The sequence below is a fragment of the Tenrec ecaudatus genome, chromosome 10, assembly GCF_050624435.1.
Source record: "Tenrec ecaudatus isolate mTenEca1 chromosome 10, mTenEca1.hap1, whole genome shotgun sequence".
Classification (NCBI taxonomy): Eukaryota; Metazoa; Chordata; class Mammalia; order Afrosoricida; family Tenrecidae; genus Tenrec; species Tenrec ecaudatus.
Window position 1 is genome coordinate 60,494,201 of NC_134539.1, and position 72,089 is coordinate 60,566,289.

The 72,089-nt window shown below is 39.8% G+C and overlaps 3 protein-coding genes and 1 pseudogene across 3 annotated transcripts; 2 read left to right on the forward strand and 2 right to left on the reverse strand.

Annotated features, from left to right (window-relative positions):
- The first annotated feature begins 4,508 nt into the window (after positions 1–4,508).
- Positions 4,509–5,435, forward strand: LOC142458530 (olfactory receptor 1N2-like; annotated as a pseudogene).
- A 10,831-nt stretch (positions 5,436–16,266) lies between these two features.
- On the forward strand, positions 16,267–17,211 carry LOC142458531 (olfactory receptor 1Q1-like). The gene has a single exon (XM_075559532.1). The coding sequence runs from the start codon at positions 16,267–16,269 to the stop codon at positions 17,209–17,211; it is 945 nt and encodes a 314-aa protein (XP_075415647.1).
- Positions 17,212–30,792: 13,581 nt separating this feature from the next.
- Positions 30,793–31,797, reverse strand: LOC142458532 (olfactory receptor 1f45-like). The gene has a single exon (XM_075559533.1). It carries the CDS (start codon positions 31,795–31,797, stop codon positions 30,793–30,795), a length of 1,005 nt encoding a protein of 334 aa, XP_075415648.1.
- Positions 31,798–44,757: 12,960 nt separating this feature from the next.
- Positions 44,758–45,711, reverse strand: OR1B1 (olfactory receptor family 1 subfamily B member 1). The gene has a single exon (XM_075559049.1). It carries the CDS (start codon positions 45,709–45,711, stop codon positions 44,758–44,760), a length of 954 nt encoding a protein of 317 aa, XP_075415164.1.
- Positions 45,712–72,089: the final 26,378 nt, after the last annotated feature.

The following is a 72,089-nucleotide window of genomic DNA, read 5'->3' on the forward strand; positions in this document are numbered from 1 at the left end:
CCAATTCTACCTTGCAAGTTTGGCTACACCAGAGGATGTACACTGGTACAGATAGGAACTGGAAACACAGGGAATCCAGGGCGAATGATCCCTTCAGGACCAGTGGTGTGAGTGGCGATCCTGAGATGGTGGAAGGAGGGTGGGCTGGAAAGGGGGAACCAATTACAAGGATCTACATGTGACCTTCTCCCTGGGGGACGGACAACAGGAAAGTGGGTAAAGGGAGATGTTAGACAGGGAAAGATATGACAAAATAATTTATAAATTATCAAGGGTTCATGAAGGAGGGAGAGGGGAAGAGGGGAAAAATGAGGACCTTAAGCCAGGGGCTTAGGTGGAGAGCAAATGTTTTAAAAATGATGAGGACAATGAATGTACAAATGTGCTTTACACAATTGATGTATTGTGGATTGTGATAAGAGTTGTATAATCCCCTAATAAAGTTATTTTTTAAATTATGTGTGGAAAAAATAGAGAATATTGTTGGGTGTTAATTTACTAATTCTAATCAACTGCATGTTTATGGAAACACCAAATGTATGGTTTATTGTATCCAACAGATAATTACTGAGTATATACTAAGAAGAAACAGATGAATAAAAATAAATGATTGGCACAGGGTGAAAAATTTATTGGGGATAAGAAACTAATCTAAGATAGTATGTCAAATGTGGTAACAGAGGCCTCTCTATAGGACTGTGGGAAATAGGGTAGAGCAGTGAATTCCAACACAAATATATAAAATAGTCTCCAAATTTGACAGCTGGGTTCTTTCCAGGTAGAGTGGAGGAAGAGGCATCAGGAAGGCAGATAGCAGTAGTGAAGGCATGGAGGCCAAAAGTGATGACGTTGTTTGAGGACTGTGAGTGGTTTCATGGGCGAGAATGCAGAGTGAGATAGCATGTGGAATACTCTGGGGAGGTGACATTGGATAGAGAGATGGAGGCAGAATCATGAAGGACAAAGATGCCATAAAGACCAAAAAACTTAAACTCGCTGCCGTCAAGTCGAATCCTACTCAGAGCAATGCTTTTGGACTGAGTAGAACTTCCCCCTTGGGTTTCTGAGACCGTAACGCTGATGGGTATAGAAAGCCATGAGGAAAAAGAAGGGGTAAAATATCATGAGAAGAAATAACTTGGAAAAATGTTAACAGTGACAAAGAACTCACGCCTATAGCTTAAACTGAATTATCCCCGCTCACAAAGGGGAAGTTCAGAGAAGTTATTTTAATCATATTACTAGGCTTGAGCCAAAGAGCCCTGGTGATGTAGTGGTTAAGCGTCGGGCTGCACTCTGTAGGGTCAGTGGTTCGAAACCACCAGCAGCTCCAAGGGAGAAAGACTGGGCTTTCTCTGCCTGCAAATGTTACAGTCAATGAGACCCATAGGGGGCGGTGGCGAGTCAACATTGATTGATGGCACTGTTTTTTTATTTTGGCTTTGGAGGCTTCGTCCAGATGGCTAACCAAAATCTTTTTTGATGTAAAATAAATGGTTTTTAACTGACTCTATGCCACCTAAACACCCACCTTGACAAGAAATCAGCTCAGTGCAATGGCTTTACACGAATAGATAAGGAACAGATCAGATTTTTAGGGAAAGCATAGGAAATGCTCATTTAGTAGTTATGACACAAATCCCTAGCTTAGGTCCCCTGACCAGTGTGTTCAGTAGTCTGTCATAAAAATAAAGTTTTAAAAAAAAAGGAAATCTATTTTTCCCAAAAGAAAGTTGCCTTAGGTTTTATTAGTTTATTTGCCTAGAATATCAGAAGAATCATAAACATACTAATATTTGGAAAATTGTCATTTGAGCTTACTGTGATTGTTCACAATGGACTCTGTTTTCATTAGATAGTGAGATTCCTAGAGGGTCATTACTCTTGGTGAAGAAAAGTGCAGCTTGGAAGACATATACATTTATTTCCAGTTTTTATTGTAAAAGGTGTTACAACTAGAGAGAGGACAATATCTGACTGTACTTCGGCTATGTGCCCGGCTCCTGAATCTGAACTTGGCTGCAATGCATGGAGATAGCAGAAAGATAGCAGAAAGGAAGGAGCCTGGGCCTCACAAGGTCTCTTCACGGCCCAGGGCCATTAGCTTTGTAAGTACAGAAACTAGACTTTGTCTAGATGTTGGCTTGGATTGGATTGAAGTGGACTAACTTCGCTAATCACACGCACGAAAGATTATTCCATAAGGTTAGATATGAATGTCTTCATTTGCCATGAGAACTGTAACTGCCGGACTGAATGCTTATTTGAATGACCTGATGGTACACACGCTACTTGAAGAGAAATCTATCGGCATCTCCCAAACCAAACCCATTGTCCCTGAGTCGATTCCAACCCACAGTGGTACTATAGGACAGGGTAGAATTGCCCCCAGAGGTTTGCCGAGGCTGTAAATCTCTCCAGAGGTAGAGCGTCACATCTTTCTCTTGCTGATTGGCGGGTGCGTCCAACCGGCTGACATTTCTTTAATCACTGTACCACTGGTTTAGAGAACACCTTGCAGGGTGATTTAGAAGCTACGCTCTTGAGGACAGATTTCACTTCAAAGCTTAGCTGTGTGGCCTTCATTCCACAGGTTGCTTCTCTCCTGTACACCTCCGTTTTTACATCTTTATTATGAATTAATCAGGGACTACTATTTTCATTGAATCACAATAAGGATGTAGATTGTGTAAATTCAAGATCCAGAATGGCCTAGTGATCTCGTAACTGTGACAAGATCCTGGTGTGTCCTCAGAGATGCTGCTATGGAAAATAAAGACGCCAGCCTCCAATCAGACTCTCATCTTCGACGTTGCTGCTGTCAGGTGCCCTCAAGTCCGTTTCCCTCACAGCCACCACACAGGGTTTCCTTGCCTGTGATCTTTATGGACGCGGAGTAGCGGTTCGCTCTCCTGCAGAGCTCTGGAGTGGATCCAAATCATTAGCCGCCAGGTAGCAGCCAATGACTTAACCTTCTTTCAACAGTGTTCAAAACAAACTCAGGTTCTTTAGAGTGCAAATTAAAGAATTCAATACTTCTATTTAGGTTTGCAATTTGTTTATGTAGCAAGGCTCTTTTGGAGGGAAAAAAAAGTTATATGTGGGGTGGTGGTCAGGAGCTGGGATAAACAGTCTAAAGCCTTTTTTAAAGCCCAAGGGGCCAGAAGGAGAGGAAGCAGCCTCTCCTGGGTGGAGAAGCACCCGTGAGTAAGGAACATCGATATTGTCATATTAAAAGCATGAACAACAGCTACTATTTGAAGCGGATCGGAAGGTTTGATTCACTTCATACAGTCTTTTCTTTGGGGAAGCTGGAAACGTTAAAAGGGTACAAATGGAGTAGACTATTTTGAAGAAGTCTTTATAACTTCCTGTATCTTTCTTCACATGGGATCAATGTCATTTGGTTTTTGTCCTCCTACTTACTTGGGCCTCGTTGGCGTTTTGGGGTAACCATTGACTTGGTGACCATAAAATTGGCCATTCAAGACGTTCAGTTTGCCCGCGTGAAGAGGTACAGCCTCAGAAAGCCTGAAAAAGGTCGCTATGAATCAAAATCAGCTCCCTAGCAGTGGGATGTTGATTATTATGTATCAGACCTTCCTCTCAGAGATGAGACCTTGCTTAATTTGTCAGAATGAGCGTTGGTGGCACGGGTTCAATGCTTGGCTGCTACCTACCTGAAAGGTCAACAGTTCACGCCCACCAGTGACTCCGCATGAGAAAGATGTGGCGATCTGCTTCCTTGAAGATTACAAATGTGCAAGTCCCATGGGGCCATTTTATTTCTTCTGTAGGACTGCTTTGAGTGGGAATCAATTGCAACCGCAGGGTTAACTCCTCAGAACCATGGGTCTCCCAAAATCTCCATCTTTGCTTGTCAGCAGCCAATTGGATTAATGCAACCAATCCTATCCATGACTCATGGAAAATCATCTTTTAATTACAAAGATAATACGTGCTGGTAAATAATGTGAATACTGAGAAAACTGACACATTCAACCCATGCTCCTGTCCCAGAAGTAAATGCTGTTGACTTTTTCTATGCATTCTCTCATGTTCTTATTCATATACAATTCTTATATTTTAATGCACATAAAATTTAAGTATACACATATTCTAACATGTGATCCTTTTGCTTAGTGTATTATTTCTTAGTTGTATGAATATTATTGTTAAGTGAGGAAAACATTGCTTATACAGAATGAATGCATGCATCCCAGGCCCACATCTTTCTGTTGTCTCATATGTCCTGTTGGGACAGCTGAAATGGTTTGAAGGAGCCTCAGCTATCTGCCCAAAGTTCTGACACCAACCTATGACTGTACAAGTGGTCTGACCCAAACTCTCTTTTTAAAATTACACAATTACAAATTCAACTCCTACCCAAACAGAATAGGTTAAACCACTTTTTTTTTAATTGGGTTCTGAGTACTTTCAGCAAACCATGTTCTGCTTCCTTGTTATTTTTATTATGAACAACATTTATTTCACACAGAATTCCAAACATGAACAGAAGAAACCAGACCAACACCTATGAATTTCTCCTCATGGGCCTCTCCGAATATCTCGAACTGCAGCCTCTCCTGTTTGGGCTCTTCCTGAGCATGTACCAGGTCACCGTGGTGGGAACTTTGCTCATCGTCCTGGCCATTGGCTTTGATCTACACCTTCATACCCCCATGTACCTTTTCGTAGCTAACCTCTCCATTTCTGACATAGTTTTCATCTCTACACAATCCCCCAAATGTTAGCTAATATTGGTTCAGAAAGTAAATGGATTTCTTATGATGGGTGCCTGACACAACTCTATTTCTTTGGCTTATTTGCAGCCCTGGACAATTTTCTCCTTGCTGCCATGGCACTTGACCGCTATGTGGCCATCAGCCACCCTCTTCATTATGCTGTGACTATGAACTCCCGACATCGTGCTGTTCTAGTTGCTGGGTCCTGGGTGGTCACTACCTGCCATGCTCTAGTGCATACTCTCCTCATGGCTAGGCTTTCCTTCTGTGGCCCCAATATCACCCCCCCACTTTTTCTGTGATCTGGCTCCACTTCTTGAGCTGGCCTGTTCCAGTACTTATGTCAATGACATGGCGCTCATCCTTGTTGCGGGCACACTGCTTATTGGACCCCTTGTCTGCATCCTTACATCTTACTTTTACATTGTACTGGCAAGTCTAAGAACTGATTCCTCTAAGGGTAGGCAAAAGGCCTTCTCCAACTGCACTTCCCACCTCTCTGTGGTCTCACTGTTCTATGGAGACGCCATTCGAGTCTATATATGTCCTCCAGCACCCTACTCGGGAGAACAACAAAACATTCTCAACAATGTACACAACAGTCACTCCATGTTCAACCCCTTCCTTTACAGTTTGAGAAACAGAGATATGAAGGAGGCTTGGGGGAAACTAAGAATAAAAACAGCCTAACACTCTCTTCTCAGGATGATAGGGTCCTAACTCCAGGAGGTGAAAATGATTCACTTGAAAGTTCAACCACTATCATTATTCCATAGGAGAAAAAATATGAAGCTGTCTGCTTTCGTAGGATGTACAGCCTCAGAAACCCTATGGAATAGTTCTACTCTTTCCTATAAGGCAGTTATGAGGTGGAATTGATTTGACAGCAGGGGGTTTGGATTTAGGGATTTTGACATGGAAGTTCATTTAAATCCTGGATTCTAGCGCTAGTTTTACCATCAATGAATTTTGTTATCTTGAAAGCTCACCTCAGCCTTGGTTTTCCTATTTGTGACGTGGTGTTTGGGTTGCATAAGCCTAAGACTTTTCATTGATAACCTTATAATACTTAGCATTATCATAGTAAAAACTGAAGACTTGATATCAGAAGTTAAAATTCAAGATTCATAGTCTACCATTTTCAGACTATACAACTTGAGGCAACTTCCTTTGAGTTTTGGCTTCCATGCTTGTAAAACTAAAATAACAACCACATTGTAGGATGACTTTGAGTAATAAATAATGTGTGAACCCACTTGGACCCGAGTAAGCACTCAGTAAATGTTTATTAAATCCAAGTATTCTAGTCCCTTATTTATCCTAATCCATCCTAAGGCTTTCCTTCTCTCTTTGTTGAATGTGCCTGACAGTCTATAGAATGTAGGTCCTACCTGTGGAGAACAAAACATACCTTGAGCCCTGGTGGCATCAGGGGTACTTGTTGGGCTGATCACCACGAAGCTAGTGGTTCAAACCACAGGCTTGGAAACATGCGGTTGTACTCTGTCCTAGAGGGTCCTTATGAGGCAGAATCGACTCAGTGGCCTGACCTAATGAAAGTTAGTCTACTGACTTTTATGTTATACTGTAAGCTTCATGAAAGCAGTCGATGCTGTCTTGTTCAACCCAGAGTGTTGTTGAGCTGAATAAATGAATTTAGAAGTGAGTTTAGAAGTGACACGAAGAATGTGTCATATTGAGCGTGTAGGTTTTAAAATTAGGAGCAAATCTGAAATTGTTACTACCCTTTTGTGTTGATTTCATTAATTCTCATAGATATTTCCCTCATAGAAAAGCTTTGAGGTCATCCTCATCTTTGCAGAAAGGCAGTATGATACACTAAGAAAAATGAAAACAACAGTGCAGTTAGAAGATCAAGTTTCTGGTCCAACCAGTTACTTCATGAGAAATTCTAGAGAACTTCTAAACTTCTAAACCCTCAACCCCTTTGGGGGTCAAACTACCGTTTCACAGGGGCTGCCCAATTCAAAACAGTAGCAAAATGACAGTGATGGAGTAGCAACGAAAGTAATGTTCAGGTTGGGGGCCACCACCACATGAGGAGCTGCATGAAAGTGTCGTGGCATGAGGAAGGTTGAGAACCACTGTGGTTTAAAATCTAAACCCTAGCCTCCACTTAGTCAAATATGTTTAGAATTTAATAAAACCTAAATCATAGGATTGTAAGGATTCAATCTTATGATACATTTTTTAAAATCACACGATCCAGTTCCCATACAAAATAGGCTTCAAAGTCATGGTATCTGGAGGTAAAGTTGAATTATCATGTATGGGTCATCAAGGAGGAGTAATGTGCTCTTGACTTTAGTCTGCAAATTCCAAGCAGACTATCTTTCTGCTAGCTGGGTTACATTGGAGCAATCACTTAATTTCTCAATGTATCAGTTTCCTGGTCTGAAAAACTAGGATAAGAATATTTAATTCATACAGTTCCTATGATGATTAAATTAGTTAAATTCATTTGATTACTTGTGAGCAGAATGCTTGGCACATAGTAAACCCCAGAAAACATTATCTGACCAATTGCGTACCCTCAATCATGTCTACATCCAATGAGCTAAATCAGAGTTCTAAGGACTGACTGATGTGAGAACTGACACAGTCTCCTTTATTTTCCTAGGAAAGTCAACTATTTCTGATCCCATAATTAGAGGAAAACATGCATCCAAGCTGGGTGCTAAAAACAGTCATTCAAAAAAAAGTCTAAGAGTATATTTCTCCAATACATACCAACACCTACAAACCAATAAGGAATACCCAGCAATTACATACAAAAAAAATGGGCAAGGATGCAGTTAGAAAATTCGAGGTGGGGGGATAGAAAGTGAAGTGGTGTTAACAACCCAGGGACAAGGGAACAACAAGTGATCTAAATCAATGGTGAGGAGGGTGGAGGAGGCCTGGTAGAGCGTGATCAAGGGTAATGTAACAGAGAGGTATTACTGAAATCCAAATGAAGGCTGAGCATGATTGTGGGACAAGAAGAAAGTCAAAGGAAATAGAGGAAAGAACTAGAACAAAGAGCATTTATGGAGATCTAAATACAGGCATGTGCATATGTAAATATATGAGGATGGGGAAATAGATCTATGTGCACATATTTATAGATTTAGTATTAACGTGGCAAATGGACATTGGGCCTCCACTCAAGTACTCCCTCAATGCAAGAATACTTTCTTTTATTAAACTGGCATTCCATGATGCTCACCTTCCCGACATGATCGCTGAAGACAAAGTGGGTCCATAAGCAAATGTGGTGAAGAAAGCTGATGGTGCACAGCTATCAAAAGATAAAGCATCTAGGATCTTAAAGACTAGAAGGTAAACAATCAGCTGTCTAGCTCAGAAGCAACAAAGCCCACATGGAAGAAGCACACCAACCTGTGTGATTACGAGGTGCCGAAGGGATCAGTTATCAGGCATCAAAGAACAAAAAGTCATATCACTGTGTGCTCATCTCCCTGATAAAGACAAATGGGTGTATAAGCAAATGTGAAGAAAGCTCATGGAGCCCGGCTATCAAAGATGGAGTGTCTGGGGTCTTAAAGGCTTGAAGGTAAACAAGCATCCAACTAGCTCAGAAGCAACAAAACCCACATGGAAGAAGCACCCCACCCTGTGTGATCACAAGGTGTTAAAGGGATCAGTTATCAGGCATCAAAGAACAAAAAATCAAATCATTGTGAATGAGGGGGATTGAAGACTGGGGCCCAAGACCTATCTGTAGGCAATAGGACATCCCCTGACAGAAGGGTGGCGAGGAGGAGATAAGCCAGTCAGGGTGCAGTGTAGCAATGATGAAACATACAACTTTCCTCTAGTACCTAAATGCTTCCTCCCATACAATCATGATCCCAGTTTTGCCTTACAAATCTGGCTAGACCAGAGGATGAACACTGGTACAGATGGGAACTGGAAACACAGGGAATCCAAGACAGATGATCCCTTCAGGACAAGTGCTAAGAGTAGCGATATTAGGAGGGTAGAGGGAGGGTGGGTGGAAAAAGGGAACCAATTACAAGGATCTACATATAACCTCCTACCAGAGCAACGAACAGCAGAAAAGTGGGTTAAGGGAGACATTGGACAGTGTAAGATATGACAAAATAATAATTTGTAAATTTTCAAGGGTTCATGAGGGAGAGGAGTGGGGAGGGAGGGGGAGAAATTAGGAGCTGATACCAAAGTCTCAAGCAGAAAGCAAATGTTTTGAAAATGATGGCAACAAATGCACAAATGTGCTTGAGACAATATATGTATGGATTGTGATTAGAATAGTATGAGCCCCCAATAAAATGATTTTAAAAATTTAAGTCCCAAAAGTAGAAAAAAATGTGCCTTGTACTTAGGGAAATAACAAGTAAAACTATGAAGTACTGCTTCATTTTCACTCATTAGATTGAAAAACAGTAAAAGGTTTGCAAATGGCGCTGCTTAAGCTGGGAGGAAAAGGCACTTTCATATGCTCTTGGAGAGTCTATAAATTGGGACAAACATTTTGGAGACCATTTGGTGGCACCAATTGAAGTTTAAACTGCACATGTCCTTTCATATAGCATTTATGTTTCTAGAGAAGTATGATCTGTGTGTTAAGGTACGCCTGTAAAAGAATATTCACAACAGCATTATTTTTGTTAGAGTAAAATATATGTATGTAAACTACATTCATAGAGTAATGTGTATTGTGGTGCACCTGATACGCTGTGATAAACTTTAAAATTAATGAGGTCGGTCATGGTACCACAGGAGGTCCATGATACACGTATTGTTAGGAATAACAAAGCAAGCTCATATTATTAACAAAAGCTAAACAAGCTCCAGGGAAAGCTGTGAATTATGGCCCCATTCTTACAAAGACACAATGCATGCTCATATGGGTGTCCAAGTCAGAATATTACCAATGGCGATCCATGGGCGGAATGGGGAAGGTGGGAAATGAATCTTGCTTTTTGCATCAGACATATTCCACGGCTATTGTAAAAACAACAAATGTGAATTCCTTAAAAGTGAAAGTAAAATAGGAGGTTACATCTCCAAAAATTCCGGGCAGAGAGACAAGCTACATCTGCCTTAATCATATCTGGGTGCCTTTGGCTTCTTTCTCAGAGTCAAACCTCAGAACACAAGTTAGCCGTTGTCCAGCCTGGTTCCCCCAGGTCCTGGCCCTGCTGTGCAGGACTGGGACCAGCCAAGCTGCTGAGCCACTCACTAATGCTGACATTGGAAGCGCCTGTCTCATGGGCTGCACTCCCGGGGGAAGGCAACTTGTGTGGACAATAGCACACTTGGGACTCCATGCTAAGGAAAACCACGAAACACATGCAGAAACATGGGACAAAAAACACGAGACAAAAACCTCTGCTTTGAGAGTCTTCCCAAATAGAGCTTTCTGTCCCTGACAAACAAGCCCCACCAGGAGTCTGGCTGCTCTGCCCACTTTAACTTTTTCCTCATGTGTTTCATTCTCCTTCCCTGGGCCACCTTTTCTATCTTCTCTGAGTGGATTGCTCAGCGTTGCTTTAAAAATAATACAGGATAGAGTGTGCTGTCTGAGTGTGGATACAAAGACTAAGCTCAACCCATTCTTGTCTAACTGGGAGTCCACAGTAAGGTAAGTACCTTCTCTTAGAGGGCTGCATGTCTACATTACAGGTAGGCTATTCCTAGACAATCTTACACATGCTCTCAGCAGTTTCTGGAGAGAGGGCTGTCTTTCTCACGCTTGATCTGATGTAGTACATTGTCAGATGCTTCTTTCTCAACATCTTCTTTCCTATGCCACCCTGTTACGTTGCGTCTTCATGGACTCTGTCCCCTCCCTTTATTCAAATCCAGCCACAAACAAGTAGGGATCGCTGACATGTTGCTGTTAGGCACTGTTAGGACACTTTGGAATGAGAGAACGCTCCAGTGAGAGAAGTTTAGGAAACACATTTGTGAGTGTTTACAAATAAGTAGCATGCAACAGGGAACACAAGTTTCTATAGGAATTTGGGATAATTGCTTAATGTTTGATAGAACTTCTTAAAAACATTTTTTAGGATTCATAAATAAAATTCAATTCATGAATCATACATCTCAATGAAATATTCTCAACAAAGGAATGCAAATCTCACAACATAAGTTTTATGGGGTTAGGCCTACCCTGATTCTGCCATGAAATTCCTGTTACAACCTTCCATTTATTACCAGATCACCTCCATCCACTTACTAATCGATGTGGCCTTTATAAAAATAATTTTATTAGGAGCTTATACAACTCTTATAGAACTTTTTAAAGGACTTTTAAGACCACGGTCTCATCTGCTTTTTGTAGAATGTCTGTATGAAAGCAGGTATTATTCTTCCTTTGTGAAGACACAAGGACCCTACAAGGTAAAATGAGTTCTCCAGCATCAGAGAGAAAAGTTTCATGGCAGATGTGGAGCCATAATTCAGTTCCTCCCATTCACACACAGGTCAAGACTTAGTCCCACACACCACACTGAAATGTCTTCTTCACACACTTCATGAAACCAAAATCTTCTCTAACTTCATTCATATTCCAGGATTCCTATTCCCTCCCGCTCACTCGCCAACACCCAAATCCAGCATCACCTTCTTCCCTTCCCACTGTGAGTCAGGTAGCATGATGCCTACCAGTTACGAACAAGACAGGACTTCAAGCATCCTCTTCAACCACTCTCCCTCTAGCCTTAGGGATATCGTTGTCTCAGGAACTACATAGATATTTCCCCAAACCACACTTACTGCCTGCTAGCAATCTAGTACAGTTCAGAGTCATGCCTTACTTTCTAAACCATCAACTCATGGTCACCTGATCTCTAGACTTAGAGGAAAGAGTTGGAAGCTTTGGTTTGGGGGGCAGAGCTCAATTGCAATGGGAACTAACACATGGGAAGAGAATAAAACATGGGTGTCAAATGAGGTAAGTTGGGATAGAATGAACATTGCTTTTGAGTCAGACAAATCTATGCTCAACCTAGCTGCAATCCTACCCTCTGTGATCTTGAAATTCTAGTTCTGCCTCTGGAATAAATGTGGTTATTACTTGTACTTCTTGTTCATCGCCACACCATATTGAAATCAGTTCAGTATGGTTTAATGGTGTATCCTGAATTTCGTTTTGTAATTAAAAACTAGTGTTCCCTTCTGGAGTTTTACCATAGCAACCTCCCTAAATGTGAGGGTTGAAAGCATAGAGGCTCAAATATAGCAATAATCGTGAGGCGCGTGCAGGACTGGGCATGTTTCCTACCAACTTGAAGGCACTTGGCGGCAGCAGCAGCAACAGCAGACAGACAGACAAGAGGTGATGAATTCATCCACTTCCACTGAAGAGAAGTTCAATGAACAAACTAGACAGAACAGTGTGGTCAGATGTATGAGCAGTTAAGTTATGCAGATGGTAAGTATGAATTCAGCTAGACTATTTAATACTGTTCCACTGAGCAAAGAGCTTCACCTCCCCTAAGCCTTGTTTTCCTCCTATGAAAAAGGAGTGTAATAAGTGATTATTCCAGGGTCACATGGCTAGAAGTACCCTGGAAAAGTGATACAGGATTATATGAATTCGTGTATGTAAGTATATGTGTGTGTGTGTGTGTGTGTGTGAAAGCACCTTATACTTTTGTTTTTGCTAACTCCTCCCACAAGAAAATAGTGTTTTCCCAGAATTCTGTGGCTATTCATAGATTGTTCACTTGTGGAGTGTCAACTCCCTCCCCCCTCAAAAAAAAGGTTATTTCATCATGATTTACATCCAAACCAAGTCTTTTCGTTATCCTCTGATGAAATATCACAGGATATTTTACTAAGTGGAATTTTACTTCGTTCTGGGAACCAAATTCTAGAGACAGTGACAAAGTAGATCAAGCACATATTAGAGCGCTCCCATTGACAGAAACAATGCCCTCCCAGCAAAACATGGAGGTCTGAGATACTAAAGCTGGGGTTGTATATGTAACAGGACTTGGAAAAATTGGTACTAATACCTACCAGTATTTATGGAGCACTCAAGAAAACTCTAGGTCCTTATTTTAATCTTTATTTTATATAACAGCCAGATGAGTAATGTACAATTAATATACTCCCGGTTTGCAGATAAGACGCAGGCAGAATGCGTGGCTTTCTCATGGCCATGCAGTCGTGTCTGACCTTTTACCACTCATTGCCTGTGTTCAGTGACATCTAAATACCTTTCATGCTGAAAAATAATGGACTTCCGTGAGCTCTCAGAGGATCGCATTGATTCCTGCGGACAGATAAGAGTTCATCTGATTTTTGCTTCTCTCACTAAACATAAAATAAACACCTAACAAGAACTGCCTACCGCTGAAAGCATTCAAGACAAGGAAGGATGTACATTTTCCTCTGATTCTATAAAATGCTAGTGAACATTGATTACAAGATTGGGTCAAAGCAATGCTCTCATAGTGTGCTCGCGTACTACTAAATTAAAACTGAAGGACTTGTAAAATTGGTCTATAAAAGTATTCATAAAAATTTTAGATAGTTGTCAGGATATACTTGGTGTATAGTAGGTATTTATCTTTAACAGGAAAGTTTATATTATTTTTTAAATGCATACAGTGGCATTGAAATATCACAGACACTTGATAAACCATCAAGTTCTAAAAGGCAGGATCAAGCATATCTGTAATAGCTATAAACTTTTCATCATTTCCTTTCACTTCAAACATGGACTTCAATTCTTCCTCCCCTACACAAGTTTTATCCAACAGTGATATATTGTTATGCTTGAAAATCTTTTAAAGTCACCTATCATTTATCTTCACAGCAGGACTTGTATATAAAATACATGAAAGAAGTTCAAAAAGTCCATGGGAAAATTAGGATTTTCTCAGGAAAGCATATGAAGTTAAACTTACTTCTCATTTACTGTCAACCTAAGATTTTAGGTGTTTAAAAGATCTAAATTGAGTTTTTCTTATCATTATTAGTAGTAAGCAACTTATTAAATAATAAATTTAGATTGAATTATATGATGTTGCCAATATTTGCTTGTTTTAGCTTACAAAGATGGCAATTCATATGATTCAATGTAATGTTATAAACTTTAAAAATAATTATTAAATCTAGATAATAGTTTTATTGGGAAGTTATATATATATAATGTAATAGATGATTTTTATTCTTTCAAATAATTCAAGTAACCATTCATAAATATTAGTCATTGCTTGAATTATTAAATATCAGTATCAATTATATATTTTATTATAAATGTAGCACTTGTTCACACAAACAAGGGAAATAATATGGTAGAAGCCACAGTGTTTCATATTGTAAAAATTTTAATGATGAGAAAACTGGATTAGGTCTCCTCCAATTTTTTGAAAGCAAAGAATTGGAAACCAACTGATCCAAAAATGGATTTGTTACCTGGTTATTAAAATCATTCCTTAGCTCAGTATTTCTAACTGTTCTTTCAGTTGACATTTTTATATTCTAAGCCAATACATCTTGTAAGATTTGAGGTGAAGGAGCAATGCAGTATGTGTTTGCTTCATTTTTTAAGGTAGAAGACAGGATAATATGTATGAGGATATCTTGACAGCAGACACTCAGAAAAACATATTTTAGGGAAGAGAAATATAGAATGCGACAATCTGGAAACTGATTTTCATAAAACAATGTCTGTATACCCTTTCTTTGGGTGCCACCTGGGGTATGTGACCCTCAAAATAAAGATCACTGGGACAATGGCCTCTGACATACCATTCAGCAGGCAGATTCCTGGATTATGTAGTCATCAACAGATCTTACTACCATGAGCTAAGCTATTTCAGATGTAATTTAAAGAGTCGTGTTCTATACTGGTCAGTGGCATAAACTTTGAAGCCAGGTAAATATAACTCTAACTTAAAAAGTTTCCCCTATGAGCTCAAACTTTCTATACCTCAATTTTCTAATTTGTGAAACTGTAATAATAATAATCATAATAGTCTTGAGGTTATTACAAGAATTAAGTATGGTAATGCAACAAAGTCATTGGTATAAAGCAAATGCTCCCAAAATGTTAGCTGTAGTGATGATGTCACTAATAATAATGTAAATCCATAGCTGATTGTTTGGAAGGCATAAATGGTCCAAGTTAAACACTCGATCCCTTTGTCAGACCCGTGAGTAGTTTATATGGGGACACATCAATGAAGACAATTAAATGAGCTGCATAGAAAGTTTCCTGTCATAAAGATCCCAGTGAAAGCAGTCTTTCCTCAGACTGAGGTTCAAACAAGTTCTGAAAACATGAATTCTCCTCTTCCCATTTATTAAACTATTAGCTCTGTCCACCCATCCTGCTTGCAACAGATATTAAATCAAGCTTTTCTTAGGTTCTAGAAATGGTGGAAAACACTTGAGATACGCAGACCACAAAATGGGTTGCTTGCTCTGAAGCATGGAAAAAAAGTCACATTTGATAAATATGGTGTCATTCCCCGGTGGCACAGTGGTTAAGCAAACATCGGTCAGCAATTCAAAACCACCAGGGGAGAAAAATGGGGTTTTCTACTCCCGTAAACAGTTGTGGTTTCAGAAACTCATAGGGAGGGGTCTGCCCTGCCCTCTAGAGTCACTATGAGTCAGCATTGACTCAGTGGCAGTGAGTTTGGTTTGTTTGATATGCTTCGGTACAGCATTGCATCATCTATATTGAGAACCCAGAAGAAATTTAACAACTTCTGGGCTGAGGTGGATGGTGTTACAAGAAGGGGAAATGATCACTGAGAAGGTTATTTTTGATCGGATGCTCCAAGGAAAATCAAAATTCATTCTGCTGACAAAGGAGGAAAAGTTATCCTTAGTAGGTGAGACAGAAGGCAATAAATATTCAGAATCTCGCATGCAATGCTCTAAAATAGTCTACAATTTGGGAGGGTAGGAAGACACAAACATTCTTTAGTAAAAGATGGCAAAGAGTATAAGAGGAGCATTCAAACATTGTGGAAGGAAGCCAGGAGGAGTGATGATGATGATGATGATGATGATGATGATGGTAATGGTAATGGTGGTGGTAGTGGTGAAGCAGCACTTGATAATGCTTCGTAGAATGTTAATCTTTCTTACAGCTCTGGGGAGATAGATAGGATGCATGTGTTCTAGAGAGAAAGATTCTGATCAGAGCGGTCAAGCGATCAGCCCAACATGGTTAAATATTGACTGGGTAGAGGGAAGAAAAAGATTGATTCCCAACAGAGACACCTGGGAATTAGTGGGAAAGGCGGCATTTCCTCTGGAATTGCTGTCCCAACATTGTGAATTCTGTGCTCTTAGACAAGTCACTATCTGCCTTCCATTCATTTCCCTCTCCTGTACAATGGCATTTTTAAGCCCTGCATCATTGGTTTGTTGTGTCATGAACATAGATCATAAGTGTACTAGTACGTTGCATATAGCGCCTACTCTAGCCTTTATGGTGGAAATAACATTAGAGAAGCACTGAAGAATACAAACTATCCTTTTTATTCTATGGCAACAGATGGATAAAACCAACTGGACCGGTGTATCCCATTTTGTTCTCTTGGGCATTTCTACTCGACCAGAAGAGCAGATTCCACTCTTCCTTCTTTTCCTGTTCATGTATGCAATCAACATTTTGGGAAACTTCGCCATAATCACGCTGATTATTTCTGCTCCACACCTTCACACTCCCATGTACATCTTCCTCAGTAACTTGGCCTTGGCAGATATCTGCTTCACCTCCACCACAGTCCCCAAGATGCTACAGAATGTTTTTTCTACTACAAAGGCTATTTCTTACATGGGCTGCCTAGCCCAGGCTTATTTCTTCATATGCTTTGCAGCCATGGAAAACTTCCTTCTGGCTGTGATGGCTTATGACAGGTACATTGCCATTTGCCACCCTTTCCAGTACTCTATGATCTTGACCAAAATGCTGTGTGCACAAATGGTGGTTGTGTGCCATGTCCTCTCCCATCTTCATGCCCTGCTGCATACCCTTCTAATGGGCAGACTGGTCTTTTGTGATGCTAACAGGATTCCCCACTTCTTCTGTGACCTCTACCCTCTGATGAAGATCTCCTGCTCCAGCACTCACCTCAATACCCTGATGATTCACACTGAAGGTGTTATTGTCATCAATGGAGCTTTGGCCTTCATCATTGTCTCCTATGCTTGTATCATCTCAGCCATCCTTCGAATCCCCTCAGCCAATGGCAAGTGGAGAGCCTTTTCGACATGTGGCTCTCACCTCACTGTGGTGGCCATATTCTATGGCACACTTACATGGGTCTACTTCCGACCTCTTTCCAGCTATTCAGTGGCCACTGGTCGAATTGTGACAGTCATGTACACAGTGGTGACTCCCATGCTGAACCCCTTCATCTATAGCCTGAGGAATGCGGATGTCAAGAGAGCCTACAAGAGATGGAGGAGCAGACCATGGACTTCTTTCTTTAGCTAAAGCACCAAAGCAATTCGGAGCCTTCTGTATGATCCCGGGGAATATTTTGCCCCTCGTAAAGCAATTTCTTTTGGAACATTCCAATAATATCTAAACTGAGCACTTATTGCAACTTTTCTCATTATATTCTCTCTCTTAAAGGAAGCCAACATACCTTAGTATAAAACACTAGCATGTTGACACCGTTCTATGGACCTGCAATTAAATTCATTGTATCAATTGATTGGCACAATGAGCATTTTCTCAATTAGGCATTTTATTACTCACTTTTTAGATGCAGACAAAATCAATTGATATTGCCTGGATTATGGAGAAAATAAATGTATTTTCAGGATGTTGTATAGTTCATGAATTGTCAAGAATGCTAGGGAACCAGAGTGAAAATTGACAGGAATAAAAATGGTCAAATATTAGAACTATAGTCAAAATCAGACATAAAACCAGTCTAGTAAGGATCCCAATTCCACCCACCAGATTCTCTTCACTACAGCTTGTAACTCCACCAACGGGGCATATGCTAAAATATGGAATGTGACAAATTCTAGAGAGAATTGCCAATTTCAAATAGATGAGGTGATACATCTTAATTGCAGAAACCTTGGTCAGTCACTCATATTTCATCTACCAAAGAAATGGGGAGAGCAATAAGATGTTTTTAATTTCTATAAAGTTGTTCTGCCAAAAAAAATTTTATGGGTAACTATTGAAATATGAGGAAAGGTTTTGGATGCTGGGGCATCCAAATAATAAAAAATATGTAAGATGGCATTGATTTTTTTTTTACTTGTTTTATTAGGGGCTCATACAACTCTTCACAATCCATACAAACATCAATTGTGTAAAGCACATCTGTACATTCATTGCCCTCGTCATTCTCAAAACATTTGCTCTCTACTTAAACCCCTGGCATCAGCTCATTTTTCTCCTCCCTCCCTGTTCCCCACTCCCTCATGAGCCCTTGATAATTTATAAATTATTATTTTGTCATATCTTGCCCTGTCCAACATCTCCCTTCACCCACTTTTCTGTTGTCCGTCCCTCAAGGAGGAGGTCACATGTAGAACCTTGTAATTGGTTCCCCCTTTCCAACCCACTCTCCCTCTACTATCCCAGTATCGCCACTCACACCACTGGTCCTGAAGGGGTCATCCGCCCTAGATTCCCTGTGTTTCCAGTTCCTATCTGTACCAATGTACATCCTCTGGTCTAGCCAGACTTGCAAGGTAGAATTCAGATCATGATAGTGGGGGTGGGGGTAGCATTTAGGAACTAGAGGAAAGTTGTCTTTTTCATCAGGGCTACATTGCACCTTGACTGGCTCATCTCTTCCCCTAGAACCCTCTGCAAGGGGATCTCCAGTGGTTGACAAATGGGCTTTGGGTCTCCACTCTGAATTCCCCACCTCATTCACTATGGGAAGATTTTTTTTGTTCTGATGATGCCTTATACCTGATCCCTTTGACACCTTGTGATCGCACAGGCTGGTGCGCTTCTTCCATGTGGGCTTTGTTGCTACTGAACTAGATGGCCGCTTGTTTACCTTCAAGCCCTTAAGACCCCAGACACTACACCTTTTGATAGCCAGCCACCATCAGCTTTCTTCACCACATTTGTTATGCACCCATTTGTCCTCAGCGATCATATCATGGAGGTGTGCACCCAATGATATGATTTTTTGTTCTTTGATGCCTGATAACTGATCCCTTTGGCACCTCATGATCACACAGACCAGTGTGTTATTTCATGTGGGTTTTGTTGTTTCTTAGCTAGATGGCCGCTTGTTTATCCTCAAGCTTTTAAGACCCCAGACGGTATATCTTTTGATAGCCGGGCACCATCAGCTTTCTTCACCACATTTGCTTATTCACCTACTTTGTCTTCAGCAGTTGTGTCAGCACAGTGAGCATCATAGAATGTCAATTTAATAGAAGTATTCTTGCATTGAGGGTAGTACTTGAATGGAGGCCCAATGTCCTTCTGCCACCTTAATACTAAACCTATAAATATGTGCACATAGATCTATTCCCCATCCTCATATATAAATATATTTGCATATGTGCATGTCTTTATCTAGACTTCTATAAATGTCCTTTGTCTCCCAGCTCTTTCCTGTATTTCCCTTGGCTTTTGCCCTGTCCCACTATTATGCTCAGTCCCCACCTGGGTTTCAGCAATACCTCTTCGTTACATTACCCTTGATCATGCCCTACCAGGCCTCTCACTCCCACCTCACCACTAATTTGGATCACTTGTTTTCCCTTGTCCCTGGGTTTGTTAATACCACTTCCTTTCCCCTCACCTCCCCCTATCCCATGTTCCCCTGGGAACTGTCAGTCCCATTGTTTTCTCCTCCAACGTATCTAATTTAGACAGACCTGCGGAGATAATAGCATGCACAAAAATAAGACAGAGCAAAACCAAGCAAAAATATACAACAAAACTATGACAAAGAACAAAACAAAACACAACCAGAAAGAAAATCTTGTAGATAGTTCAAGGATCATTTGTTGGCCTTTAGGAGTGTTTTCCGGTCCAGTCTGTTGGGGTACCATGCCCTGGCCCCAAAGTCCACCTTCAGCATTCCCTGGGGACCTTGCTGTTCCATTCCCTTGAAGTTCTGCTGCACTCCTCCAGTGTTTTGCCTTGGAGTGTCAGGATCAGGTCAGGCGCCATTCCCACAGTGTCTTTGGTGCTGTCTCCGGCAGGGCCATGGGTCAGTGAGGGGCATCATGTCTCATAGTGGGGCTGGCCATGTGGTCCTCTTTGTGGACTGGCTGCTCTAATTGGGGTCATCGTCCTCAAGGTCTGGTGGGCCAGGATGTGCTCCTCTCTCTCCTCTTCCCCCTTCATCTACTCCCATGTGCTCTGATCAGATATGTCCCTCTCCCAGAGCTGCAGATTCAATGCCATCCTTTGAAATAAATTATATTGGGGGGAGGGGCAGGCCTCCACTTAGTATTTGGTACTAGGGCCAGCCCTGCAGACCTCTCCACTGGTTCCCTACTACACGCCGGAATGTTGCATTCACACCTTGGGGCACTGGGTTGAAATCTGGTCCCTCCTTCTCTTTGGTGACATAAACAACACCTTCCCCTTGGGTGGATTAGCACCCCGTGCCCCGCTACCCATTTCTTCCTTATTTTCATCATTTCTATTCCTTTCCCCACCTCCTACCCAGTTGTCTACCATGTGCATCCCTGCATTTGATCTGGTCCCTGCCATACAACACGGTCTTCACCCCAAGAATGTTTGTATACAGTACCTTTTTCCCTATGCCCCTTTTGCATTTTTTAACACTACCTCAGTGGACTCATGTTGTACTTGTCCTTTTGTGCCTGACTTACCTTGCTTAGCATGATTTCCTCCAGTTCTTCCCATGCAGCAATGTGCTTCAGATGTTCATCACTGCTTTTTAGTGATGCGTAGTACTCCATTGTATGTATATACCACAGTTTTTTAATCCTATTGTCGGTTGATGGAAATTTGGGTTGCTTCTAACTCCTTGCAATTGTAAACTGTGCTGCAATGAACATTGAAGCACAGATGTCTGGCCTTGGTTTGTTTCTTGCCTCTTCGGGGTATATGCCCAGTAGGGGGATTGCTGGGTCATATGGTAACTCGATTTCCATCTGTTGTAGATATCGCCAGATTGATTTCCATAGTGGCTGTACATACTTACAAGTCCACCAGCAGTGGATGAGAGTCCCTGTCTTCCCACAGCCCCTCCAACACTTGTTGCTTTCTGATTTTTTGAATTGGGTTACCTTTGAGGGTGTTAGTTGGAACCTAATTGTTGTTTTAATTTGCATTTCTCTTATGGCTAAAGATGGGGAACATTTTCGCATATGTTTGTTGTCCATTCAGATTTCTGCCCCTGTGAAACTTCCATTCAAGTCCTTTGCCCACGACTCAAGTGGGAAATTAGTTTTTTTCTTTCTGTAAGCTAGCAGAGTACTATAGATTTTAGTAATAAGGCCTTTGTCTGGTGTGTCATTGCTAAAGATTTTCCCCAGTCCGTGGACTCTCTTTTACTCTCTTGGTGAATTCTTTCGATGTACACAGGTGTTTTATCTTCAGTATATCCCATTTGTCAATTTGTGGCTCCTCTGTGTTTGTGTCCTTCCCTATTTCTGATAGCCTGTGTGTTTCCCTGCACCAAAGTTCTCAAGTTGGTCCCTATTCCCCATTGATGGCCCTAATAGTTTGGGGTTTAACTTCAAGGTCTGTGATCCACCTTGAGTTTATTCTTGTGCATGGAGTGAGATAAGGGTCTTGCTTCATTTTTCTGCAGGTAAATATCCATTTTCTTCAGCACCACTTGTTAAAGAGGGCATCTGCTTCCCGTTTGATAATTTGGAGGCCCTTCTTAAAGATCAGTTGTCTGTATACTGATGATTTTATTTCTAGGTTTTCAGTTCTTTTCCACTGGTGTGAGTATCTGTCATTATACCAATACCATGCATTTTTTACTACTGTGGCTGTATACTGTGTGCTAAAATCAGGTAAAGCAAGCTCTCCCACTGTGTCCTTCTTCCTGAGGAGTTATCTACTAATTCAGGGTTTCTTTCCTCTCCATATGAAGTTGGTAATCAGTTTTTCTATTTCTTTGAAGAAAGATGACGGTAATTGTATCGGGATTGCATTAAACTAATATAGTGCCTTTGGCAGAACTGACATCTTGACTATATTGAGTCTTCCAATCTGAGCATGGGATAGTCTTTCATTTGTTGAGGTCACTCTTGGTTTCTTGAAATAGTGTTCTATAGTTTTCCCTGTATAAATCTTTTGTTCTTTTAGTCAGGTATATCCCTAGATATTTCAATTTGTATTTGGCAATTGTGAAGGGTACCACCTTTTGGATCTCTTTTTCTGTGGTCTTATCAGATATCTATAACAGTCCAGTGGACTTCTGTTTGTTGATTGTATCCTGCTACTCTTCCAAACTCCTATATTGCTTCCAGTACTCCTCTTGTGGAACTTTTGGGATTTTCCATATATAAAATCATATCATCTGCAAATAAGGATGGTTTCACCTCTTCCTTCCCCAGACGAATACCTTTGATGTCTCTTCTTTGCCTTGTGCTGTCAGCTAAAGCCTCCAGCACGAGATTAAATAAGAGTGGGGACAAGTGGCATCCTTGTCTGGTCCCCTTTTTCAGTGGGATTGTGTTAGTCTTTTCTCCTTTGACTACCACGTTGGCTGCTGGTTTTTCATATATAGCTTGTATTATCTTGAGGAACTTTCCTTCCATTCCTATCTTCTCAAGGTTCTTAAACAGGAATTGGTGTTGGATGTTGTCAAATGCTTTTTCTGCATCTATAGATATTATCATGTTGTTTTTATAGTTTTTCATGTCAATGTGAAGAATAATACTAATGGTCTTTCATATTTTGAACCATCCCTGCATCCCTGGTATTTATTCCACTTTGTCATGGTGAATTATTTGTTTTATATACTTTTGTATTCTACTGGCCAATATTTTGTTAAGGATTTTTTGCATCGATGTTCATTGGGGATATTGGTCTGAGTTCTCTATTCTTGTGAGATCCTTGCCCAGTTTGGGTATCAGAGTTATACTAGCCTCACAGAAGGAGATCGGAAGTTTGCCATCTTTTTCTATGTTCTGGAAGAGTTTGTGTAGGATTGGTGTTATTTTTTTCCTAAATGCTTGGTATAATTCCCCAGCGAAGCCATCTAGTCCAGGAGATTTTTTGTTGGTAATCCCTTGATAACCTTTTCTATTTCTACTATTGCTATGGGTCTATTGAGATTCTTGACGTCCACCGAGGATATTCTAGGGAGAAAGTTTTTCCAAGAATTTGTCCATATCTTCCAAATTGTTTAATTTGGAGGTACAATCCTTCGTAGTACTGTGTAAGTATCCTTTTGATTTCATTAGGGTCTGTGTATTGTCCCCTCTTTCATCCCTCACTCTTGCTATTGAAATATGTTCCCCCCCCCTACTGTCTTTGGTTAGGTTTGCCAGTGGTCTATCGATTCTGTTTGTCCTTCCAAAGAATCAACTTTTAGCAGTGTTAATTTTTTCCATAATTTTCTTATTTTCCCTCTCCTGAATCTCAGCTCTGATTTTTATAATTTCCTTTCTTTTGCTTGTTGTAGGATTGTCCTGCTGACTCTGCTCTAGTTGTAAATTTTGTGCCAGCATATCAATCATGACTCTCCATTTCTCAGGTGTGCATGTATTGCTATGAAACTTCCTCTGATGACTGCCTTTGCTGTGTCCCATAAGTTTTAGTACATTGTGTGCTCATTCTCGTTGGTTTCTAGAAATTTCCTAATTTTATCCCTGATCTGCGCCAGTTCACACTTCTTTTGCAGTAGAGAGTTATTCATCCTCCAATTGTTTGCTCTTGTTTTCTTTGTCTTCCTTTTGTTGATTTCCAGCCATATGGCAGTGTCGTCAGAGAGAGAGGTCTGTATGATTTCAATGTGCTTAAATTTAGATAGATTCGCCTTATGCCCCAGCATGTGGTCTATCTTCGAATATGTGCCATGTGGGCTTGAAAAAAATGTGAATTTTTTATATTTGGATGAAAAGCTCTGTAAATATCTATTAGGTCAAATTGTCTAATTGTGGTGTTTAGATCTTTAGCATCCTTGTTGAGTTTTTCCCTGTGATCTATTTCTCAGAGAGTGGTGAGTTGAAGTCACCCACTATAATTGTTGAGACTATGATTGCTTTTTGAATCTTTTGTAGTTGATATATTCAGCAGGTCTCTCATTCAGGGAATATATGTTTACAATGCTTAGTGGTTCTTTGTCTACCATTCCCTTGAGCATTATATAGTGTCCCTCCTTTTCTCTTTTCATGGTTTGCACTTTGAGGTAAATTTTATCTCAGATTAGGATTGCAACCCCTGCTTTTTTTTCAATTGCTGTTTGCTTGTTATGCCTTTCTCCAGCCTTTGATTCTCAGCCTATTTCTGTCTGTAGCCTTGAGATGTGTCGCCTGAAAGCAGCAGATTGATGGGTTGTGTTTTCTAAGCTAATCTCAGTCTTTTAATGACTGATTTCAGGCCATTGATACTCAGGGTTATTATCTCCATCTGCAGACTCTGTGATGTCATCTTACACCTTTTGTGTTGGGAGATTTCCTACTTTCCTTTCTCATTAGTGTGTTGCGCATGTGTGTGTATCATTCTTCACTTCTTTCCATCCTTAAACCAATGCTATCTTGGGACCTGTTTTCTCTTTGTTGCCCTCTGGATGAAGTTGTTCTATGTGGCGGTCTCTTATTTATGCTTGGTGAGTGTTGTTCTTCTGCCCATACTGGGTCGGCAAGGATCTTTTGTAAGACTGGATTTTTCTAAGGTATTCTTTGAGTTTTTGCTTGTCTTGGAAGACTTACTTCTCCATCGATCTTGGTCTATAATTTGGCTGGATAGAGTATTCTTGGGTTTGTGTTGTTTTCCTTCAATTTTTGGAAGATGTTATTCCACTCTCTCCTCTTCTTCATAGTTTCTGCTGATATGTCTGAGCATATCTTATTTGGGAACCTTTTTATGTGATTGCTTGTTTTTCCCTAGCTACTCTCATGATTTTCTCCTTTTCCTCAAACTTGGATAGTTTAACTATTATGTGCCTTGGTAATTTCTTCTTGGGATTCAGTCTAGTTGGTGTTCTTTCAGCCTCCTGAATGGTTGCCTGGTGTTCATTCATTAAGCTTCGGGAGCTTTCCCCAGGAATTCTCTCACTATTGTTGCAGATGACTTCTTTGTTGTGTCTTCCTCCAGTAAGCCAATGATTCTAATGTTGATCTGCTTCATAGCATCAGACATAGTTCTTAGGTTTTCTTCAGCTCCTCTGATGATCTTATTAGATTTTTGTTCACGTTTATTAAAGTCTGCTTGGCTGTCCTCCAAGTCACTGATGTGGTTCTCTGTTTCCTCCAGTTGATTATGAAGATCCGTGTTTCTACTACTGGTTTTTGTTACCTCCTCACTAAGCTCCTGTATTTCCCTTTGGTGTATAGCCTTTATCTCCTCTATCATTTCATCCTTTTTCTGTATTTTTGCCCTCATATCCTGTATGACTCCAAGCAGTATTCTGAGAATTTCTTTGTGTGGCATCTCAATGTCTGCTTCTTCTATGTATGTTGTTATGTTCAGGACATCTTCTGCCTTTGCCTTTTGTTCCCCCCCGCCTTTTTTTGGACGTAGTTTGGGCTGATGGCTGTTTGCGTTGAGTTGTTTTAGAGGGTCCAGGTGCCATTTACCAGGGTGTCGAAGAGCACTGCCTCTCTCTTGGAGACTTGTAATAATGCTTCTTCGAACTGCCTACAGCTAATTTTACTATGGGTTTAACCTACCACTTTATCCTCCTATAGCTTCCCTATCAGGGGAGTGCCCCCAGAAGGCTGGTGGGTTGCCTTCTTTGGTGTTGCAGAGGTTGGGCAGAGGTTCTGGCAACAGCTTGGAATGTTGATGAGTGTTGGCCAAGCTGCCTTATGCACCCAGGTACATAGGCAGGAATTCCCTGTGAGAAGTTGGGCAGAGTATCCCCTGGAGGGAAACATGGCATTCTCTAGCCTTGGTCTAACTACACAGGGTGGAGCTCACCTAGCTGGGTGTAAGTGCAGGCATAAATGCCCTAGGCTAAGGGGAGTGATCTGGATTTCAGAAGAGGAGTGTGAGAGAACAGGAAAGAGAGAAAGAGGAAGAAATAAATTTAAAAGTAAGACCGTTTAGATGGCACGGAAAGAGAGGGAAACAAAAGCAACTATGTAGCTGAATCCCACTCCCTGCCCATGGAGCTGTAAGGGTTTAGCCCCTCCTCCGAGGCAGCGGTGGCAAGTCGCAGCTGAGCTGAGAAAAAGCCCCTGTGCAGCCCTCAAAGATCGTGGGGGACAGAAAGCAGAGATGTAAATAGAAGCAACAATGCAGCTGAACCTCAATCCCTGCCCCTGGAGCTGCAAGGGTCCTGTCCCTCCCCTGAGGCAGGCGGGGCCAAACTGTGGCTGTGTTGAGACCAACTATCCCTATGGGCTCCAAATGATCCGGCTCTGGCAGAGACAGTGGCAGGGCCAATGTCAAACCCCAGCCGACTTCCAATGAGGTAAGCCTAAAGCCCCAAGCCCCTCAAAACCCCATGGGTCTCTGCCTACTTATCTTTATGATGAACCTCCTGCATTCCAGCAGTGTTGAATTTCCCTCTAGCAACTTTCCTGGGCTGGATTCTGCGGAGTCCCTCTGGTACGTGTCCCTCCATCGCCATCTTTCTGGAAGTCTGCATTTATTCCGGAATTGATTTGATAGAAGTAGACTTGGGTTGTTTTGGGTTTTTTGGTGCTTGTGGGGACTAATATAGGGTCCAGAGTTATAGATACTCCAGAATTAAGCACTGCCACAACTCCCCAACTTGGTGTTTTTCTAACATTGATTGCCTATGTCATTCAGGAATAACTTAAATTCATTTGTTTTGTTTTCCTCTGCTTGACACTATAGCTGAGGTATGGAATTCAAAATAATATTGGATACTTTTTAGATAACCAATTATTGCTGAGCATGGGAGCCTGGGCCAAGAACCAAATTGCCTATCAAAAAGTGAATTCTTCAGTTCTTATAGATGTCAGATCAAAAGTAAAAGGTGAGAGGGACCTCTGAGGATATAGGGCAGAAGCTTCAAATACAGGCTGATATATCTGTCTGGACAAACTTTCTATTATAGAACATGAGTAGCTAAAATCTTGTCAACATTGTGTAATGCTGTGCTAGAAGATGTTGTTTGTTGTTATGAGTTGTTATGTCTGCGTGAATTTTCACCATAATTTGAGTTTGAGAAGTTACGGTCTCTCTGTCATTGACTGCAATAGGTTAACAAGTTCTTCCGTGGTAAAGAAGTCCCTGGCACATATAATATAAAATGATAATGAAGAAATGTACCAATTTTGGATTAGTTGACTGGCTCTTGTTTTCATTTGCTAGAAAGCATCTTTCATAGCCACTTTTTCCCTTCTGGACTGGACTGTTTCCTCTGAGTTCATATTTCTTGGGTCTAGTCAACATCCCCCGTCATTGTTTCCAGGTGACAACTCAATTGTTGATCTCCTTTATCCTTATCATCTGTTCAACTGTGCCTCTTTGCAGTGTAGCATCTTATGAGAATCTCTTCCTGAACCTATTTAAATGATATAAGTATAGATAAGTACTGGAGGAATGAATGAGTATAAATTTTGAAGTGCAATTTAGAAATCCCATTAAAATTGGTTATAATTTGATGATCCTCTTCCTTTTATAAAACTTTCTTGCTGGAAGACTATGATGGCTATATATATTACATCGGTGTATATTCATGTGTGAAGAGACACACAAATATATATGCATCCCATATGGGCAATTACATATATATGATTCAATTCAATATTGTGTGATAGTAAACATTTTGAAACAATCTTCATGTGTGCTAATAGAAGTTTGGTTAATAGAATACAGTCATTACTCACTCCTACTCATCACCAATGAGTCAACGCCAACTTATAGTGACCCTATAGGACAGGGTAGAATGGCCCTGGTGAGTTTCCAAGACTGTAACTTTTAATGGGCGTAGAAAACCTCATCTTTCTCACTCAGAGAGGCTGGTGACCTTGCAGTTGTCAGCCCAATGTGTAATCACTGCGTCACCAGTGCTCCCTCTACTAGTTAGGCAGATCGTATGATCTGCTTTCAGTGCTTCCTTCCTTTCCTGTGGTTGCCATGGCTTCACTAGAGGAAGAGGATATGCCTTCACACTACTGACATTGGGTTTGACTGTGTAACTTGCCTTAACCAGTGGTTTCAGAAAGAAATCTTCTATGATACTTCCAATCAAAAGCTTTAGAAAGTACTTGGATTGTTTGAGTTGCCTTTTTTGAGCTCCTGCCGTCACCCAAAGCAAAGGTCATCCCAAGTGTCCCTTAACCTGGGTCCCACAGTGAGAGACCATGGAGTGAGCTCAGACATGGCACAGTTGTCTCTCTCCATCTGTAGACTTTTGGAAACCATGCATGTCAGATGTTCTAAATCACAGTAGTTGAGGCATATTGTGTTATGCAAGACTTTGAAGCTTTGAAGAGCATTCCAACTAATATTATATAATTAGTAGGAATGTTAATTCATTTCTGTCAGTGGAAAGAATGAGGCAGATTAGTTTATGCCCTTGCTCTCATTTCATTGATAGTCTTTAGATACATAGCGATATATAATTATTTACTTAACTGCTCCTTGCCCTTTTATCCAGTTATTTCTTCATCTGTATGCTATTGCTAATAGGAATAATGATAATAATAACACTGCAACACACACACACACACACACATATATATATAGGACTTACTATATTTTCAGGGTATATATAACCTAAGTATTAACCAAAAGCTCTGGTACATAGCATACCTTGAGCAGATATGTGTTAAATGCATTAAAGAAGCAAATGAAAATCTCGTTACTGCTAGAACAGTCGTCCAAAACCACACTGGTAAATTTTCCAAATGATCAGGTGAAGACACATGCACCTGTTGGGTTATCTCAAAGGCTCTATGATTTGTGTCCTTGTGCACTCACAAACACACGCAATTCTGAGTTTGTACTATTTGAGATTTAATCGCAAGAATTGTTGTTCTATCTTGAGCCTCAGCCATGTTTACCGAGATCTTGACATCCTATCCTTTCACTGTGGAACATTCTCTTTTTGGAAAAGATGAAAGCAAGTTTATTTTCCCATGCAAAGTTTCCTGTGCCACTTAGTACATTTCCAATTCCCTTTCACTCCTGCTACTGACACCCCTTCAGTCACTGTCAGGTGGGGTTAATTTACTTGGTTCTGGAAGCAAATGAGCATGTAAGTGGTGATGCTACCCAGCACAGGGTAAGACAAATATGCCCTCTACTCACCCACAGCTAGCATAAGTGGTTCCAGAGATACAACTGCTGTTTGAAGCAGCAAGGTGTACATTTTGGTGAGAAATGAGAGAAAAATCAGCATCTTCCTGTGACGCTTGATGATGGTGAAGGTAGCGGAAGATCAGCCCACTTTAAATAAACATTGAGTTTCCACAAAGCACCATGGGTATGTATCATCTCAAAGCAGTGTTTTTCATACTATAATGTGTCATAGTGGAGAACCTTGTACACTGCAGATTCTGATTCAATTGAACCAGGATGCAAGAAGATCATTGAGACTGTACATTTCTAACAAGCTTGGACCAAACGTCAAAGCTTGGACCAAACGTCAAATAACCAGATGCTAGAGAGAACTTGGAGTCCATGCATGGCATTAACAGTTCATTGCTATCTGAAAGGTTGGAGGACCAAGTCCACCCTAAGGCACCCTGGAAGAATGGCTTACATATTTGCCTCCCAAAATCATCAGAAATGCAGAAGTCCATAACTCTTTTCTGAAATACTCTTTTCTGGTCTCCATTGGGCAAAATCGACAGCAGCTGATACTAGCCAGAGGAAGCTACCAGAAATATGATAGCATCGAGCCACAGAAAGACTTGTGAAGAGGAACTGGAAGATGTGAATTTTGGCAAAATCACAGCATCTGGGACTGGGCATTGTTCAGAGAGGAGACACAGAATTGAGCAACTCAGAGATTCAGAGCAAGGCGTTTTCTACCTCAACTGAAAAGATTTGTGGAAGAGGCTTTCAGTTATCTATTTTTTCTTCCTTATTAATAGAATCCCTCAAATTCTAACTGTGCACACCTAGAGAGGCTTTACCCACACTCTGCTACTGCAAAAAAATGCAATCAAGGTTTCTACTTCCTCAATGGATATTTGATCCAAAAATAATTTGATTTGCTCCCCAAGACTTCAATTACTTGTTCTTATCAAAGCTTCCAATAACCTACAATTTGCCAAATCCCATCGTCAATATTGTGTTCTCATGGATCTCTCAACTACATCTGTGAGAGTAACTCTGCAATCCCAGAAACACTCCCTTTTCCAGGTCAAATTTAACTTGCTTTGCTCCCGAGCCAATGACCACTCTCCAAGACCTCTCTATACACAGGCAGTCACTCATCTCAGAAAGACATTACTTGCCCCACCATCACCAACATGCTCAGAATTCTGTAAGCAATACTGATTTGTAATCAATTTTTAGTCGCCACTGGAGCCCCAGCTAAGGAGCCCTGGCATAGTGGTTAGCCTGGCCTCCTAACCACAGGTCAGCAGTTTAAAATGACCAGGTGCTCTGAATGAGAGAGGCAGGGTTACCTGCTCCCGTTAAGAGTTAAAATCTCAGGAACTGACTGGGACACTTTTACCCTGCACTTGAGGGTTGCTATGAGTCAGCATCAACTTTATGGCAGTGAGTTTGGTTTGGTTTGGTTGGGTTTGGTATAGATCCCAGTTGGCATAGCCAAAATATCATAGGTTTGCTTTTGGTAAGTTTAAAATATCTTTTTAGTTTAATGATCTGAAATCCTAGATCGGTCAAGAGGGATCTGAACCACTTATTTATCAACTCACATTTCCCCAATTATACAAGAAAGTCAAGAGGAATGTTGTCTATAGAATTGTGAGTCATATCAGTGCTTAGTTTTATAATCCATATACCAGTATTTGAAAGCATTTCATATTACTTGTTAATTCCTTTTTCTCGGGAGATGTGCTGCCATTTCTGATTAGCCTGTAAACCAGGTTGAATGTTTCCTGAGAGGCAAAGCTTCATGCCAAGTCTCCGCAAAGCGCCCTTCACCTCCTGGTTCCTGAGGCTGTAAATGAGCGGATTTAGCATCGGAGTAACTACAGTGTAGAAAATGGCAACCTGGCGATCCTGGTCCAGATCGTAAGTGGAGGATGGCCGGAGATACATGCGGATCACAGAGCCATACAGGAGCAGCACGACCAGGATATGCGAGCTACATGTGGACAAGGCTTTGCGCATGGCGGCAAGAGAGTGCATTCGCATTATAGCAACACCAATGCGGGCATAGGAGCACAGGATGAAGAAGAAAGGACTGACCACCACAGCTACCCCCTCGGTGAAGATTAGCATTTCATTGACCACTGGCCGGGTGCAGGACAGCTGGATCAGGGGTGTAATATCACAGAAGAAGTGAGTGATCTGATTGCCACAGAAGGTTAAGCGGGTTACCAGCACACTATAAAGGAGACTGTTGAGACTGACAACAACCCATGAAGTCAAGGTGATGCGCAGACAGAGGTGGCGGCTGACAATGGCTGAGTATCTTAAAGGATCGCAGATGGCCACATAGCGGTCATAGGCCATGGCAGCCAGCAGGTGACCTTCCATGCTGCCTACAGTCATAAAGAAAAACAACTGGACCATGCAGCAGTTAAAGGAGATGGTTCGATTCACAGACAGTGTGTGCACCAGCATCTGGGGCACGGTGATGGTTGTTAGAAATATGTCAATAAAGGAAAGCTGGCTAAGAAGGAAATACATGGGCGTCTGAAGTTTGGTGTCAGAGCGGGCAACCATTACTAAGAGGGCATTGCCAATAACTGCCACCAGATACATGGCAAGGACAATCCCAAAAATAACTGGCTGCATCTCTGGCAAGCTGGACAGGCCCAGTAAGATGAATTCAGTCACTTCTGTCCTGTTTCTTGCAGCCATGAGACACAATTCACATCACCTGCGAAGAAGAAAATTAGGATCAAATAATGCCACAATTTATTCCAGGAATAGCTTATAGGAAACATTTCTCTCTCTCTCTCTCTCTCTCTCTCTCTCTCTCTCTCTCTCTCTCTCTCTCTCTCCCTCTCCCTTCCTTCCTCCCTTCCTTCCTTCCTTCCTCCCTTCCTCCCTTCCTTCCTTCCTTCCTTCCTTTTGTATATGTACTCCTCAAACTCACTCATGGCCCCTGAGTCCATTCTGACTCATGATATACGCTCCCAGTTTCCAAAAATATTCTTGTTTTTTAAAAAAACTATTTCTCCCCTACTGTTATCTTTCTGTCCATCCATCCACCTGTTCCCTCAGTTATACCAGTCAATTTACTCAGCCCTTCAAAAAAACAAGAAGTTGACTTTGATTCCAGGCAATGACATGTACATACAAGTAGAACTAGACTCCGGAGGATTTTCAGTGACTTGTTTTTTAGAAGCAGATTTCCAAGCCTTTCTTCTGAGGTGCCTGTGGGTGAACTTCAAACCCTTAACCTTTAGTAAACAGTCAAACATATTCATGATTTCTACCACTCAGGGCCTCCATTCAGCACTCACAATCTCCCAATTTAAGGGATTTAAAAAAATGGATCAAGAGGGAGCTCAAATGATAAGGTATTAGATTTTAACCGATAGACATCTGCCACAATCCTTTTGTTTTGGGGTATAGAAATCCAGGTTGGATGAATCTAGAGACTAACTGGATTATTCCATGGGTTATGGCAGGAGAGGCTGGGGATACAGCAGGAGAGCTAATAACAAGGAGCACAAGAAAGAAAAAATGTCCTAAAATTGAGTGTGATAATGATAATTCAACTCTTCTTGATCCAATGGAACCATTGAGTTATATGATATTAGATTGATGTCCCAATAAAGCTGTTTATAACAAACAAATAAAAAGATACTTTGAGCTTTGTCTTTTCTAGATTTCATTATCTTTCTTTACACATATCCAAATAACTTATTCAGAATGGAGTCATGGGAAGCAAACTTTCTGAGTCTTTGAATTTCTAAAAGGACTTTGATTTTCCATTCATACCTAATTGCTGAAGTCCTTGCTACTTCTCTGTCTCCTATTAGCTGTTATTGCTGCCACAAAGTCAGAGGTCGGTCTGATTCTTTTTCCATTAGGTATTATTATTTCTGGAGAGATTTCATGATACTTATTCCTGATATCTCTAAATTTTACAAACATGCTGCAAAATATAGTTCTTTTTCATTCTGTGAAAAAACTTAGATCTTTTCTACTATAGGTCTACTAAGATGCATTCCCATCTTTTCTAGCATCTTTTCTTGACTATGTACTCCTTCAATGTCCTCTCCTTCATTTCTTTTGGAAGATCTACTAGAGCTACTAATATCCAATTAAGTAACTGAATAGTAAGTTAATTACATTAATTTTCTGGAAGATATATTAATCAAATAATAAATGTCCAATTAATAGGAATTTCTACTATTAGTCTAGTAACCCTGTTTGATTACCTCATTAAGTCTCTTTTCCCCTTACATTTTCTATCTTTTGCCTATCTAGATTCTGAGGTATTTGTCACTTCTAATTCATATATCTTTTATTTGTGCATAGGTATCATTTCTCTTATCCCTTAATTATTCTTTATCATGGTGTCCTTTTCTTGGGTTTTGTATGCAATGTTCTAAGAACACACTTTTTTCTATTATCTTTTCCCCCCGAATAATGAAATTTCTTTGGGTGTCTGTTAGTCATTTTTTTATACTATTGAATTGTTTCTTTTATATTTTATTTGTTATGTTTGGTAACTTCAGGTTGCTTGTTCTAGGTAACATGTGTCAATTTCTTCTGTTGTTGTATTTCTATGTGTGTATCCCCATTACGCTATTCCAGGAATACAAATCGACTAGATGATAATATGAAGTGCTTGCCATACTGTTTCTTGTGGATAAAAAGGATTGTATTCTGGGATGCTAATAATAAATTACATGTACTTGCCATGAGTTAGAATCAACTCGTTTCCCTTCCTACAGAAAAATAGTATCAGGTTTTCACTGGACCATAATGTGCTAGGATGAAATTATCTAACTTTTAGCAATAGTGGACAAGGCAGATAGATAGGTTGGTGTCGTGACTGGTTTAAGTTTCTTATAGTCAAGTTTAATCATTTCCATTAAAAATCTAAAGCAAACCCACTACCATCAAGTCAACTTCAGGTCACTGCTGTTAGAGGCCATCACGTTGGTTCCAGTCATAGCGACCTTAAGTAGGTAGCACCCTCACAATTGTTGTGTTTGAGCCCATTGCTGCAGCCACTGTGTCACATAATTTCAACAGGTCTTTCTCTTCTTGGACATTTTTAATAAATTCATGAGCCCAATGAAGTGTTCTGGAACTCCCATCCTTTATGATGCTATTCATAGTTTGTTGTGATCCACATAATCATGACTTTGCATAGTCAGTAAAATATAAATAAAAAATCTTTCTGGTCTGCTTTGCTTTCAACTGACATCAGGAATGGTATCCTTTGTTCCACATTCACTTCCGAATCCAGTGGGAATTTCTGGCTGCTCCCTGAAACTCCTGCAACTGTTGTTGCAAAATCTTCAGTAAAATTTTCGTTCATGCTGTATTAATTGATATTGATCAATAATTACTGCACTCTGTTGTGTTACCTTTGTAGTGAGTACAAACCGCGGGTTTCTTCCTGTCGGTTGACTAGGTAGCTGTCTTCCACATTTCTTGGCATAGGTGCTTCCAGTACTGCATCAGTTTGTTGAAACATTTCTATTGATATCCCATAAATTACTTGTTTGAGGCTAATGTCTTCAGCGCAGCTTGGACTTCTTCCTTCAGTACCACGGTTCTTGCTCATATGCTGTCTCTTGAAATGGTTGGATGCCAATTCTTTTCAGTATAGTTACTCTGTATTCCTTCCATTTTCTTTCGATGCTTCCTGGATCATCCAATATTTTATCTATAGGGTCTTTCAATATATCTGGCTCAAAGCACAACTAGATAGCTTTTCTGCAACTGTAAATTTTATGGAGACAGACAGTATCATTTTTCTCCCCAGAGTTACTGGTGGATTCAAACTGCCCACCTTATGGTGAGCAGGCAAATGCTTGCCCCACAGTGCCACCATGCCTAGTCGCCTCTCTTGATTCTGCATCTATTCTGCATTCTCCCTCTCATCCTCCTTGCTACAGGTTCCCTTTGTGTTTGAAGTCCTCTACCCATAAGATAAATATTCTCTTCCATTGTATTCCTTTCCTGGGAATTCTTTGTGTTTCTCTTCTAAAAATGCTTTGAAACATCACCGATGCTAATTATTTCCCCTATTGTAATGAGGATTTCCCCATTATTATTATGTTGAGATATCTTGAAGGAAAGAAGAAAAATGTATATGATAAATACCATACCTTTCATCAGAAGCCAAATAGTTTGTCAGGGCTCTGGTTTCTACAATGCAGATTTCCACTATTGGAATTTATCCACAGAAAGCATTAGATACTTGAGTCCACTAGTCAGGGACACTTCCCCTGAATCGTGCTGAATTCACTCAAAATTGATTGCCCCAACTGATGGCTATGATCCCAGACGTTCACATTGTCTTTCATCACAAAGATCTTCAATTCATTAAGCTCCAGTTCCCTTTAGCATCCCTCATATTTTCTAAATCACATCCTAATCCCCTTAGCTAGACTTTGGATTTCCAAAATATTTTCAATTATACAGTTTCAAACTATCATTCATTAATTATGTGTATAAATATGCAATATCTAGCATTATGTATTGCATCTTTTCTGAGAATCCTTATGCAAATACCTTACATATCAATAATATTCTACCCAAATTAACATGAAAACTGTTCCTAACAAGAAATGAGCAAGGTAACTTCAGGGCACAGAGAAGTGATGATTGGTTGATTAACATTTAAAAGAAGAGTGTGCTGTTAGCAGCTGACAAATGACCCCAACTCTTGACAGCCCCATACACAACAAAACAAAACCCTGTCCAGTCTTGCACCATCTCCACAATAAGTGTGGAGCTACTCATTGTAATCCTGAGGATCTTCATTAGCCAATTTTAAGACATATATCTCCAAATCTTCCTAGAATAGTATATTATTAGCTCAATAACTAAATGTCATCTTACACATCAAATTGGATTTATTTCAAGTTTCTATTCCCAACAATTATGGTGATGTATGTATGAACCTGTAGAGATGAAGTGAAACTTTTAGTTATCTTTCAGGAAAGTAATTTAGCTAGCTGAACACAGAACTTTGAGTAAACCAAATAACTAAGATTAAGGATTTTTTTTCTCTAAGGAAATAATAATAGATGACCACAGAATCATTGTACAAGAATACTCATTACAGGGTAACTAAAAATTGAAAATCTTGATTATCTAACAATGTGAAACAAGGTAAATAATTTTCAGCACATTAACACAATGGAAGTTAGGTAGTCATTAAGCAAAATGTTTTAAGAGTTGTAAGAGCCCCCAATAAAATGATTTTTTAAAAGAGTGAAAAGAATAATGTTTTATGTAATGTTTAGGGGCATAATAAAATTATTCTTAATAGCAACAAAAAGACAAATAACCCAATTAAACACTGAGGGAAGGACTTGCATAGACATTTCACCAGAGAACTAGGACAAATGGTTAGCAGGCACATGGAAAAAGATGCTCAACATTATTAGTCATTAGGGAAATGAAAATTAAACCCACAGTGAGATATCACTTCACCCCCACTATTAAGATTGTAATCATGTGTTGGTAACAATATGGGGAAATTGGGCCCCTCACCCATTGTTGTTGTGATTATAAAATGGTGCTGGAATTATGAAAAACAGTTTGGCAGTTCCCATAATGTTAAACACAGAACTGTCACATGACCCAGAAATTCCACTCCTAAATATATTGTCAGAAGAATTGAAAGAAGGAAGTCTTATAACTGTACATTAATCTTCATTATAATATCATTCATATTAACCAAAGAATGAAAATAGCTTAAATGCCCATCCCCAAATGAATGGATAAATTAAAATTTATTTTAGCTGTAAAGAGAGAAAAAGACAAGGCTTTTTACTCCTGAAAGAGCAATAGTCTTACAAACCCACAATGGCTGTTCTGCCCAGTCCTATCAGGTTGCTGTGAGTCAGATCGGATTCAATGGAAGTGAGTTTGGTTAGGAATAGCTGTATAGTGGACTATAATTTAGCCATCAAAGAAATTAACTTCTGATACCTACCATGTCATGAATTAATCTTGGAAACACGATGATGAGTGAAGTAAATCAGACACAAAAGGATAAGAATCATATCCCATTTCTATAACTATCTGGACTAGGCAACTACATATAGATCAAAGTCTATTATTGGTAAACAGGAAGGAGAACACTGGGTTTTTGTTAAGATGATGAAAAATGTTCTAAACAAACAGTAGGAACGATTGCGCAGCAAGGTGAATGTCATCAATGTGGCTGGATTTTACCTGTAAAATGGTTGAAATGGAAACTGCATGAATTGGAACCCTAACAGCAAGACTTTCTGATTTGCACTCATCTGTTTTAACACAATTTATTAAAAGTATAATATAAAGTAATATGTGCTCTATGGTTGTAGTTTACCAAATATGCAGTAAAGACAACAAGGAAATATTCTAAATAACTATGGCTATAGAATGTATAGGTTTTAATCATTCCTTGGACTTTTTGTTATGTAAGTTTTTAGAATAAATTTAGATTACTTATGGATTTAAAATTAGGATATATAAATAACTCCCACAACTTAACCAAAATAAAGACAAAACAATCAAAGAACTTGAGTAGCAATTTCTGAAAAGAAATACAAACATCTATAAGCACATGAAAAGGTACACAACAAGATTAGTTATTAGGGAAATGAAAATAAAAACTACAATGAGATATTCCCTCACACCTCTAAGATAGCTATGAGTAAAAGGCCAAAAAAAAAAAAACAACAGGTGTGGGTGAGGATTTGGAGAAATTGGAATCTTCAACTATTTTTGGTGGGATTAAAAAATAAGGATCCACATGTGACCTCCTCCCTGGGAGATGGACGGCAGAGAAGGGGGGAAGGGAGACTCCGGATAGGGCAAGATATGACAAAATAACAATGTATAAATTACCAAGGGCACAGGAGGGAGGGGGGAAAGGGGAGGGAGGGGGAAAAAAAAAGAGGACCTGATGCAAGGGGCTTAAGTGGAGAGCAAATGCTTTGAAAATGATTGGGGCAGGGAATGTACGGATGTTCTTTATACAGTTGATGTATGTATATGTATGGATTGAGATAAGAGTTGTATGAGCCCCTAATAAAATGTTTTAAAAAAAGAAAAGAAAAAGAAATCTGCAACATATTCCACAAAAAAATAAAGAAAAAATGGGATTCCTCAAAAAGTTAAACATATAACCAATTTCCAAATGATCTAAGAATTCCACTTACAAGTACATCCTCAAATAATTGAAAGCAGAAATACAAAGAGATAGATGCACACTGATGTTCACTGCCGTACTTTTCACAAAAGGCAAAAGAGAGAAACAACCTCATGTCCATCAACAGATGACTGCACAAACTAATGTGTATATACAATGGACCATTATGTAAGACATACTGCGAAAGAAAGTCCTAATGTATGTATGACTTGGAAGATCCTGGAATACATCATGCTGAGTGAAATAAGTCTTTTGCAAAATGACAAATATCATATAATTACAATGATATATAAACCTAAGCTTATTAGTGGTTACTAGTGGTAAGTAAACGAGAGTGAGGAAGGGGAGATTCATTGCTTAGGGGCCAATGATTTCTGTTACTGGTAATGGAAAGTTTTCATAATAGTGATTAGTAACACATATCACTGAATTATACATGTGAAGAAGATTGACATGGCAAATGTTTTGTTGCATCTGCATTTACTACAATAAAACATATTAAATAAGCCACCAGATGAACAGAAACAAACAAAATAATTAAATGGCAATTTTCTCATCTACATTTAGTCCAAGGAAATGGCCTAGTGACTGGATTTGTGTGGCTTGATTTTTCATAACTCTTCCACGAGAGAAAAAATTAGGCCTTAATCAATGAGACAGTAATCACTGTGGGACTACCAGAATAGTAAACGACCTCCAATGAATAATCAAGACTCTTCTAAGACAGCGCTCCCAGTGTCTTCTTTACTCTAAAGACTATACAGGAACCCAGAGCTTAAGAGAAAAAGAAAATGTACATTTTCCCAAAGCCTGTCCTTTTGTCTGTTTTTCTTCCTATATCCTTCTCTGTGTCAGTGCATACAACTCCAATCCTGTGTTCTTGTAATCATATTACTCATTGGAGAACGTGATCACACAGAGATGTCTGCATGGAGGTGTGCGTGAAGGGGATAGGGAAGGATAGACGTGAGGCAGGAAACATGAAGTAAGGCCCTTTGTGGGGCAAAGAGGAGAGGAATGGTCTTCAAGGAGATGCGGAGATTTACCTAAGGTGAGACCAGGGACACAATGACATAGAGACCGTTTTCTTCCCAAATGAAACACAAGATACGCATTTAGAGTGAACAAACAGTGAATCTCAACCTTGTTCCTCTCAGAGGCAGAGGTTTGTGGGCCATGTTCAAGGAAATTTGAAGGACCACATATGCGGATTCTAGGGCAAGGCTAGAGAGAGATTTTTAGAGAAGATTTTAAAAATGTACACATAAACAGCACTTCGAGTATAGAAGGAGAAAAAGAGGGAACGTCCTTGGAAAGGGAAAGGACAGAGAAACATTACCACTTTCTCAGGCGCTTCAGGGACATCTGGGGTCAGGAAGAAAGACCAGGGCGAGCTGGAAGGAAGTCCGCATATTGTAGGTCTTTGTGAAGATCAATAGCCACATGCTAGGAAGATTCTATATTTAACACCTTGTTGATCTAAATGCTTATTTCAGTCTATTCCCTTTCCTAGGTTAATGAGTCCTGAAGCTGCAGCTCCTGTATGTAAATCAGAAACCCTTTTTTTAGCTGTCTCTAAACCAGATTCTCCAAACTCTCTGTCACAAATTTCTAGTTTCTTGGAGCTACGTGATCTTTCTGTCTACCCTCCTTGATGGCATGACTGTATTCTCCAACGCAGCTTTCATACGCCGACTGAAAAAAGATAGCTTTCCAAGTTCTAACAGACAAGTCCTCATCCCATTGCTTCCCTCTGGTATTAACATCACACATTCAAGAAGATCATGATTACTTTCTAATTAATTTTCATTTATTTTCAGGATAGAGGTGCCCTTATGCTCACCTTCCCTCTGTATCATACGTCCAATTTTAAAAACCTGGGTAGAACTGTGTCCTTTCATCCCCACTTCCTCACAAAGTTAGGGATCATCTTTTTGTCTTTCACAAAAAAAGCCTTTCTGTTCAGAAGCTCAGCCCAGTGAAGCAACCTCACTTAACATGAATTCACTTTGGGACTCTATTGACCCCAGGATGCTACTATTATGTTCAGAATAACTACTAATTAGACTTAGACTGAGCCCTCCACTTTCCCTTATCAGCTGGGGATGGGGCTTAGGAGTTTGTTCTCTCTCCTTTCGTAGATCCAGATCTCACTAAGGCAAAGATTACAAAGCTTCAGCAAACAACTGTGCCTGCAGGGAAGGTCTATCCTTTGGGGAAGACTGTAGTCCTCTACAGTTCCAACAGCAAGGCATGGAGAAACCCCGAAGGTAAACTGGTTCCCAGTGCACTTACTCAAGAATCCATCCCTCCCAGCCCATCTTTCCTGTCATTATTGGGTATTTGTTACAAGCACAAACATCATAACTCAGCTGAATTGTGTGCAAGATATGGAAGACTGAGAGATAGTTGCGTGGCACTCCTGATAGCTGTTATCATGTAGTCATCCTCCAATTACTTTATCATTTCATACCCTTACACAATGGCATCTATTGCTGAATTTCCTCTAGGCACTTGCTACCAATTTTATAACAATCAGACTATTTGATTCAATAAGGCTTTGAGAACTAAAAGCTTGTAAAATAAGAGTACCATACTGAAAGATCTGAGACTATATTAAAATTGGCATCAATATTGATCTCAATTTTATCCATAATAATAATGACATATCGCTTAAGGATATAGACTATATACCATGGAAATGACCACAAATTAGACTGAGACCATTGTTTTTCAACCAAGCCCTGGCACAGAAGAAACTCATTATCTGTAACAACTACATAATATTTAGTGAGTATGAGCAAAATCCAATGAAAATAGGGAAATTTTACTAATTGTCTCAAAGATGTAACACATTTATCAAAAGTGAAAGAATGACATTCTTTGCTCTTGGTTGCAAAAAGTCTAATTTTGGAATAACATTTTTTTCCTTCAGGAAAGCGAATTCTTCCCTCCAAAGAATGCAGCACTGTCAGGTTATCTCCTAATCCAGAGTGTGAGGAAGGACACAAAAATAGTTGGCAAGAATTTATTTCCAGAATGAGCAAATGGGTCAAGATTTTAGACAGTTCTGTCTTCTATCTTCCCACTATGCACCCTGTGTGGGTGTAAGTACACACACATGCATAGGCATCCCACTGCTTTGAGTCTTTCCCTCATAAGCAGATCTAGGCATTGAATGGTAAAACTGCAAACTCCATAAAACTGTGACATAACCACTTTATATTCTGCATGAGAAACACATCACCACTTGCTAAGCAGTCTTCCCCACCTCTAAACATGATGCATAAGCCTGATCCCAACTTGTAATTTACAGAAATTACAGAGCACAGAAGAGCATGTTTAATTATAACATGGTATTAAAATGGTAAAACTATAGATTGCAAGAAATTCCATAGGAAAAGGACACCATTACCTCCAAAAAAGTAATGACAAGAAACCGAGGAAAGAGAGGGAGGAGAAGGAGAGACATAGAGGAGGTGAGGCAGGGAGAGAGGGAAAGAGCAAACTATTGACTCAAAGACACAGACTAGCCAATCAAATGTCATTTCTATCCTAATTTTTTAAAAACTGTAAAAATTCCTATATTTATAAGACAATTGATCATTCAATACTGACTAGACATTTACTATTAAAGACTTTAAATATTTTAGCTATGATGAAGACATTCCGGTGTTTTGTTTTTTTAAGTCCTTGTGTTTTAGATACTTTTGTTGAAATATATGTAGGTCAGTTATATGATTCCTGGGATTTTCTACAAAATAGTATGAGAGAGGAAGTGAGTAGAGTTGAAGATGATACAATATTGGCCAAGTGTCTTACTCTCTTATACCTGCCATAACAAAATATCACAAGTTGGGTAGTTTTAAAAACCAGAATATTTTTTTCTCTCTCACAGTTCTGGAAGCTAGAAGTGTGTCAGAGTCTTGGCAGAATCAATTCTTGTAAAGAAGCCTCTCTCCTAGTTTCTGGTGGCTGCCAGCAATCCTCGTCATTTGCTGCTTCCTAATGCCTTCTTCCTCAGCACATGATGTCTGTCTTCCCTTGTATATAACACTGTTTCCATGTCTGGTCTCCCCTTTTATGAGCAATCACTTGGAAGGGAACCACTCGATTTTAGTAAGACCTCGTTTAACTGATAAAAGACAAAATACTTCTTTCCAAATAAACCACAGGCACAGGGGCTGGGACTTCAGCATTATCATTCTGAAAGACACAACTCATTTGGGAATGCTGTAAACTAATAATTATTTTTTTATTCCTCTTTTTTATTTTGTTTCGTTTTCACAGGTTTTTTGTGTTTTTTAAAACGTTTTGTCAGGGGCTCATACAACTCTTATCACAATCCATAGATACATCAATTGGTGTAAAGCACATCTGTACATTCATTGCCCTCATCATTTTCAAAGCATTTGCTCTCCATTTAAGCCCTTGGCATCAGGTCCTCTCTTTTTCCCCTCCCTCCCCGCTCCCCTCCCTCATGAGCCCTTGATAATTTATAGATTACTTTGTCATATCTTGCCCTGTCTGACATCTCCCTTCACTGCCTTTTCTGTTGTCCATCCCCCAGGGAGGAGGTCACATGTAGATCCTTGTAATCGGTTCCCCCTTTCCAACCCATCTTCCCTCTACCCTCCCAATATCACCACTCACACCACTGGTCCTGAAGGGATCATCCGCCCTGGATTCCCTGTGTTTCCAGTTCCTATCTGTAGCAGGGTACATCCTCTGGTCTAGCCAGACTTGCAAGATAGAATTCGGATCATGATAGTGGGGGTGGGGGGAGCATTTAGGAACTAGAGGAAAGTTGTATGTTTCATGATTGCAACATCACACCCTGACTGGCTCATCTCCTCCCTGACACCCTTCTGCCAGGGAATGTCCAGTGGCCTACAAATGGGCTTTGGGTCTCTACTCCACACTCCCCTCCTCCTTTGACACCTCATGCTTGCACAGGCTGGTGTGCTTCTTCCATGTGGGCTTTGTTGCTTCTGAACTAGATGGGTACTTGTTTACTTTCAAGTCTTTAAGACCCCAGATGCTATATCTTTTGACAGCCGGGCACCATCCGCTTTCTTTGCAACATTTGCTTATGCACCCATTTGTCTTCAGTGATTGTATCATGGAGGTGAGCACACAATTATATGATTTTTCTTTCTTTGATGCCTGATAACTGATCCCTTTGGCACCTCGTGATCACACAGGTTGGTGTGCTTCTTCCATGTGGGCTTTGTTGTTTCTGAGCTACATGGCCACTTGTTTACCTTCAAGTTTTTAAGACCCCAGACACTATATCTTTTGATAGCTGGGCACCATCAGCTTTCTTCACCACATTTGCTTATTCATCCGCTTTGTCTTCAGTGGTTGTGTTGGGAAGGTGAGCATCATAGAATGCCAATTTAACAGACGAAAGTATTCTTGCACTGAGGGAGTACCTGAGTGGAGGTCCAATGTCCTTCTGCTATCCTCATACATAAATATATTTGCATATGTACATTAAACTGACAATTATTGAAGGTAGGTAATAACTCTAGTTTTGCACCTATTTTATTTTTTCTTAACTTAATATTTAATCTTTTCCTTAATTTTATTTTATTTGGGGGCTTTTACAGCTCTTATCACAATCCATACATATATCCATTGTGTCAAACACATCTGTACATATGTTGCCATCATTTCCAACACATTTTCTTTCTATTTGAGCCCTTGGTATCAGCTCCTAATGCTTTTCCTCCCTCCCTCACACTCCCCCCCGCCATGAGCTCTTGATATAAAAAAAGTGTTCAGGTCTTACACCAACTGCTGTCTCTCTTCACCCAGTTTTCTGTTGTCCATCCCCCCGGGGAGGGGGCCATACATCGATCCCCCTTTCCCTTACCCTCCTAGTTTTATTACTCCCCTTGTAGGCCCTGAGGGATTTATCTGTCCTGGATTCCCTGTGTTGTGAGCTCTTACATGTACCAGTAAGATAGAATTGGGGTCATGATAGGCAGGGGTGGGGGGAGGAAAGATTAAAGAACTTGGGGAAGTTGTATATTTCCTTGGTGTTATACTGCACCATGACTAGCTCATCTCTTCTTTGTGGCCCTTCTGACAGGGAATGTCAATTGACTAATGATGGGCTTTGGGTCTCTACTCTGCCTTCCCCCTCATTCACATTGATATGAATTTGTTTTGTTTTGGGTCTTTGATGTTTGGGCCTATTTTCTATAAGTTTGAAATATTCCTTAATTAAACATTAAGTTAAAGATAAATGATCTTGAAAAAGGGTCTCAAGTGCGGATGATGGAAGCGCTGGGCATATGTATGCATGCAGGTACAATATGCACTGTTCTGCCAAAGCACCATATCACCAAGAGTCGAATCTGAAATCCCTTCAATTGTTCTAGTCCCTCTCATCTCCCTAAAACCAACTATGCTCAAACTCGTCCCACTCTTGTGTCTCCCCACCAATGCAATATGGCCCTTAGATGGGCTGTTCAAGAGCCCACCCTGCCATGACCAAGCAATTTGCGGAGTGCACCTTTGACATCCTTATTGCGGAGGCTGTACACAAACGGGTTGGCCAAGGGTGTGATTGCTGTGTACATAACTGCAGCTACCATGTCCTGATCCTGGGAGTTGTGGGAAGGAGGCTGGAAGTAGACCCAGATGATGGTACCATAGAAGAAACCCACCATAGTGAGATGAGATCCACACGTGGAGACAGCACGTCGACGGCCAGCAGCTGAGGGCAAACGTAGGATGGTGGCCCCGATGCGGACGTAGGAAAGTACAATGAGGGTACATGGCCCCAGCATGAGGAAACCACCCTCAAAGAATATGGCCATTTCATTGGAACGCGTGTCTGAGCAAGAGGCTCGCAGAAGTGGTCTGTGGTCACAGAAGAAGTGGGGAAGGTTAACGTGACCCCCAGCATCCCCGACCCACTGGCGGGGCAGAAGGAGTCCCACATGTAGCATCGTGTGAAGTATGGACACTACCCAGCTGGAGGCCAGTAAGCGGGCACAGAGTCGCCGATTCATCACCAAAGCATAATGAAGAGGATCACAGATGGCAACATAGCGATCTAGAGCCATGACGGCAATGACAAGTGTATCTGTAACTCCAAACGCATAGAAGAAAAAGAACTGAGCCAAACATCGGGCAGCGGGAATGGTTGGGTAATCAGAGGTCAGATGGGACAATAACTGGGGCAAGGTGACTGTGGAGAGACCCATGTCTATCACAGAGAGCCCACGGAGCAAATAGTACATAGGCGACTGGAGCCTGGAGTCCCAGGAGATGAGCAGTACCAGAGACACATTCCCCACTATGGTGCTCAGGTAAATAGTCAGGAACAGAAGGAAAAGGAGACTGTGGGGGACTCGAGCTCTTGAGAACCCAAGGAGGAGGAAGACGGGAGAATGTGAAGCATTCGGAGCACAGCCCATAATGAATAAGCCTGTCTGAGAGGGTTAAAATGTTATTTAAAAAAATAAGTCATGGGTTAGAAGTCAGGAATCCTAACAATTGTACTTAATTCTTTGTCATTGAAGCTCCTTAAACATCAACCCACATCCAGCTGTGCCCTTTTCTTCAAGTCTAGTATTTCACTCTCTTAATTTATTATAGGACTTTCTCCCCTGTTTCTTCCTTTTTTTTTCTCATTCTAGTGACTCTTTCCATCTGTCTCCAAACCTTGGGGGGGAAAAAGTCTGTACAGTGTACAGTGGGCAAGTCAGGTGTACAGTGGGCAAGTCCCATCAACACATCCAATATTTCTTTTACTTTTTTTTCCCATTTACTTTTATACTTCTCCCATGTACAACCCTCTGCTCTCCACTGACTTAAATGTTTGGACTGCAACAACTATGGGGAATATTGAGTTCAGTAGCCTGCTTGCTAAGAGTCTTCCGGTTGAATGTGAGTAAAACTTCACCATGTGACTCCATTTTTAAATACCAGGGCCTTCAGAACAAAATCCAAAACCGGTTTTATTCTGGCTTATACAGTCTTTTTTTAGGAGTACCTAAGTTAACTTATCATGATGAGTGACCCACCCACCATTTGGTCACCTAAACCTGGTAAGATTTCATCTTCACACCTTTTGTTGAGGTCTCCATCTTTTTGAAATGGGAGGTACTAAATGACACACGCACTCCCCCACTTAATACAGATAACATTTGATAAAATATAATAATCATCCTTATAAATCTATAACTGAGCATTCAAAGGTGTTAGGAAAATCTGAGGATCTTTCATCAGCAAAGGAACTGCAAAACAAAGATAGAAACTGATTATGATGGTGGATGTAGTGGTGGCAGAACACGCTGGCTTCAGAACCCAGAGGCTTTGGCAGTAAACATCCATTAGCTTTGGGAGACCCAAAGAAGTTCAAATCTCTCAACTAGCTGGAAGGAAAAATATCTGCCAGGGGAATGCAATTATTGATCTGTTCCAGGCATGGATTTAAGAGTACTGGGTTATATACAACATATTCTAAAACCTTCAAACTGAAAAATTGAACCCAAAAAAAGTGACTATTAGCTTGGCTGAAGCCTTCGGAACTTTGTAGAGGCAAATATAAAACTTTCCCTCCACATTTGCTCTCAAATTCAGACTGGAAAACACTGAAAATGAACTCAGAATTACAGAACACACAAACATATGCATTATGAGGCCAAACAGCTGTTGGCAAATGAGAGGATTAACCATCCCCACGATGAAATAAAGAAGGACCCCTAGTGGTCTTATGGGATAAGCATTGGGCTGGGAACCACAAAGGCAGAGGGTGGGAGATGAGGTTATATTCCACCTCAGGTTGACAGTCTCAGATACCCTCAGTGGCAATTCCATTCTGCTCTATAGGGTCTCCATGAGTGGGAATCGGCTTGATAGCATTAAGAAATGTCATAGACATACATGGGACATCATGGATTAGTAGATCAACATGTTAAAGCTACCTAGTACCTAGAAAAATGGATGCAAAGATAAGCTGCATGTTATTATAAAAATAAAACTAAATATAGAGTTAAAAAACAAATTACTGGAAAGTATGTTCAAATTAAACATTCAATCGATAGTTTAGACAGTGGTTGAAGAGAGGCACAAGGTATAAGAAGCTATTCAGAAGATAACCTGAGATGACAAATGCACGGGCAGTGTGAAAGAGAAGTGAAGATTGGAGAGAATGTTAAACCATATGCTGTACAGCAAACAAGTCCAAGAAGAATAATATAGAGAAAATAAGAGGAGGAACAAATGTTGAAAAGATATATACTGAGACTTTTCCAGACTTAATGAAATTACTGAATTTTCATATTAAAGAACTGTAATAACTCCAATAGAAGACTTCAATTCCATGCATACACACATTATCAAAATATGTGTATGATGATAGCAACTTCAAAGTGCAACTTCATAGTGGGGGCAAAGAAAGAAAGAAGCACATATACATTTTTTCATAAAACTAACTGCTTTGAGCAACCTTATTTTCAGGTATTAAAAAATCCAATCCAATTAAATACCAAAATTCTCAAGCAACTTAAAGCTTGCATCCTTCCCCATCAGGAATTAGATTCTCATTTAGAAACTTACATTAGGGAAAGGGGAAAGAGGCTGACTTCCCTATTGTACCATTTTCTTCATCTCTCCTCTAAATAGCTTTGGCTATTGAAGGGCAGAAAGAGTCGAAGGAGTGAAGATGGTCTCTTATGGGGGAGTATGGTGGATCCTTTGGATCATCCTTTGAGCCCATATAAGACCACCCGTTGGTACCTATAACCATATTCTTTTCAGCCAACTCTAATCAAAACTCTGGCTGATCGCTAGGCAGTCTCCCTTATTTTGATATTTTACTGCACTGCTGTAGACTTACTGTACTAGAATTGGTTCACTTCTCCTTCTTCTGGAGCAGTAGGCTTCTCAAGATGATACAGCTTTCCTCGGGTACAGTTAGGTCAAGAAAAACACACCGATTTTTGTCTCAACAAATTGTGTAAATGCAGCCTTCTCTTAGTGTCCTCTGCAGGAGTGTTCTTGGTTCTTTGTGGTATGTTCATAGTTTCCAAACGTGTTTTTTAAATGATTTTTTCATCATGAGTTCTAAGTTCAAGGCATTATGATCATAGAATGCAATCTCTGTGAGACTAAAGCTTTGAAAAAAATTTTAGACTGAATGTGCAACTGGACTACAAGTTTAACATTAATCAAACCCCTGAAGTATACAGATTGATCTAATTCTCATATTTCCACTTCATTCTCTTACCCAACTGCCCCCCATGGCTCTCTCTCTCTCTCTCTCTCTCTCTCTCTCTCTCTCTCTCTCTCTCTCCCTCTCTCTCTCTCTCTCTCTGATCCTAATAGCCTGAAACTAGGCCAGAGCTAACAAATTAAAAGGACACAATTGAATTGACTGCCAAATAGATAAGTGGCAATCAAGTTACATCGTCTACACAGCAACCTATCTGGACTTCTGACCACAAATTATCTTCATAAACATGTTGGGGGGGGAAATGTTTATTTGTGATCATGTGAAAGTGATAATTTATACCTGATGATCTCTAACCTATTTATTCATCTTCATCTATTTACTATAAGTAAAAATGATTTCACTATAGAGCCATTTATTCAACTGTTTGTCAAGGTTGTCAAGAAACTCTTACCTATGTGCTATGATTTATAACAATAGCAGGAATACTAAGGGAAGCAGTAGCATTTGTTGTAGTAATAATGGATAATATTACCGATAGTATTGGAGCTCTTAAATTCTCTGCATGCATAGGTTTTAGTGACTAACTGAATTGAGTGGGTAATATTTTTTTAGTGGATACTATTTTTATTCTTATTTTACAGATCTAAGGTATGAACACAAAGAGATTTAATAACTTGCTCAAGATTGCACAGATAATCAATAGCAAAACCGAAATGAAGACAGAACTGAACACCTTGAACACTGCTTTCATCAATCAAACATGGAACTTAGGATGAGTCAGTGAGCAGGTGAGTAAGTGAACATGTAAGCATCTCAGTTTTTTATTCAATTCTCCCATTCCCTTCACTCTGGAGGCTCCCTAAGAGCATACTTGAAGAATTTAAGCAGCCCTAAAGCCCATCAAAAACACCAAAGTTATTGCCATCAAGTCTATTCTGTCTCGTAGTCACCCCAAATATTTCAGAGTAGAATCGGATTTTCAATGATTATAATAACTTTCATAGCACCACTGAATGGATTCATACCATCAACCTTTCAGTTAGTAGCACAACTACTAAGTAGGGGACTGGAGATCCATTACCCAAGTTAATGATTCTTCTCCAATCCTGGTCCAGGATTGGAAATGCAGGAATGGGAAATGCAGCACTTAATAGAACAGAGCACATTATGATGTGCAAATAACAAAAATGAATCCAGAGAAAATAATGGGGGTGCTTTGGGCTGAAACCTACAAGATAGCAGTTTGAAACCACCAGCTGCTCTGCGGGAGAAAGACAGGCTTTCTAATCCTATAAACCAGTTACAGTCTGAGGTAGTTAGTTTTTAATGTCAACCTGTCCAATAAACACATGTGGGGTTAAGTGAAGGGTGGAGGGATAAATGGCTCAGTGAGCCTCGCCTTTCTAGTTCTCGGGTCTCTTGCTTTCTGATGGTTGGACCAGGGTGCAGCTGCCTTAGCCAGTTCCCTGCTTTAGCTGGCAAGGCTCACTTCCTGCAAGAAATCCCTGAGGAGAAGCCACATGCACCTACCCCAATGCAGCCCTGTGTGCTAGAGCACCCATGTGGAGACCCCTGCAAGTGCTGAGATGTTTACACGTTCACTGACTCACCTGTCCTCCTGCAGTCGTCATCACTGCATGTGTTTTGTGAGATGGAGGAGGACTTTGTGGATTGGTGTTGGACATATGGGTTAATAGGCTAATGTTGGACTTGTGGGCTTGGACAGCACTGGGTTGGGATGTGTTCTTGATGCGCACTTAACCTTTATATAAAACCCTCTCTTATATGAGTCTATGTGGATTTGTTTCTCTAAAGTACCCAGACTAGCACACAGCCTCTGAAACTCACAAGGCCAGTTCTAGTTTATCTTATAGGGGCGCTATTAGTCAACATCAACTTGATGACTGTGACTTCATTTATTTGGGTTTTTTTGAAGGAGAAAAATAATGCAGAGTAGAGCCCCTGGTGACATAGTGTGTTATGCATTAAACTGCTAACCTCAAGATCAGCAGTTTGAACTCACCAGCTGCCTCCAGGAGAAAGATGAGGCTTTCTTCTCCCATTTGAATTTGCAGCTTCAGAAACTTACCAGGGAAGTTCTACTCTGCCATGTAGGGTCATATAAGTCAGAATGGACACATGGAAATGATTATGTATTATATATATATACATACATACATACATATATATACATATATACATATATATACATATATATATACATATATATATGTATATATATATATATATAGAGAGAGAGAGAGAGAGAGAGAGAGAGAGATGGGGGGGCCTAGAAAGAAAAAGGAGAGGTGGTGGTGGAGTAAGGAATCACGAACAAAGTGCAGATTTCAGTCACTAAGGATCAATCACACTGGATAATTTTATAATTTATAAGACTGATTTTTAAAGACTACTTTCCTCATGAAGCACATTAGCTATTTTAGAAGCATTTAAGAAACCAATTTTTTGTTGTTTACTTTGGAGACATCTGATTGAAGAAAGAAATCAAAATTTATATATGTAGTCTGAAAATATGAATTTGTCCATTGTGTCCAGGAAATAAATTAGGCTAAAGTAAATACAGATAGAAGTTATATGATCCAGAAGATGATCCAATCATCTACTTATCCATCCTGTTTCTCAACTTTTTCTCTTAATAATCTACCATTCACTATGTCTTAATGCCTATTTCCTGTTTTCTAACTACCATTAATTTTTACTTATGACTTGGGCATTAGGACAAATTACACACAGGACCTTCCTATTAAGAGTCATGGTGGGTGAGAAAGAAGAATGTGCACTGGATGCAGAGCATGATGAATAATATGGTAAGAGTGTGCAGCGTATGATAAATAATATGGTAAATGTAAGCCCAAGAAGGAATTTTTGAAGTAGGTTTTATATCATCCTTGGATGGGGTCAGGGATTTGTTCAAGTATTACAAAGAACACAATTCTAGCAAGATCTAACAAATTCCATCTGTTGAGTTGCTACCATAATTTCCCTCTATTGGAATGACAACTTAATGGTGAGTGTGATATAGATGTGTACATGAGTGGTATAAGCTGTACATAAACCATAAAATCTATTGCTATTGAGTCAATTCTGACTCACTCTAAGCACAAGAACAATTGGCCCTATATACTTTCCTAGGCTATAATCTTTACAGAAATAGACTACCACATAATTGACTATGAATTGGGAATTATCTTAAACTTCTTTCCTAAAGTTCTAAGTTTCTCAAAATGATCATGAGCTTATAATAGAGAAATGACAGAGAAGATTCCTGAAAGTTGGAACACTTAAAGGAAGACCTAATGGAAGACTGTGCAAATGGGGAGGGAGCCGGAAGAAAAAATGCCAAGTGGCAGGGAGGGTGAGAGAATGGGATGCAGGACGCAGAATGAGCACAGAGCAGATGGAGATAAATTAAAAATAGAAGCAGAGCACACTTTAGGATAAAAATTTTTTAAAGGTTGAGACAGAAAAAAAAGCAAATGAAGACTTTTGAAAACTTTTTTATTTTGAATTCGGTAGGAAGCGGAAGAACAAATAAAGATTTTTAAGACAGACATAGGACTGATGACAGAAACAGTGGCAGGAGTATGTACAGAGCAGAAAGATGGCAGAAGTTAAGAAGTCACTGAACAGTGGAAACAAAAGAGAATTAAAAGAAGGTATAAGAACCAGATATCAGGAATGGGGATAGAAGAAAGGAGGGCTGGTAAAATAAAGGGGCAATATGAGGAAATTGAAGAGAATAGATAGAAGGACATAAAGGAGAAAGGAAGACAGGAAACAGGCATAAGGACGTAGTGAACGGTAGGTTATTGATAAGAGGGAAAATAATGAGACACCCAGGATGGAGAAGAAAGGCTAGTTCTCTGTTTTTTTTCTTACACTCACCTGACAAGAAAGGATATCTCTCAGAACTTCCTAGCTCCAGGATCTAGTCAGATCTGGAGGCTCTGGACATGGTGCTGAAAGGCAGATTAAGTGGAAAGGCTGGAGATTGAGGTTGGTGAGACTTGGAGGTTGTAGGGCCCCAGTGGCATTTCCCCTGGAGTCTCGTGGAGGAAGGTCAAGTATACTGCCTGCCATCCCATGGAGGAAGAAAGTGTGGACTTGCTCTCAGGAGAAGGTTAAAAACACCGCAAGCTTCTTCCACCTGTCTCCCATGTCACTTATCCTGATTGGTCAAGGGAGGCCACTCTACCTTTGCTCAGGTCCCCAAATGCAGAGAATTGTGTATCATTTCACCAAACCGTAGACTCATTATATATAAGAATTAATGAGTGCTCTAATAAAGGTCCCTGGTGTCATAATGGGTAATGGGCTGGGATGATAACCTCAAGGTCAGTTTGAAACCATCAATCACTGCACAGGAAAAAGATGAGATTTTCTACTCTCTAAAGAGTTCCAGTCTCGGAAATCCACAGGGGCAGTTCTACCCTGTCCTATAGAGTCACTGTGAGTCTGAATTGACTCAATGGCAGTGAGTTTGGTTTTGGCTTTGATAAAAGACTAAGTAGGGCTTTGGAGTCAAATGAAACAGAATATAATTCTAGAATGCACCACTTACCAGCTCTATTAATTTGGAAAATTACTTAGGACTTACTTAGCCTCTGAGTTTTTATTTCTTTTTCTATAAAATAATACCTAAGTGATACAAATTATTTCTGTAAGAATTAGAATATCATATAGATACATATGTATGCATGTATTTTGTTAGGTACATGGCCATCAATATATATTGATGGCATATGGTAAAGACTCAAAATATAAATGCTGATCTTACTGATTCTGTTGCTCAAATCATTTCAGGCAATACATAAGCAAATTAATCTGTCTTTAGTCTAACTCCCCATTTGAGTATGTACTCCTGGGGAGAGGGTCCTTTGACGTGTCACTCTGAATCCCAGCTTAGCACTCTGCCTGATGCAAGAAAGAGTGGCTGGGTGATTTGAGCGACCACCCTTCTCTCATTAACCCTAATTAGCTGACCTCACTTGAAGTGTTCTATTTGTTACCATTCTCAGTCACATTACTTACCAATATATAGTTAAGGAATTAATGTATTGCTTTCTTAATTTTCACACTCAGTTAACCAATTTCCCCACTCAAAACTCAATTATAATTAGATGTTTCATAATCCCTGGAAAAAAGTACTATGGATTGAATTTGTAGCACCTTTTAAAGAGGCTATGCTGATTCGTGTGATGTGATCAAGGTCATATAGTAATGGAGGTGGATCCTACACCTAATCACTTCTGAGTTACCTAAGGAGCAGCATAGAAACACACTGGGGAAGACAGATGACAGTTTAGGACTACCAAAAGCCAAAATGCGCCAAGAGCTTTGAGGAAGGAAAGAATGAATATGGCTGAGGCCTTGATCTGGACTTTCACATTTAGATAGTGTTTTAATCCTGGCAATATGAAATAAAACACACATAGTTGTAATGTAATCACAATGAAAAGGAATATAATCACCATAAAATGATTTATCCCAAACTAGACATAAAATAATTGCCTGATATTCTGATAAATTCCAAGTTTCAAGTATAAATTCTTAGGATGAAAATATTTTATAAAATAATTCTTTATATACATTGAAACATATATATTAGTAAATTATTTTATGTGACAGAGAAATTACCTCACTATTTTCATTGCTCTGAATGTATTAGCTAATTAACAGATAAAGAGGTATTTCCTAGTTTGCATATTCCAATTTGGAACTAAATGGGAAGAATTATAAGACATTTTATTTGCTATGTGTTTAATTTTGACATAATTATTTTCTATTTTCCTTTAAGAGTTCAACAGCAAACTCTGCTGGAATGAAATGTTTTTATATATATAATGTCTACAGTAAATATTTTTCCTATAATTTATTTCAGAAAAAACTGGACTTTATACTATTTAATGGGAATTCATATTTTACTATAATTAATTACCTACCTTCTTCTAAAAATTGTCAGTTGATATTCATTAAAATTTGTTTGTTTTTAATAAAATTTATTTTAAAGGATTGATTACTAAAAAACGTTTTGGGAAAATATGTAGCTTTATTGCCTGAAACTAGTAAATAAAGCATTGAAATTATTTACACACACAAGGAGGGCTTAAAACAGTTATGGAAAAATGGAACTGAAAAAATATAATTTTTCCATGAACTTTTTGAAGTCCCCTCATACTAAAGATTATAATTTCCTGTTCATGCATATTCCATTAGTATTGTAGGCAAACATTCTAAATCAGCAGTTTTGTGGGGTTTTTTTCTTTTAAAGGAATAACATTTGATAACTACTGCTCCAGATTATTTATAAAATAGTAATTTAAAGTTAAGTTAATCTTTTATGTGTTTAACACATAGCTCAGATCCATAGAGGTTGGAAAGGCAAATGGCAATTCCCTTCATCTCTTGGTGCCTCAGATGTAGATTATTTGATCTGGCAATGATGATCACTAGAAGGAAGTCAGAGACTTTTGGTCCAAATTTTTGGTTTTGGAGATCCAAGGTTGTTTCCCCACAGCCCTGTAGTCCAAACAGTCAGAGAGAATGTAAGAGCAGGGAAGGCAATGTAAGATTAATGTGTCAAGGATAAAGGCTGAATAAAAAGTTGGCTGAAAATATGTTATAAATTGACCAAGAAGAAAGGATGATTGGTTTATTCCTTGGGAAGAAAGGGCTCAGTGGGATACATGTGTGTAATAATGATAAAACATCAGTTAATGTTGACTCTGCCATTTGTTCATTTCATAATATTACTATAGGCTCAGTTCTATGAAAGTCAGTATAAATTAATGTTTAAGCTATGACACTCTGGAGTTTCAGACTCAAGTATACAACCTATCAACTATTTGCTAGTGGGCAAATATATTAACTTACATGTGCCTGTTTTCTCACCTGTAAGTAAGATAATAATAGACATCCCCCCACACACACAGAAGGTTGTTATAAGGTATTAAACAAGTTTACATGAAATGCTTACAGTGTCTTGACATATAAAAATACAATATAATAGTTACTGTTAGTACAGAAATAAATCACTATTAGATATATGAGTTTCTCTAATCTCATGTAAAGAATTTGAATAATATTTCAATTCCTAAAACCCATTGCCATTAAATCAATTTTGACTAAGTTCCTAGTCTGTCTAAAATCAAGCTAGGTTCTTAACTACTGTAGTGATTTTCTGTGGATGTAATTGAGTTGTAAAAATGTATTTCTTCAATTGTACAACATTTCCCTTGGTAATTAAGGGAATCTATTAATGTTAAGAAGAGAAGGTTAGTAAGTAATTTGGACAGTATTCAATGTAGTCGTACTTAAGAAACTCTGGACTAGGAAATTCATGTTTCCATTTTTATCTAATTTAAAAAAAATGATTACTATGTACATGTAAAGAACTTTGCTGGGCATTAAGGATATGACATTTCCTATCTGGCTACTAAAAAAGATAAAACATAATTTCAAGTGTCATGCAAGCAGCACATCACCAATTGACAGTTTTATTAACACAACTTCACATATGGGGAACTGGCAGGATACAAAGGAATAAGTGCTTTCATAAATCCCCACAATTTAAAAAGATATGCTTAAACTCATTCACAGTATATGTCTGATTCCATTGGTCCCCAAAAGACAAGGCTGTCCTCCACATGGAATTAAATGTCCTCTTATTTAAAAAATATTACCCATCTTTCTGTTCTGTGTAGGGTAAATTGCTCAGATCTCTGGCAATTTTTTTGTAAGCAAATTTCTATTCCTCTTAGTATCTGCTAAGATTTCTACTATCTCTGCAACTTTATCCTCCAGAAGAGATTCTCAAATAAAGTACTGCTACCTCTTGTTTTCCATCCCTCATCAAAACTTTCTTTTTTCTCCACTGAACCATTCTCCCATCATTCCCAAGTCAATTGCAATGAAGAAACTTTTCATCATCACTTGAAAGTACGATAAAAGATCAGAGAATATAGAGAAAATGAAAAACAGCATACAACATTGACCAGCTTGGTAGTTAAATTTCTCCCAGAGACTCTTCTTACCTTAGACCCCTCTGTGGTCATTAGGAACCAACTTGTTCCTAATCTAATCCCTCATACTTGATCCTTTCTAAAGTCTGTTTTGTGAAATTTTTCTACTTTTTGTTACAATAAATGAAAGAGGTTTAACTGGCATTTCCATGATGTGACAGCCTAGTTCAGAATACAGAGCTGTATGAATGATATGATCAGGACATGTTCGTTTGTCTCTATAATGCTCAGTTTTCACATTATGAAATGAGCAGAATGATAGGGTATATCTCTAAAATGTGTTAGACATTCATATACTATACTGTCTCCATTGTCTTTGTTGTTATTGCTGTTATTATTTTGTGGATAAGTTGGAGAAACGCACAATATTGTTACCATGGGCCAGGAAACCAGAAGAATGCTACTGAACTGATATGTATCAGGAATGTCTCTTTCTCTTATAGATTGAAATCTGGCCTTGGGTAAATGATCAGGATTTGAACACAAACGGGCCAGTAGAATGAAGGCAAACTGAAGGAACTATGTATACTGATAAGGTCAATTCTACAGTATATGCCTTCTTCAAAGAATGTGCCAAAGGGAGCTAAAATTCTGACCTAAATGCATGGAATTATGTCTGACTGTGTCATCTAGTAGGAACAACAAAGGTACTATCTGTATATAGTTCAGTACCATGGACAGCCACCTCGACTATAGCAGCAAGTTTGTTATCATGATTTCTCTCCTATAGTGGTAAAATAAATAAAATACTTATTTCTGCTTCTCTGGTTTCTCTCTTAGTATATACCTTGCTGTACCCATAAACTTGAAATTTTGGGAAATTAGCTTCCCCACCCCCAAAGGGATATTACCAAGGAGTTGGTGTTAAATCACTATTTTTCAGAAATACAACAGACAAGATAATATAATGAAATCCTCCTGTTTCCAGCATCTTATGTCACAGGCTAGATATAAACCTAAGGTCAGAATATGGCGGTGTGAAATTGCCATTATGATATCCAGGTTTGACTGCAAGACGTCCGGGGGAAGCCCTATCTGAGCGAACACCTCTCCTGGTATCCCTTCTATTCAGAACAGCTCCACATGCTTCTGAAAACTGTTTTGTGGATTTCCAGGAAGATGGCAACTGAGTAACACATACCAGAGGGACTCCACAGAATTCAGCCCAGAAGAATTACTAAGAGGGAAATTCCACACTCCTGGATCACAGGGAGAGCATCATAAAGATAAGTGGGCATAGATTCATTAGGGTTTGAGGGGATGGGGGCTTTGGGCTTACCACAGTAGAAGCCAGCAAGGGTTTGACCTTACCCCCGCCACTGTCTCTGCTGGAGCTGAGGTTATTTGGAGCCAGCTCAGGGGCTTTATCTAAACACAGCCACAGCTTGCCACCCCCCTCAGGGTAGGGATTAAGCCCCTACCGCCCCACAGTCAGGGATTGGGGCTCAGCTATATTGTTACTTTTGTTTCCCTCACTTCTCTCTATGCTCCCCCCCCCCACAGTTTCAAGCAGCGTAAGCGTTTTTCCCTCTTTTTCTCTCACATGCCACTGCCAACCTCCATACTGCTCCCCTTAGCCTAGGACATTTATGCCTGCCCTCCACCAAGCTGGGAGACCGCCACCCTCTGCAGCGTAAAGCTAGGCTAGGGAAAGCCCACCCACCCTCCTCCAGGGGATATCCCACCCAACTTCTTCTGGGGGGAAATCCAGCCACCTTCTTTGGGGTAAATACTGCCTGCTGGCTTGGAGAGCCCCTATCCATCCTCTATTATCTCACATGACAGAGGGAACTAACTCCCACCTGCCATAACGCCTCACACAACCTATCACAGCTCGGCTAACACTTGCCAACATTCCACACTGCTGCGGGAACCTCTATCCAACCTCCACAGTGCTCTACCTGACCAGGGAAATTCTGCCCAGCATTGCAGCACTCTACAGCAAAAGTGGGCAACCCAGCAGCCTTCTGTGGCACTTCTGTTGCAGCGGGCACCCCTCATACCCTCTGAGGTGCACCAAGCTACCGTAGGCCACACCATCATGGTTTCTTGTGAGATAACCCAGTACAGCTCCATCCTTGTGGGTCCACAATAACCAAACAAGCATCCCTTGAGAAGACCATCTAACTTGCCCTCCAAATTACAGAATACTTGTTGACTAGAGAAACAGTGAAGCCACAGGAGGATAATGTGGTAGGCCAATTCCATGGTGAAATTAGCTGTAAGCAGTTTGAAGAAGTATTCCTACAAGTCTCCCAGAAAGAGCCAGTGCTCTTCAACTCCCTGGAAAATGGCACCTGGATCCTCTAAAACAATGCAAAGCAAACAGCAATCAGCCCCAATGCCCTCAATGAGAAAATAGGAGAAACAAAATGCAATGGCAGAAGATGTCCTGAACATAAAGACATGCATAAAAGAAGCAGACATGGATCACAACAAAGAAATTTTCACAATGCTGCTTGGAGTCATACAGGATATGAGGGAAACAATACAGGAAAAGGAAGAAATGATAGAGGAGATAAAGTGCATACACCAGAGGGAAATACAAGAGCTTAGGGATGAGGTAACAAAAGCCAGTAACAGACTCGCTAATTGACTGGAGGAGACAAAGAACCGCACCAGTGACCTAGAGAACAGCCAAGCAGACTTTAACAAACACGAACAAAAATCTAATAAGATCACCAGAGAAGCTGAAGAAAGCCTAAGAGCTATGCTTGATGCTATGAAGCGGAACAACATTAGAATCATTGGCTTACTGAAGGAAGACACAACAAAGAAGTCATCTGCAACAATAGTGAGACAATTCTTGGGGAAAACTCCCGAAGCTTAATGAATGAACACCAGGCAACCATTCAGGAGGCTGAAAGAACACCAACTAGACTGAATCTCAAGAAGAAATCACCAAGGCACATAATAGTTAAACTATCCAACTTTGAGGAAAAGGAGAAAATCATGAGAGCAGCTAGGAAAAAAGCAATCACATAAAAAGGTTCCCAAATAAGAATATGCTCAGACCTACAGTGGACACTATGAAGAAGAGGAGAGAGTGGAGTAACATATTCCAAAAACTGAAGGAAAACACAAACCCAAGAATACTCAAATTATGGATCAAGTTAGATGGAGAAGTAAGTCTTCCCAGACAAGGAAAAACTCAAAGAATACATTAGAAGAAACCCAGTCTTACAATCATTGCCGACCCAGTATGGGCAGAAAAACAACACTAACCAAGCTTAAATAAGAGACCACCACATAGAAGAACCACACCCAGAGTGCGACAAAGAGAAAACAGCCTCCAAGATAGCATTGGCTTAAGGATGGAAAGAAGTCAAGAATGAAACACACACACACACACACAACACACCAATAAGAAAGGGAGGTAGAAAAAGACCCAACACAAAAGGTATAAGATGACATCACAGAGTCCACAGATGAAGATAATTACCCTGAATATCAATGGATTGAACTCAGTCATTAAAAGACTGAGGATAGAAGACTGGCTTAGAAAACACAACCCATCAATCTGCTGCTGCCCACAGGAAGCACATAGCAAGACATCTCAAAAATAGGCTGAGAATCAAAGGCTGGAGAAAGGCATACCAAGCAAACAGCAATTCAAACGAGAACACTGACCTCATAGTGAAAACCATAAAAAAGAGATCAGATGGAACACTATATAATCTCAAGGGAATGGCAGACAAAGAACCACTAAGAATTTTAAGCATATATTCCCCAAATGAGAGTCCTGCTGAATACATCAACCAAACACTCCGAAAGATGAAAAAAGATACCACAGCCTCAACAATTGTAGGAGGTGATTTCAATACACTGCTCGCTGAGAAAAATAGATCACAAGGAGAGAAACTCAACAAGATTAGAAATCTAAATGCTACAATTAGACAATTAGACCCGATAGATATTTACAGACCTTTTCACTCAAATACGAAAAAAAAAACACCCTAAGTTCTTTTCAAGCCTGCATGGCACATGTTCAAAGATAGATCACATGCTGGGGCATAAGGTAAATCTACATAAATCTAAGCACATTGATACGTATCATACAGACCTCTCTCTGTGATCACTGTGCCATAAGACTGCAAATCAACAAAAGGAAGATTAAGAAAACAAGAGCAAACAATTGGAGGATGAATAACTATTGTAAAAGGAGTGTGCACTGGCACAGATCAGAGATGAAATAAGGAAATTTCTAGAAACCAATGAGAATGAGAACATTATGTACCAAAACTTATGGGACACAGCAAAGGCAGTTATCAGAGATCAGAGGAAGTTTCATGGGAATACATGCACACATGAAAAAGGAAGAGAGACATATGATTGATATGCTGGCACAAAATGTACAACACTAGAGCAGACTCAGCAGCACAATCCTACTAAAAGCAAAAGAAAAGGAATTATAAAAATTAGGGCTGAGATTCAGGAGAGAAAAATAAGAAAACTATGGGGGGAAATTAACACTGCTAAAAGTTGGTTCTTTGAATAGATAAACAGAATTGACAGACTGCTGGCAAACCTAACCAAAGAAAGGAGGGAACAAATTTCAATAACAAGGATGAGGGAGAAAAGAGGGGACATTACAACAAACCCTAATGAAAACAAAAGGCTAATTACATATTACTACAAAGGATTGTACTCCAATGACTTCAACAACTTGGAAGACAAAGATGAATTCTTGGAAAAAACAATCCCTCCCTAGATGATCCCCGATGGATGTCAAGAATCTCAACAACAACAACAAAAGAATCTCAACAGACTCATAGATATAGAAAAAACAGACAAGGTTATAAAAGGAATACCAACAAAAATCACTGGAACAGGTGGCTTCACAGGAGAATTCTACCAAGCATTCAGGGAAGAACTGAGACCAATCCTACACAAACTCTTCCAGAACATAGAAAAAAAAAACAGATACACCAGTGGAAAAGAACTGAAAACTCCAAATCAAAAGCATCTGCATACAGACAACTGATCTTTGATAAGGGCCCCCAAAATATCAAATGGGAAGCAGATGCCCTCTTCAACAAATGGTGCTGAAAAAATGGATATCTACCTGCAGAAAAATGAAGCAAGACCCTATCTCACTCCATACACAAGAATAAACTCAAGGTGGATCACACACCTCGAGGTAAGCCCCCAAACTATTAGTGTTATTAATGAGGGAATAGGGACCAATCCGAGAGCTTTGGCCTATGGAATACATAGACTATCAAAAATAGGGAAAGACACAAACACAGATGAGTCACAAATTGACAAGTGGGATATACTGAAGATAAAACACCTCCATACAACGAAAGAATTCACCAAGAGAGTAAGAAGATAGCCCACCGACTGGAAAAACATCTTTAGCAATGACACATCAAAGACCTTATCACTAAAATCTATAACACTCTGCTAGCTTCCAAAAAGAAAAAAAACCTAATTGCCCACTGAGGAGGTGGGCAAAGGACGTGAACAGAAGTTTCACAAGGGCAGAAAGCAGAATGGCCAATATACATATGAGGAAAAGTTCCTGATCATTAGCCATAAGAGAAATGCAAATTAAAACAATGTGATACCACTTAACACTCTCAAAGATAACCCAATTAAAAAAATCAGAAAGCAACAAGTGTTGGAGGGGCTGTGGTGAGATAGGAACTCTCATCCATTGCTGGTGGATCTGTAAATATGTATAACCACTATGGAAATCAATTTGGCAATATCTAAAACAGATGGAAATCGAGTTGCCATACAACCCAGCAATCCCCCCCACTGGGCATATACCCAGAAGGGCAAGAAACAAACCACAGCCAGACATCTATGCTCCAATGTTCATTTGAAGCACGGTTCACAATTGAAAGTAGTTGGGAAAAAATCAAATTTCCAGCAACACATGAACAGATTAAAAAACTGTGGTACATACATACAATGGAGTACTACTCATGGCCCAAAAGCAGCAATGAACATATGAAACACATCACCACATGGGAAGAACTGGAAGAAATTATGCTAAGTGAAGTAAGCCAAGCACAAAAGGACAAGTACAACATAAGTCTGCTAAAGTGAGCATTTTAAAAAAATGCAAAAGGGGCATAGGGAAAACATTACTGTATACAAACATTCCTGGGGTGAGATCCAGGTAGTATGGCAGGGGCCAGACCAAATCCAGGGATACCTATGGTAGCCAACTAAAAAGGAGGGAAGAAAGGGGGAGAAAAAGAAAAATGGGCAGTTGGGGCACAGGGCACTAACCCACCCAAGGGGAAGATATTGTTTATGTCTCCACAGAGAAAGAGGGACCAGACTTCAACCCGGTGCTCCATGATATAAATGCAACGTACTGACATGAAGCAGGGAACTAGTAAAGAGGTCTGAGGTGTTGGCTCCAATCTCAACTACGTGGACATCTGCCGCTCCTTTGCAAAGACTTTACTTCAGAGGACAGCACTGAAGCTACAGCTCAGAGAGAGGGACATGTCTGAACAGAGTACACAGGAGCAAATGAAGGGGGAGGAAGAGAGTGGAGCACATCCTGCTCCACCAAGCCTTGAGAACAATATCCCTGCTCAGAGCAGCCAACGTGCAGAGAAGACCATATAGCTGGCCCCACTGTGAGACACGACATCTCTAACTGACCCAAAGCCCTATAGGGGACAACACTGAAGACACTGTGTGGGAATTATGTCCAATCTGACCGCACCACACCGAGGCAAAACACTCAGGGCATGCAAAAGAACATCAAGGGGAGTAGAACAAGGAAGTCCCAAGGGAAACCAAAAATAGACTTTGAGGCCAGGGCATTGCACCCCATCAGACTCAAACAGAAAAACACTCCTAAAGGTCAACAAGCAGACCTTGAACTATTTACAGGATTTTCTTTTTTTGGTGTTTTTGTTACCTTTTGCTTCTTTGTTTTGCTCTGTCTTGTTTTTGTGCATATTATTATCTCTACAGATTCATCTAGATAAAATAGGCAGGAAAAACAATCGGGAGGAGAAAACAACAGGACCGACGTTTCTGGGGGAACATGGGAGAGAGGGTGGTGGGGGAAAGAAGGTGGTGTTAACAAACCCAGGGGAAAGGGAACAACATGTGATCCAAAATCAGTGGCAAGGAGGGTGTAGGAGGTCTGGTAGGAATTGATCAAGGGCAATGTAACTGAGAGGAATTACTGAAAACCAAATGAAGGCTGAGCATGCTAGTGGGAAAAGAGGAAAGAAAAGGAAATAGAAGAAAGAACAAGGAAGCAAAGGGCATTTATAGAGGTCTAAATACAGACATGTACACATGTAAATATTTTTTTAATGATGGAGAAATAGATCTATGTGCAAATATTTATAGGTTTAGTATTAAGATAGCAGATGAATATTGGGCCTCACTCAGGTACTCCCTCAATGCAAGACCACTTTGTTCTATTAAACTGGCATTCCATGATGCTCACCTTCCCAAGAAGATCGCTGAAGACAAATAGGTACATAAGCAAATGTGGTGAAGAAAGCTGGTGGTGCCCAGCTATCAAAAAATGTAGCATCTGAGGTCTTAAAGGCTTGAAGGTAAATAAGTGGCCATCTAGTTAAGAAGCAACAAAGTCCCTATGGTAGAAAGACACCAGCCTGTGTGATCACAAGGTGCCGAAGGGATCAGTTATCACGTATCAAAGATCAAAGAAATCTTATCATTATGTGCTCACCTCCCCGATACGATCCCCGAAGACAAATGGGTGCATAAGCAAATGTGGTGAAGAAAGCTGACGATACCCAGTTATCAAAAGATATAGTGTCTGGGGACTTAAAGGTTTGAAGGTAAACAAGTGGCCATCTAGCTCAGAAGCAGCAAAGCCCCTATGGAAGAAGCACACCAGTCTGTTTGATTACAAGGTGCCGAAGGTATCAGGCAACATCAGAACAAAATATCATATCATTGTGAATGAGGGGGCGTGAGGAGTGGGGAACCAAAGCCCATTTGTAGGCAACTGGACATCCTCTTACAGAGGGTTGCCGGGAGGAGACGAGCCAGTCAGGGTGCAGTGTAGCAACAATGAAACATACAACTTTTCTCTAGTTCTTAAATGCTTCCCAACCCCCACAACCATGATCCCAATTCTACCTTACAAACCCAGGTAGGCCAGAGGCATGTACACTGGTACAGATAGGAACTGGAAACACAAGGAATCCAGGACAGATGATCCCTTCAGGACCAGTGGTGAGAGTGGTGATACTGGGAGGGTGGAAGGAAGGTGGGGTAGAAAGGGTGAACTGATTAAAAGGATTTACATATAACCTCCTCACTGAGGTATGGACAATAGAAAACTGGGTAAAGGGAAATGTCGGACAGTGTAAAATATGACAAAATATTAATTTATGAATTATCCAGGGTTCATGCTGGAACGGGGAGTGAGGGAAGACAATGAGGAGCTGATACCAACACTCAAGTATAAAGCCCATGCTTTGAGGATGATGATGGCAACAAATGTACAAATGTGCTTGATGCAATGGGTGGATGGATGAATTGTGATACGAGTTGAACAAGCCCCAATAAAATGACTTTAAAAAGAAGAAAACTATATTGCAATCCAAAGCTAGAAATATCCTTTACACCAAAGCTGGTCCTGAAACTGTTTTAATTAAATGTGCAATTTAATGTATCTTTTATCTTGCATGTCTCATGAAATTTTATCTTCAGATTTTGGTGGAATAGGGTTTTAAATGATAAATCCAATTATGTCTCCAATGTTTGGCAACTCGTTTCCATTTTCCCCTATCATCTTCAAGGCAAAATCTGAAACCTTCATGGGGATCTAGAAAATGCTTTAAGATTTGAGTCACGACTACTTAAAAACCTAAACGTGCTATCTCTTCTCCCTCGTTCTCCGTCTCTTCCTCTCCACCCCCACCCCTTTTCCTTCCAGCTCTATGCCTTTGGGGACTTTTTAACGTTCTATGTGTGCACCCAAATTTCTTGACTAGATGAGTGACCAGCTCCAACACGTCATCAATTTGTTGAAACGTTTCACTTAGTGCTCTTTCCATTCTCAGAGTGAATAAAAACCTGACTGGCAGATCCAATCACTTCTTTCAAGTCATGCACCTTGCCTTCCCTGCCATACGGCACTCCCAACCATCCTTGTATGTATTCTGCCCTCTCTACACTCTCAAAACTGTTCTCTGCTGTGTTTGTCTTCACATATTAGTCCAGTGCTTTTCCGACTTTTTCAAAATATCCTTTTTGTATGCCTTTTCCCCCCTTAATGCCAGTGTGCTTCAAGGTTCCATATTTGGTCTTTTTCCATGTGAAAAATCCCTCCCTTGCATTTATGTTATGGCTTTGACCTACTATTTTTTGATGACCAAGGAGCCTTAGGGGTGCTGTGGGGTAAACCTTGGAATACTAAAAGGAAAGTCAGTGGTTCTGTCCCACCAAGGCCTGCACAGGAAAATGATGCGGTGTCTCATCATTTGGCTCCTATAAAGATTTACAGTCTCAGGATCCCTACAGGGTGACTGTGAGTTGACTATGAGATGGAATCAGCACAGTGGCTGTGGGTTTGGTTTTGATTTGGGAGCTAAATCGATAGTCCCAGTTCTCAACTTTCCTGAGGGTAAGACATATCTCTAACTGCCTAATAAATCCTTCCTCTGCATGTTCCTCAGTAAAATTTAAATGCATTTTACTAAACTCACCTTTCCCCAAAGCATATTTTCTTATTTTGGCTAATGGAAACATCGTCTCTCAAACCACACAAATACCAAACACAAATCATGCAGAGAGGAAGATCCATACATGGGTCATTTTCCTGAGCCGACGATGCTCCCTCCTCCTTCCTCGGCATCTGTAAACAAGTCGTTCCCTATGCCCCATTATCTTTCAAGTCCCAGACCAAATATTATCAGCTCTCTAAATTTCCTATTGCCCTTTCATAAACTAGGCGGGGGGCAGAGACAAAATGCAAAACTATTGGAAATTATATGCTCAGTAACAATTTCTAACTAAAGCATATAGCCCCAAATATATTTTTCTTATAAAAAATTTCAATATCATATTATCAGTTTATAAACCTCCTTCCATTAAATCTCATAGTTCTTGAGGTTAGGCACCATGCTTGTTGCGATCTAATTGTTCTAATCAGTCAATTCATTCATAAATATAGCCTAGAAACTGTGAGCTAGAAATTGTGCTAGATGCTGAAGATCCAGATGGAATAAAACACTGACCCAGTTTCTGCCTGGAAGTGACTGATCCGATGTAATAGTTATTAAATGAGAAAGCTTTCCATTTTCTTGGGGCTTTTTTGTTTGTGGTAATTTGTAGTTCTACTCGACTTCAGCTGTAGGATCTATAGTGAGTTGCTTAACTTCTCTTCGTCTTAGTTGACTTTAGGTAAAAATCAGATACTTGTACCTACTTATAGGGAGGATTTGATGATGCGATTGATATGTGTAGCACTTGTAATAGTGCTTGACACTGGTACATTCTTAGGGTTTCCGTTAGTTTGATCTTCGTTATTCACAATCTGAGGTGGCAGCAGAAGTGTGAAAACAGCCTTTTGCAGACAGAGACACACACAGAGCAGGGCCTGCTGGGGAACCAGAGGGGCTGCTCTCTGCGGGATCTGCAGAGGAAACTCCCTAGACCCCCGACAACGTGGGAGACTGTCTTCCGGCCATCTATCGCTGCCCCAGCAATAGGAATGATCTCCGGAGGAACTTGAGGCTCAATTTGGGACGTTTTGCAGCAGGCGTTCGGTTGCCAGGAACTTGAGCGACAGAAGGGCGCCCCAGCCGGGGCTAAGCTCAGACCTTCCCCACACAGCCTCCATGTCTGTAACGCAGCAAGATTTGCCCCAGAGCAACTCAAGTTTGATTCAGAAGGGCACCCACCCTCCCCTGCCTGGTTTCCTTTGGGTCCACCACGTACTGTGTGCTCTGGTCATGCTGGTGTCAAGCATCCGCTAAAGGGTTGCCCGCAGTTCTTTAAAGTTGTGAATAGTTTCTTCCATGGTTCTGAAGGGCCTCATCTGGACTCTCATCCTGAGGACTAGCCTAGTGGTATTTTATAAATACTTGAATAAAGAATGGATACACCCACACCCAACTGTGGAGAAAGCACCCTTAGATGACACCCTGTGAAGGAGAGCACACTCGTCAAGCAAATTAGTGGTCAAATGTAATTATATCACATGATGATTATATGGATCACTTTACAAAGGAAGAATCCTGTACTGTCAATTGATTAAGAGTACTTTGAAAATGAATATTGCCTGGTGTAAAGTAACACCTTGATGTTAATAGATTGTATATAGCTAGTGAACCAAGGCAAACCATACATCGAATAAAATAAAAATATGTCATCAAACATATTTTGATTTTTAGAGGTGTTTAAGAGAATCAAGCCATACCTCAGATATAATTCTGAACTTAATGTTAGTGTATAGTTTTACTGATAAGATTGATTTGAATGATAAGGAGACAAGTGGAAGGATCCTGGAAAGTAAAGAAACTATTCATGAAGGCTAGAAATGTGGAAACCAACATAGAGAAGTATTTAGGGTACTAATTATTAGTGATAACTTTAGAGACAGATACATTACTAATGATCTTGTAGCTCTAGAAGTTAGTGGTAACTTTTGGAGAAGTGGTACATGACGAACATGAACTTAGAGAACTGTCCCACTTGTAAGTAGGTCTAAAATGAATAGGACTAATGAATAGATTGAGAGACCTGGTGGACTTGGAAGAGAATTTCTTTTTAACCTCAAAATAAAACAGAAACTCTTAAAGAACAAAGGCCAATTAAGACTCACATTTATGGGAAATTTAAATGACAAGAACAGCAATTATTAAAATCTCTCCATGGATTAAGGTGTCATAGAATAAAAACTCTGTTTCTTGAACAGACTAAATGGCTCAAAGAAAAGGGACTAAGAATGAATTTTCTAACCTGACCTTACTGTTCACATGCTTGTGATAAGGATTGAATCAAGCCAGAGAGACAAGGGGATGGGCAGCATGTAGTCATAGTTACTGGCACATGAAAAATAGGGGAAGTAGACTCAGCTTTTAAATTTTATTCTTCCCAAAATAACACTGTCTGAACTAGGGAGGCTTTGCCTATTATTTAGTCTTATGATGGGGAAGAACATCACAGTTGGTAACGTAGAGAGTCAGTGAAAAAGATAAAGATCCGCAATGATATACATTGACCCGGTGGCTACAACAGTGAGCGCAAACTTGACACTTGTGAGGATAGCGCAGGATTGAGCAGTGGCTCATTCTACCGTACACAGGCCTGAAAATCACAAATACCTCAACAGCACCGAGCAGCAACAACAAGGAATGATCACAAGTATTGACTCATGCTTTTTTTGTTGGTCGCCTGACTTTTTTGTGACATTTTAAAATTGTATGATTTGCCTTTTTCTTGTTGAGATGCTGGCGTTTCTATCCATTTTAGAGATTGATCCCTTGTCCATTTTGCCATTGCCAAAAACTTCTCCCCTGTCTATCGGTTTTATTTATGCCCTTGATTATTTATATATATAAGATTTATCTTTTTTAGTTAATTGGAATTAACACATATATCAAATCATTCTATAGTTCAATCACTTCCAGAAGACTTGTATGTTTACTACCACAATCAGTTTCCAAACATTCTTAATCTCATACCACCTCCCCCTCCCCCAAATCCTTATTCCACTTATATATTTTGTTATGTTTGATAATGTATTTAAGCCCCATATTAAAATCCCTAAGTTTATCCCTATTTTTCATTGATGATCTTTATAGTTCTGGGTTTTACACTTAGGTCTTTGACTCATTATATAAGTTACTGTACATTCAGCCCTTAATGTGACACTTTATTTGTGTCATTATACCAATCCTCCATTAATATTTCAAAGAGAGTATTAATTCATTATTTCCATGTCTCTTATGTGATCCTTGAGAATACAAAAAATTATGAAACTTATCCTCCATGATCCTAGAAAATTAGACAGTATCCAGCTATCACTGTGGACTACTCTGAAAGGATTACAGTAGCAAGTTCTGAGCTAGAGTAGGAGAAAAATGTGAGAGGGGAGGGGGATAAAAAAGTAATAAAAGACTAGGTTTGCTGATCTGATAGCTAGATGGAGCCTTCAAGACTATATCCATAAGACACCATTTGATCCTGGAACTGAACTCATCTCCCCATGTTTCAGCATTCAGCCAAATAGTAGAAAGGCCAATAATCTGAACAATATCACCAGAGAGGCACACGTTCCTTAGAACAGTCAACCAGACAAATTCAAAAGGCAGCATTTGCCAAAAAGCTCAAAAGCAGGAGAGGATAGGACAAAAGGACAACTCAAAATGATAAACGCATGAAGGAAGTGTAAAGAATGCTGTAACCTCATAGGGATCGCAACCAAGGTCACAAATGGAATGCGTGTCAGTTATTGAATAGAAAACAAATTTGTCCTATGTATCCACTCAATCACAATAAAAGTTAAACAATAAGAAAGCAACTGTTACATGACCCTGGTTGATGCTCAACTTCCTGAAGTGATCATTGAAGATATTGGTGCTATAGCAAAGTGTGGTGAAGAAACTAGCTGGTGTCCAGCTATAAGAAAGAATAGTGCCTAGGGTCTGAAAGGCTTATCTTCAAATAAGCAGCCATCCAAATGAGGCAACAACCAAGTCTACATAGGAGAAGCACACCATCCTGTATCATCCAAGGACTGTAAACCACATAATCCAAATCTAAAAGAAGGAATGTCATTAGACCTTAAATTGTGAACACCTGGTTTGCAGAAGGCTATGGACGACAGTGGAAATTCAAAAATCCACTTGTAGGGGCCACACATAGATTAAACCTCCAGTGAATTCCTTCAGATTATACCTGAGGGATATGAGTAGCCCTGTTATCAGACAGAGAACACTGTAGAGTCAGTTATGGCAGATGTAGTCGAGACAACATTTAATATCATTTGATCTCCCTTTAGACCTATTTTAGAGCTGTTTCAGTGATTTTTTTTAAATGAACAGAAATGCACACAAATTAAGCCCCTGGGGAATGCCCTCTGACACGGGCCAGGAATGTGAACAGCCTTGTTAACATGTAGAATGCATTGGAGAGTGGATTGTTGCAGCTGCAGTTAGGTTGAAATTTAGCGCCCTGTCATTTGATCTCCCTCTTGCTTTTTTAAAATTTGTTCTAGCTTTTATTATTTTCTGTTTTCTTTTCAATTGAGGTTTTAATGTTTTACTTTGTTATTGTTGTTGGTTTTTGTTGTTTGTTTGCTCTTTAATGTTTTTCCGCATATAAAATCCAAGATAGGTAAATCTATTAGACAGTAACTGGATTAATGGTTCCAGTAACAGGGAAGGTTGAGGGAAGTGGAGAGCTAATAATTATGAGTACAAGAATGAAGAAAATTTCCTAAAATTGATTGTGGTAATGACTGTGAAACTCTTCTTGATGTGACTGAACTATTGAATTGAATGATATGTTAATTATATGCCAATGAAACTGTTGGTATAAATAAATAAATGGGAAATAAAGAATACAAAGTTGTTGAAGCTCAAACTACATTTAACATTACATCAAGAAATGAAATGTCTATTCTGACAATTAGTTTGTGTTCCTAACTCCTGCCCTACATCTCTAAGGATACAAATGTGGCTGTAAATATAATTTTCTATTATTTAATATTTATTCTTTCAGAAATATCTGAAAGAGCACATTCTAGACCAATGAGTTGAAGTCTCGATTCTTGAGAACAGAAACCAAGAGCCAGAAATGTCCAGGAGGAAGCAAACCACCTGAAATTTTGCAAAAATCTCCATGATAACTTAAACATCTGTAGGTTGTGAAATAAGAACACTGAGTTATATTTAGTTAGACTTGAAAAAAACAGATGGCAGCTGCACAATTTTAACTATAATCTAATGATTGCCTATCATGATCAGCACTCTTACAGTTCCCCACCACCCAAAATACGAAGACAAGAGAGTAAGCCAAAAAGTATTTCTACAGAATAATACACACCCTTATAATATAAAAATATGAAGCTATTGACTTATGACATAGCCTCCATCTAGGTCTGTACAATTCTGAAGGGGGTGTTTCCAACATTCTAACCCTTCCATAAAGAATCCTACACACTTCAATTTACACAATGTAAAAAGAACAGGATTGTTTTCGTTTGGGGTTGTTTTTTTTACATCCTAAAAGAACTAAAAAAATGCCCATTTGTAATGTCATGTGCATGTGAGAAGCAAAAAAGAAGGCTGAAGGGCAAGAATAGGACTGTGGTATGGATGGGATAAAGCTTTCCCATGAAATTCTCATAGGAAGGTCCTTGCTACTCTTGAAGAGTGAGCAGATGCACTGGTGTAGTAGAAAATATTCCTTGGTAAAGCTTTCCTGGCTTTTTCCCTCACTTATGTGCTGTTTAATTCTCTTAAAATTTCCTCATAATTAGCCCCTATAATTTTTTTCTCCTTTGAAATATCTATCAAGATTAGTTTTTGAACTCTTAAAATACAGTTACTATCATCTGAGCTGACTTCTGCCTTAAAATGAATTGGCCTAGAAAAATCCC

What these genes read in the sequence shown, in the direction of transcription:
- LOC142458531 (XM_075559532.1), top strand. Translation starts at nt 16,267, where the DNA reads ATGGATAAAACCAACTGGACCGGTGTATCCCATTTTGTTCTCTTGGGC.
- LOC142458532 (XM_075559533.1), bottom strand. Translation starts at nt 31,797, where the DNA reads ATGGCTGCAAGAAACAGGACAGAAGTGACTGAATTCATCTTACTGGGC.
- OR1B1 (XM_075559049.1), bottom strand. Translation starts at nt 45,711, where the DNA reads ATGGGCTGTGCTCCGAATGCTTCACATTCTCCCGTCTTCCTCCTCCTT.